Source organism: Phocoena sinus, chromosome 5 (assembly GCF_008692025.1).
Source record: "Phocoena sinus isolate mPhoSin1 chromosome 5, mPhoSin1.pri, whole genome shotgun sequence".
Lineage (NCBI taxonomy): Eukaryota > Metazoa > Chordata > Mammalia > Artiodactyla > Phocoenidae > Phocoena > Phocoena sinus.
In genome coordinates this window covers 99,395,713-99,467,801 of record NC_045767.1, presented here as the reverse complement: position 1 = coordinate 99,467,801, position 72,089 = coordinate 99,395,713, and the positions used below count along the sequence as shown (strand labels likewise).

Sequence of the window (72,089 nt, the reverse complement as noted above, 5' to 3'; positions counted from 1 at the left end):
CTGAGGTCCTGGATCATCTTCACTATCATTATTCTGAATTCTTTTTCTGGAAGGTTGCCTATCTCCACTTCATTCAGTTGTTTTTCTGGGGTTTTATCTTGTTCCTTCATCTGGTACATCGTCCTCTGCCTTTTCACCTTGTCTGTCTTTCTGTGAATGTGGTTTTTGTTCCACAAGCTGCAGGATTGTAGTTCTTCTTGCTTCTGCTTTCTCCCATATGGTGGATGAGGCTATCTAAGAGGCTTGATGGGAGGGACTGGTGGTGGGTGGGGCTGACTGTTGCTTTGGTGGGCAGAGCTTAGTAAAACTTTAATCTTCTTGACTGCTGATGCTTGGGGCTGTGTTCCCTCCCTGTTGGTTGTTTGGCCTGAGACAACCCAACACTGGAGTCTACCTCAGCTCTTTGGTGGGGCTAATGACAGACCCTGGGAGAGCTCGTGCCAAGAAGTACTTCCCAGAACTTCTGCTGCCAGTTTCCTTGTCCCCACAGTGAGCCACAGCCAGCCCCCACCTCTGCAGGAGACCCTCCAACACTAGCAGGTAGGTCTGGTTCAGTCTCCCCTGGGGTCACTGCTCCTTCCCCCGGGTCCTGATGTGCACACTACTTTGTGTGTGCCCTCCAAGAGTGGAGTCTCTGTTTCCCCCAGTCCTGTTGAAGTCCTGCAATCAAATCCCACTAGGCTTCAAAGTCTGATTCTCTAGGAATTCCTCCTCCCATTGCCAGACCCCCAGGTTGGGAAGCCTGACATGGGGTTCAGAACCTTCACTCCAGTGTGTGGACTTTTGTGGTATAAGTGCTGTCCAGCCTGTGCGTCACCCCCCAGCAGTTATGGGATTTGATTTTACTGTGATTATGCCACTACTACCATCTCATTGTGGCTTCTCCTTTGTCTTTGGATGTGGGTTATCTTTCTTGGTGAGTTCCAGTGTCTTCCTGTCGATGATTGTCCAGCAGGTAGTTGTGATTCTGGTGTTCTCACAAGAGGGAGTGAGAGCACGTCCTTCTACTCTGCCATCTTGAACCAATCTCAAGGCTTGATAAACTCTTGAACAAGATTCACAGCACTTCCGAGTTGTTGAACATATTGATATGCCAGGAGGGTGGTATACTTTGACTCCATAGGGACAGATGTTCCTGTGCTTGGGACACTTCTGAACCTTGCCCTATGTACCTCTTCAACTGATTGTTCATTTGTATCTTTTTTTTTTTTTTTTAACATCTTTATTGGGGTATAATTGCTTTACAATGGTGTGTTAGTTTCTGATTTATAACAAAGTGAATCAGCTATACATATACATGTGCTCCCATGTGTCTTCCCTCTTGCGTCTCCCTCCCTCCCACTCTCCCCCTCCCACCCCTCCAGGCTGTCCCAAAGCCCCGAGCTAATATCCCTGTGCCTTGCGGCTGCTTCCCCCTAGCTATCTACCTTACTACGTTTGTTAGTGTGTATATGTCCATGACTCTCTCTCGCCCTGTCAAAACTCACCCTTCCTCCTCCCCATATCCTCAAGTCCGTTCTCCAGTAGGTCTGCGCCTCTATTCCTGTCTTATCCCTAGGTTCTTCATGACATTTTTTTCCCCTTAAATTCCATATATATGTGTTAGCATACGGTATTTGTCTTTGTCTTTCTGACTTACTTCACTCTGTATGACAGACTCTAGGTCTATCCATCTCATTACAAATAGCTCAATTTCATTTCTTTTTAAGGCTGAGTAATATTCCATTGTGTATATGTGCCACATCTTCTTTATCCATTCGTCCGATGATGGGCGCTTAGGTTCTTTCCATCTTCGGGCTATTGTAAATAGAGCTGCAATGAACATTTTGGTACATGACTCTTTTTGAATTTTGGTTTTCTCAGGGTATATGCCCAGTAGTGGGATTGCTGGGTCATATGGTAATTCTATTTGTAGTTTTTTAAGGAACCTCCATACTGTTCTCCATAGTGGCTGAACCAATTCACATTCCACCAGCAGTGCAAGAGTGTCCCCTTTTCTCCACACCCTCTCCAGCATTTATTGTTTCTAGATTTTTTGATGATGGCCATTCTGACTGGTGTGAGATGATATCTCATTGTAGTTTTGATTTGCATTTCTCTAATGATTAATGATGTTGAGCATTCTTTCATGTGTTTGTTGGCATTCTGTATATCTTCTTTGGAGAAATGTCTGTTTAGGTCTTCTGCCCATTTTTGGATGGGGTTGTTTGTTTTTTTGTTATTGAGCTGCATGAGCTGCTTGTAAATTTTGGAGATTAATCCTTTGTCAGTTGCTTCATTTGCAAATGTTTTCTCCCATTCTGAGGGTTGTCTTTTGGTCTTGATTATGGTTTCCTTTGCTCTGCAAAAGCTTTGAAGTTTCATTAGGTCCCATTTGTTTATTTTTGTTTTTATTTCCATTACTCTAGGAGGTGGGTCAGAAAGGATCTTGCTGTGATTTATGTCATAGAGTGTTCTTCCTATGTTTTCCTCTAAGAGTTTGATAGTTTCTGGCCTTACATTTAGGTCTTTAATCCATTTTGAGCTTATTTTTGTGTATGGTGTTAGGGAGTGATCTAATCTCATACTTTTACATGTACCTGTCCAGTTTTCCCAGCACCATTTATTGAAGAGGCTGTCCTTTCTCCACTGTACATTCCTGCCTCCTTTATCAAAGATAAGGTGTCCATATGTGCGTGGGTTTATCTCCGGGCTTTCTATCCTGTTCCACTGATCTATCTTTCTGTTTTTGTGCCAGTACCATACTGTCTTGATTACTGTTGCTTTGTAGTATAGTCTGAAGTCAGGGAGCCTCATTCCTCCAGCTCCTTTTTTCGTTCTCAAGATTGCTTTGGCTATTCGGGGTCTTTTGTGTTTCCATACAAATTGCGAAATTTTTTGTTCTAGCTCTGTGAAAAATGCCAGTGGTAGTTTGATAGGGATTGCATTGAATCTGTAGATTGCTTTGGGTAGTAGAGTCATTTTCACAATGTTGATTCTTCCCATCCAAGAACATGGTATATCTCTCCATCTATTTGTATCATCTTTAATTTCTTTCATCAGTGTCTTATAATTTTCTGCATACAGGTCTTTCGTATCCTTAGGTAGGTTTATTCCTAGATATTTTATTCTTTTTGTTGCAATGGTAAATGGGAGTGTTTTCTTGATTTCACTTTCAGATTTTTCATCATTAGTATATAGGAATGCCAGAGATTTCTGTGCATTAATTTTGTATCCTGCTACTTTACCAAATTCATTGATTAGCTCTAGTAGTTTTCTGGTAGCATCTTTAGGATTCTCTATGTATAGTATCATGTCATCTGCAAACAGTGACAGCTTTACTTCTTCTTTTCCGATGTGGATTCCTTTTATTTCCTTTTCTTCTCTGATTGCTGTGGCTAAAACTTCCAAAACTATGTTGAATAAGAGTGGTGAGAGTGGGCAACCTTGTCTTGTTCCTCATCTTAGTGGAAATGCTTTCAGTTTTTCACCATTGAGGATGATGTTTGCTGTGGGCTTGTCATATATGGCCTTTATTATGTTGAGGAAAGTTCCCTCTATGCCTACTTTCTGGAGGGTTTTTATCATAAATGGGTGTTGAATTTTGTCAAAAGCTTTCTCTGCATCTATTGAGATGATCACATGGTTTTTCTCCTTCAATTTGTTAATATGGTTTATCACATTGATAGATTTGCGTATATTGAAGAATCCTTGCATTCCTGGAATAAACCCCACTTGATCATGGTGTATGATCCTTTTAATGTGCTGTTGGATTCTGTTTGCTAGTATTTTGTTGAGGATTTTTGCATCTATGTTCATCAGTGATATTGGCCTGTAGTTTTCTTTCTTTGTGACATCCTTGTCTGGTTTTGGTATCAAGGTGATGGTGGCCTCGTAGAAGGAATTTGGGAGTGTTCCTCCCTCTGCTATATTTTGGAAGAGTTCGAGAAGGATAGGTGTTAGCTCTTCTCTAAACGTTTGATAGAATTCACCTGTGAAGCCATCTGGTCCTGGGCTTTTGTTTGTTGGAAGATTTTTAATCACAGTTTCAATTTCAGTGCTTGTGATTGGTCTGTTCATATTTTCTATTTCTTCCTGATTCAGTCTTGGCAGGTTGTGCATTTCTAAGAATTTGTCCATTTCTTCCAGATTGTCCATTTTATTGGCATAGAGTTGCTTGTAGTAATCTCTCATGATTTTTTTTATTTCTGCAGTGTCAGTTGTTATTTCTCCTTTCTCATTTCTAATTCTATTGATTTGAGTCTTCTCCCTTTTTTTCTTGATGAGTCTGGCTAGTGGTTTATCTATTTTGTTTATCTTCTCAAAGAACCAGCTTTTAGTTTTATTGATCTTTGCTATCGTTTCCTTCATTTCTTTTTCATTTATTTCTGATCTGATTTTTATGATTTCTTTCCTTCTGCTAGCTTTGGGGCTTTTTTGTTCTTCTTTCTCTAATTGCTTGAGGTGCAAGGTTAGGTTGTTTATTTGAGATGTTTCCTGCTTCTTAAGGTGGGCTTGTATTGCTATAAACTTCCCCCTTAGAACTGCTTTTGCTGCATCCCATAGGTTTTGGGTTGTTGTGTCTCCATTGTCATTTGTTTCTAGGTATTTTTTTATTTCCTCTTTGATTTCTTCAGTGACCATTTCATTATTAAGTAGTGTATTGTTTAGCCTCCATGTGTTTGTATATTTTACAGATCTTTTCCTGTAATTGATATCTAGTCTCATGGCGTTGTGGTCAGAAAAGATACTTGATACAATTTCAATTTTCTTAAATTTACCAAGGCTTGATTTGTGACCCAAGATATGATCTATCCTGGAGAATGTTCCATGAACACTTGAGAAAAATGTGTATTCTGTTGTTTTTGGATGGAGTGTCCTATAAATATCAATTAAGTCCATCTTGTTTAATGTATCATTTAAAGCTTGTGTTTCCTTATTTATTTTCATTTTGGATGATCTGTCCATGGGTGAAAGTGGGGTGTTAAAGTCCCCTACTATGAATGTGTTACTGTCAATTTCCCCTTTTATGGCTGTTAGTATTTGCCTTGTGTATTGAGGTGCTCCTATGTTGGGTGCATAAATATTTACAATTGTTATATCTTCTTCTTGGATCGATCCCTTGATCATTATGTAGTGTCCTTCTTTATCCCTTTTAATAGTCCTTATTTTAAAGTCTATTTTGTCTGATATGAGAATTGCTACTCCAGCTTTCTTTTGGTTTCCATTTGCATGGAATATCTTTTTCCATCCCCTTACTTTCAGTCTGTATGTGTCTCTAGGTCTGAGGTGGGTCTCTTGTAGACAGCATATATAAGGGTCTTGTTTTTGTATCCATTCAGCCAATCTGTGTCTTTTGGTGGGAGCATTTAGTCCATTTACATTTAAGGTAATTATCGATATGTATGTTCCTATTCCCATTTTCTATATTGTTTTGGGTTCATTATTATAGGTCGTTTCCTTCTTTTGCATTTCTTATCTAGAGAAGTTCCTTTAGCATTTGTTGTAAAGCTGGTTTGGTGGTGCTGAACTCTCTCAGCTTTTGCTTGTCTGTAAAGGTTTTAATTTCTCCATCAAATCTGAATGAGATCCTTGCTGGGTAGAGTAGTCTTGGTTGCAGGTTTTTCTCCTTCATCACTTTCAGTATGTCCTGCCACTCCCTTCTGGCTTGTAGGGTTTCTGCTGAGAGATCAGCTGTTAACCTTATGGGGATTCCCTTGTGTGTTATTTGTTGTTTTTCCCTTGCTGCTTTTATATGCTTTCTTTGTATTTAATTTTTGATAGTTTGATTAATATGTGTCTTGGCGTATTTCTCCTTGTATTTATCCTGTATGGGACTCTCTGTGCTTCCTGGACTTGATTAACTATTTCCTTTCCCATATTAGGGAAGTTTTCAACTATAATCTCTTCAAATATTTTCTCAGTCCCTTTCTTTTTTTCTTCTTCTTCTGGAACCCCTATAATTCGAATGTTGGTGCGTTTAATGTTGTCCCAGAGCTCTCTGAGACTGTCCTCAGTTCTTTTCGTTCTTTTTTCTTTATTCTGCTCTGCAGTAGTTATTTCCACTACTTTATCTTCCAGGTCACTTATCCGTTCTTCTGCCTCAGTTATTCTGCTATTGATCCTATCTAGAGTACTTTTAATTTCATTTATTGCGTTGTTCATCGTTGCTTGTTTCATCTTTAGTTCTTGTAGGTCCTTGTTAACTGTTTCTTGCATTTTGTCCATTCTACTTCCAAGATTTCGGATCATCCTTACTATCATTATTCTGAATTCTTTTTCAGGTAGATTGCCTATTTCCTCTTCATTTGTTAGGTCTGGTGGGTTTTTATCTTGCTCCTTCATCTGCTGTGTGTTTTTCTGTCTTCTCATTTTGCTTATCTTACTGTGTTTGGGGTCTCCTTTTTGCAGGCTGCACGTTCGTAGTTCCCGTTGTTTTTGATGTCTGTCTCCAGTGGCTAAGGTTGTTTCAGCGGGTTGTGTAGGCTTCCTGGTGGAGGGGACTAGTGCCTGTGTTGTGCTGGATGAGGCTGGATCTTGTCTCTCTAGTGGGCAGGTTCACGTCTGGTGGTGTGTTTTGGGGTGTCTGTGGCCTTGTTATGATTTTAGGCAGCCTCTCTGCTAATGGGTGGGGTTGTGTTCCTGTTTTGCTAGTTGTTTGGCATAGGTTGTCCAGCACTGTGGCTTGCTGGTCGTTGAGTGAAGCTGGGTGCTGGTGTTAAGATGGAGGTCTCTGGGAGATTTCCACCGTTTAATATTATGTGGAGCTGGGAGGTCTCTTGTTGATCAGTGTCCTGAAGTTGGCTCTCCTACCTCAGAGGCAGAGCCCTGCCTCCTGGGCTGGAGCACCAAGAGCCTTTCATCCACACGGCTCAGAATAAAAGGGAGGAAAAGTAGAGAGAATTATTAGAAGTATGAGGAAAGAAAGAAGGAAAGGAGGAAAGGAAGGAAGGAAGAAAGAAGCAAAGACGGAAAGAAAGGAGGGAGGGAGGGAGGAAGGAAGGAAGGAAGGAGGGAAAGAAGGAGAAAATGTAGAGAGAATTAGTAGAAGTATGAGGAAAGAAAGAGGGAAAGGAGGAAAGGAAGGAAGGAAGAAAGAAGCAAAGAAGGAAAGAAAGGAGGGAGGGAGGGAGGGAGGAAGGGAGGAAGGAAGGAGGGAAAGAAGGAAAAAAAGACAGAAAGAAAGAAGATACAGTAAAAATAAAATAAAGTATAATATAGTTATTGTACTAAAAAATATTTAGAAAGAAAGAAAAAAAAAAAGAACAGATAGAACCCTAGGACAAATGTTGGAAACAAAGCTATACAGAGAAAATCTTACACAGAAGCATACACATACGTGTTCACAAAGAGAGGCAAAGGGGGAAAAATCATAAATCCTGCTCCCAGAGACCACCTCCTCAACCTGGGGTGATTCGCTGTCTAAAGGAGGGAAGGAAGGAAGGAAAGAAAGAAAGAACGAAGGTAAAGTACAATAAAGTTATTACAATTAAAATTAATTATTAAGAAAAGAAAAATTTTTTTTAAAAAAAACCATGGACGGATAGAGCCCTAGGACAAATGTTGGAAGCAAAGCTATACAGAGAAAATCTTACACAGAAGCATACACATACACGTTCACAAAGAGAGGCAAAGGGGGAAAAATCATAAATCCTGCTCCCAGAGACCACCTCCTCAACCTGGGGTGATTCGCTGTCTAAAGGAGGGAAGGAAGGAAGGAAAGAAAGAAAGAACGAAGGTAAAGTACAATAAAGTTATTACAATTAAAATTAATTATTAAGAAAAGAAAATTTTTTTTAAAAAAAAACCATGGACGGATAGAGCCCTAGGACAAATGTTGGAAGCAAAGCTATACAGAGAAAATCTTACACAGAAGCATACACATACACGTTCACAAAGAGAGGCAAAGGGGGAAAAATCATAAATCCTGCTCCCAGAGACCACCTCCTCAACCTGGGGTGATTCGCTGTCTAAAGGAGGGAAGGAAGGAAGGAAAGAAAGAAAGAAAGAACGAAGGTAAAGTACAATAAAGTTATTACAATTAAAAGTAATTATTAAGAAAAAAAAATTTTTTTTTTAAAAAAACCATGGACGGATAGAGCCCTAGGACAAATGTTGGAAGCAAAGCTATACAGAGAAAATCTTACACAGAAGCATACACATACACGTTCACAAAGAGAGGCAAAGGGGGAAAAATCATAAATCCTGCTCCCAGAGACCACCTCCTCAATTTGGGGTGATTTGTTGTCTAAAGGAGGGAAGGAAGGAAGGAAAGAAAGAAAGAAAGAACGAAGGTAAAGTACAATAAAGTTATTACAATTAAAATTAATTATTAAGAAAAAAAAATTTTTTTTTAAAAAAACCATGGATGGATAGAGCCCTAGGACAACTGTTGGGAGCCAAGCTATACAGAGAAAATCTTACACAGAAGCATACACATACACGTTCACAAAGAGAGGCAAAGGGGGAAATATCATAAATCCTGCTCCCAGAGACCACCCCCTCAACCTGGGGTGATTCGCTGTCTAAAGGAAGGAAGGAGGGAAGGAAAGAAAGAAAGAAAGACGAAGGTAAAGTTCAATAAAGTTATTACAATTAAAATTAATTATTAAAAAAAAAATTTTTTTTTTTTAAAAAAAAAAACCATGGACGGATAGAGCCCTAGGACAAATGGTGGAAGCAAGAGTATACAGACAAGATCTCACACAGAAGCATACACGCACACATTCACAAAAAGAGGAAAAGGGAAAAAAATCACAGATCTCGCTCCTAAATTCCCCCTCTTCAATTTGGGATCACTCCCTGTCTATTCAGGTATTCCACAATGCAGGGCACATCAAGTTGATTGTGGAGCTTCAATCCGCCGCCTCCACGGCTGCCGGGAGAGACCTCCCCCTCTCCTCCCTGCTCTCACAGCTCACAGGAGCTCAGCTTTGTACCCGGCCCTGCCCCTGCGTGCAGATCACTGGAGGGCGTCTGTTTTTTGCTCAGACAGGACGGGGTTAAAGGAGCCGCTGATTCGGGAGCTCCGGCTCACTCAGGCCGGGGGTTGGGGGATGGGGGAAGGAGGGGCACTGCGTGCGGGGCGGGCCTGCGGCGACAGAGGCCGCATGACGCTGCGGCAGAGGCCGGCGTGACGCTGCACCAGCCTGAGACCCGCCGTGCGTACTCCCGGGGAAGTTGTCCCTGGATCCCGGGAACCTGGCAGTGGCAGCCTGCACAGGCTCCGCGGAAGAGGGGCGCGGAGAGTGACCTGTGCTCGCACACAGCCTCCCTGATGGCGGCAGCAGCAGCCCCAGCGTCTCCCGCCCGTCTCTGGGGTCCACGGTTTCAGCCGCGGCTCGTGCCCGTCTCTGGGGCTCGCGCTTCCCGCCGCGGCTCGCGCCCGTCTCGGGGGCTCGCGCCCTCAGCCGCGGCTCGCGCCCGTCTCTGGAGTTCCTTTAAGCAGCGCTCTTAAACCCCTCTCCTCGCGCACCAGGAAACAAAGAGGGAAGAAAAAGTCTCTTGCCTCTTCGGCCGGTGCAGGCTTTTCCCCGAACTCCCTCCCGGCTAGTCGTGGCGCACCAACCCCTTCAGGCTATGCTCAAGCCGCCAACCCCAGTCCTCTCCCTGCGCTCCGTCCAAAACCGAAACCCGAGCCTCAGCTCGCAGCCCCGCCCGCCCCGGCGGGTGAGCAGACAAGCCTCTCGGGTTGGTGAGTGCCGGTCGGCACCGATCGTCTGTGCAGGAATCTCCCCGCTTTGCCCTCCACACCCGTCGCTGTGCACTCCTCCGCGGTCCCGAAGCTCCCCCCTTTGCCTCCCGCAGTCTCCTCCCGCGGAGGGGCTTCCTAGTGTGTGGAATCTTTTCCTCCTTCACAGCTCCCTCCCACTGGTGCAGGTGCCGTCCTTATTCTTTTGTCTCTGTTTTTTCTTTTTTCTTTTGCCCTACCCAGGTACGTGGGGAGTTTCTTGCCTTTTGGGAGCTCTGAGGTCTTCTGCCAGCCTTCAGTAGGTGTTCTGTAGGAGTTGTTCCACGTGTAGATGTATTTCTGGTGTATCCGTGAGGAGGAAGGCGATCTCCACGTCTTACTCTTCCGCCATCTTCCCGCCGCTCTCCTGTATCTTTTATAATAAATTGCAACCATAAGTGTAGTTCCTTCTTGAGTTCCATGAATCATTCTAGAGAATTATCAAACCTGAGAGAGGGTCATGGGAACTCCTGAATTTGTGATCAGTCAGGCGAAGTGCAGTTAATCTGGAGACCCCATTTGTGGCTGGCATGTGAAGTAGGGGCAGTCTAATGGGACTGAATACTTAACTTATGGGATCTGTGCTAGCTCTAGCCAGTTAGTATAAGAATTGAATTGAATTTTAAGACACCCAGATGGTATCAGAGGATTGGAGAACTGGGAATTGTTGTTGGGGAAACAACACCCAGCTTAAACTAGAGGTCTAGTTTGGGGTATTACCATTTGTCCTCTACAGGGAGATAAGAGAAATTTTATTGTCCTTCGGGTCAGAGCAATTCATTGGACAAATGGTTACAGATCTGCTCCTCATGGTATGTGAAAAGCAAAGTATTTCTAGGGAAAGCGAACACCAACATTCTTTGTCTTTATACCATATATATCTCTGTATCTCAGGAGGCCAGGGCTTTTTACAGGAGCACTGAGAAATCCAGGAAGATTTATTTTCCTACACCTCAGAACTCTGTATGTGTACTTCGATGAGTACATCCTGCCTCCATCCCTTCTCCCCCTATCCTGTCTTGACCTGGTTAATTTCAGCCAAAACTTCATATCTCAGATTACACATCACTTCTTCTGGAAAGTTTCTTGACCTTCCCACTCCAAGTTTGACAAGAATGCTCCTCCTGAGTGCTTGCATATATAGGCCCTGGGCCTATATAGCACAGCACTGTCATATAGTATCAAATTCTGTCTGTTATCCCTCTAGTCTGTGTACCCTTGAAAATAGGATATTTTCTCCTTAATATACCCTGTGCTAAGTAGAGTGCTTTCATAAAATAAGAATTCAATAAATATTTTGTTAAATTATTTAGTCTCAGACTTTAAGGAGTTTACAATCAAAATGACAAAAACATACAAATTAGTATAATACAAAGAAAATTATGTAAATTCTGTAAAACAAATAAAGCTGTATTTGCGTTTATGGAGAGAGAAAAATCTTCCATAGTTGAAGTAATAGGGAGAGTAAAGGGACAAAGTAGGTGATTAAATAGTTAATCCCACTAGGGGATCATAAGTAGAAAAAATATGGGACACCCCTGTAAGTTAATGATTACTCAAGAAAGCAGGATTGGGACTTCCCTGGTGGCACAGTGGTTAAGAATCCACCTACAGAGCAGAACCAAGAAGAACTACAATCCTTCAGCCTATGGAACAAAAACCACATTCACAGAAAGATAGACAAGATGAAAAGGCACAGGGCTATGTACCAGATGAAGAAAAAGAGATAAAACCCCAGGAAAACAACTAAATGAAGTGGAGATAGGCAACCTTCCAGAAAAAGGATTCAGAATAATGATAATGAAGATGATCCAGGACCTCGGGAAAAGAATGGAGGCAAAGATTGAGGAGATGCAAGAAATGTTTAATAAAGACCTAGAAGAATTAAAGAACAAACACCTAGAAGATTAAAGGACAAACAAACAGAGATGAACAATACAATAACTGAAATGAAAAATACACTAGAAGGAATCAATAGCAGAATAACTGAGGCAGAAGAACGGATAAGTGACCTGGAAGACAGAATGGTGTAATTCACTGCCACAGAAAAGAATAAAGAAAAAAGAATAAAAAGAAATGAAGACAGCCTAACAGACCTCTGGGACAATAGTAAACACAACATTTACACCTAGGGACACATACAGACAGAAAGCGAGGGGATGGAAAAAGATATTCCATGCAAATGAAAATCAAAAGAAAGCTGGAATAGCCATACTCATATCAGATAATATAGACTTTAAAATAAAGAATGTTACAAGAGACAAGGAAGGACACTACATAATGATCAAGGGATCAATCCAAGAAGAAGATATAACAATTATAAATATATATGCACCCAACATAGGAGCACCTCAATGCATAAGGCAACTGCTAACAGCTATAAAAGAGGAAATCGACAGTAAGACAATAATAGTGTGGGACTTTAACACCTCACTTACACCAATGGACAGATCGTCCAAACAGAAAATTAATAAGGAAACACAAACTTTAAATGACACAACAGACTGGATAGATTTAATTGATATTTATAGGACATTCCATCCAAAAACAGAAGATTACACTTTCTTCTCAAGTGTGCATGGAATATTCTCCAGGATAGATCATATCTTGGGTCACAAATCAAGCCTCAGTAAACTTAAGAAAATTGAAATCATATCAAGCATCTTTTGTGACCACAACGCTATGAGACTAGAAATGATTTACAGGGAAAAAATGTAAAAACCACAAACACATGGAGACTAAACAATGTGTTACTAAATAACCAAGACATCACTGAAGAAATCAAAGAGGAAATCAGAAAATACCCAGAGACAAATTATGATGAAAACACGATGATCCAAAACGTATGGGATGCAGCAAAAACACTTGTAAGAGGGAAGTTTATAGCAATACAAGCCTACCTCAAGAAACAAGAAAAATCTCAAATAAACACTCTAACTTTACACCTAAAGGAACTAGAGGAAGAAGAACAAGCAAAACCCAGAGTTAGCAGAAGGAAAGAAATCATCAAGATCAGAGCAGAAATAAATGAAATAGAAACAAAGAAAACAATAGCAAAGATCAATAAAACTAAAATCTGGTTCTTTGAAAAGATAAACAAAATTGATAAACCATTAGCCAGATTCATCAAGAAAAAGAGAGGACTCAAATCAATAAAATTAGAAATGAAAAAGGAGAAGTTACAACAGACACCACAGAAAAACAAAGCATCCTAAGAGACTACTACAAGCAACTCTATGCCAATAAAATGGACAACCTGGAAGAAATGGACACGTTCTTAGAAAGGTATAACCTTCCAAGACTGAACCAGGAAGAAATAGAAAATATGAACAGACCAATCACAAGTCATGAAATTGAAACTGATTAAAAATCTTCCAACAAACAAAAGTCCAGGACCAGATGGCTTCATAGGTGAATTCCATCAAATATTTAGAGAAGAGCTAACACCCATCCTTCTCAAACTCTTCCAAAAAATTCCAGAGGAAGGAACACTCCCATACTTGTCCTATGAGGCCACCATCACCCTGATACCAAAACCAGACAAAGATACTATAAAAAAAGAAAATTACAGACCAATATCACTGATGAATATAGATGCAAAAATCCTCAACAAAATACTAGCAAACAGAATCCAACAACACATTAAAAGGATCATACACCATAATCAAGTGAGATTTATCTCAGGGATGCAAGGATTCTTCAATATAGGCAAATCAACCAATGTGATACACCATATTAAGAAACTGAAGAAGAAAAACCATATGATCATCTCAGTAGATGCAGAAAAAGCTTTTGACAAAATTCAACACCCATTTATGATAAAAACTCTCCAGAAAGTGGGCATAGAGGGAACCTACCTTAACATAATAAAGGCCATATATGACAAAACCACAGCAAACATCATTCTTAATGGTGAAAAACTGAAAGCATTTCCTCTAAGATCAGGAACAAGACAAGGATGTCCACTCTTGCCACTGTTACTCAATATAGTTTTGGAAGTCCTAGCCATGGCAATCAGAGAAGAAAAAGAAATAAGGGAATACAAAATGGAAAAGAAGAAGTAAAACTGTCACTGTTTGCAGATGACATGATACTATACATAGAGAATCCTAAAGATGCCACCAGAACACTACTAGAGCTAATCAATGAATTTGGTAAAGTTGCAGGATAGAAAATTAATGCATAGAAATCTCTTGCATTCCTACACACTAATGATGAAAAATATGAAAGAGAAATTAAGGAAACACTCCCATTTACCATTGCAACAAAAAGAATAAAACACCTAGGAATAAACCTACCTAGGGAGACAAAAGATCTATATGCAGAAAACTGTAAGACACATATGAAAGAAATTAAAGATGATACCAACAGATGGAGAGATATACCATTTTCCTGGATTAGAAGAATCAATATTGTGAGAATGACTATACAACCCAAGCAATCTACAGATTCAGTGCAATTCCTATCAAACTACCAATGACATTTTTTATAGAACTAGAACAAAATATCTTAAAATTTGTATGGAGACTCAAATGACCCTGAATAGCAAAGCAGTCTCGAGGGACAAAACCGAGCTGGAGGAATCAGACTCCTTGACTTCAGACTATACTACAAAGCTACAGTAATCAAGACAACATGATATTGGCACAAAAACAGAAATATAGATCAATGGAACAGGATAGAAAGCCAAGAGATAAACCCATGCACCTATGGTCAACTAATCTATGACAAAGGAGGCAAGGATATACAATGAAGAAAAGACAGTCTCTTCAATAAGTGGTCATGGGAAAACTGGACAGCTACATGTAAAGCAATGAAATTAGAACACTCCTTAACACCATACACAGCAATAAACTCAAAATGGATTAGAGACCTAAATGTAAGACTGGATGCTATAAAACTCTTAGAGGAAAACATAGGAACAACACTCTTTGACATAAATTACAGCAAGATCTTTTTTGATCTACCTCTTAGAGTAACTGAAAAACAAAAATAAACAGATGGGACCTAAAGAAACTTAAAACTTTTGCAAAGCAAAGGAAACTACAAACAAGACCAAAAGACAACCTCTGCATGGGAGAAAATATTTGCAAATGAATCAATGGACAAAGGATTAATCTCCAAAATATATAAACAGTTCATGCGGTACAATTTGAAAAAAACAAACAACCCAATCCAAAAATGGCCAGAAGACCTAAATAGCCATTTCTCCGAAGAAGACATACAGATGGCCAAGAAGCACATGAAAAGCTGCTCAACATCACTAATTATTAGAGAAATGCAAATCAAAACTACAATGAGGTATCACCTCACACCAGTTAGAATGGCCATCATCAAAAAATCTACAAACAATAAATGCTGGAGAGGGTGCGGAGAAAAGGAAACCCTCTTGCACTGTTGGTGGGAATGTAAATTGATACAGCCACTATGGAGAACAGTATGGAGGTTCGTTAAAAAACTAAAAATAGAATTACCTATGACCCAGCAATCCCACTACTGGGCATATACTCAGAGAAAATCATAATTCAAAAAGACACATGCAGCCAGTGTTCATTGCAGCACTATTTACAATAGCCAGGTCATGGAAGCAACCTAAATGCCCAGCGACAGAGGAATGGATAAAGAAGATGTGGTACATATGTACAATGGAATATTACTCAGCCATAAAAAGGAACCAAATTGAGTCATGTGTAGAGACGTGAATGGATCCAGAGACTGTCAAACAGACTGAAGTAAGTCAGAAAGAGAAAAACAAATATCGTATATTAACGCATATATGTGGAATCTAGAAAAATGGTACAGATGAACCAGTTTACAGGGCAGAAATGAGACACAGACATAGAGAACAAATGTATGGACACCAAGGGGGCAAAGTGGCAGGGGGTGGCGGTATTGGGATGAATTGGGAGATTGGGGTTGACTAATATACACTAACATGTATAAAATGGATAGCTAATAAGAATCTGCTGTATAAAAAAATAAACAGAATAAAATTGAAAAATAAAAAATTAAAATAATAAAATTTAAAAAAAGAATCTGCCTGCCAATGCAGGGGACACGGGTTCGAGCCCTGTTCCAGAAAGATCCCACATGCCCCAGAGCAACTAAGCCCATGTGCCACAACTACTGAGCCTGGTCTCTAGAGCCCACGAAGCACAAATACTGAGCCCGCATGCCCCAGCTACTGAAGCCTGCACACCTAGAGCCCGTTCTCCACAATTACAGAAGCCACTGCAATGAGAAGCCCGCACACCACAATGAAGAGTAGCCCCCACTCGCCCACGCGTAGCAACAAAGACCCAATGCAGCCATAAATAAATAAATAAATAAATAAATTTATTTAAAAACAAACAAAAAAAAGAAAGCAGGTTTGCTTAACCACAAAACCAAGCAGGCTTGCTTAGCAACAAAACCAGGCAGCAGAAGCATGAGATATGCCCCAAAACAATTAAATAATGGTGGAATGAGACCCACATCCTGCCCAGTGAGCTCAGTAAGTTAATGATCCTAGGACATGCTCTCTGCACACATAGAAAACAATAACTTAGAGAAAGGTGCTCATTGTACAGAGACCTGAAATACTTTTTTACAGTCCTGGCTTGACAATGTAGGGACAAAAAAACTCCCCTGCCCAACCCGGAGGAGGAGCTAATGATGGAAGCATGACGTCTACTCAAAAATGAAGAAGAAAGTGGTCTTTTCCCCCTCCTCACTTTTCCTTTGGTTATAAAACTGTAGCCCACTAAGTTCTTGGGGTATGGCACCCTCTCGCCCACCCACTTGTAAGCCTCACAAGCATCCTATTCTAATAAATCACTTCTTATCTCTCACTTTGCCTCTTGCTGAATTCTTTCTGCACTGAGACATAAAGGACTGGGCACTTCAGAGCCCCTCCGGAAACAATACGTATTGATTTCAGATGGCAAACGAGGCAGGACAGTGGTAAGATAAGAAGGTCTGGGGTCAGGTCCTAGAAGAGTCATGGGACGCCACGAGCCAGGAATATTGGGGAGGACACTCCGCCGATGACTGCCTGTTGTAGATGGGCTGATCAACCCTAAATACTATGGGGCTCTGATCAGGCACCTAGGTACAGGCCAGGGGACAGGGAACTGGAGGAACTGTGGCAATCAACATGGATTGCCATAGAAAGGTGGTATGGATGTTTAGAGATGTGGAAGGGAAAAGGTGTCAATGGAAATGGTATATAAATGGAAGAAATTTTACTGTTTGGGTTGCTTCTGACAGAATTTGGCAATCTATACTTTTCTTCTTAATTCTGAGACTTCTCTTCTACATTCTATTATCTATCCCTGATTAAAACTCAAGTCTATGTGTTTCTCCCAAGGCCTCTCGTCTTTTGAGCTGGCCCACACTCTGTCTGTGGAATGTGTTTCTCTCTAAATAAATCCACTTCTCACCTATCACTCTGTCTCTCACTGAATTCTTTCTGTGATGAGACATCAAGAACCTGAGTTTCATTAGGTCCTAAAGCCAGGTGTGTGATCTCAGTTAAAAGACCGTGGGTTCAAGTCCCAACCTGGGTTTTAGCCAGGTTCGAGTCCTTGCTGCCTGGATTCAAGTCACAATCTGAGTTACACAGTGTTACTACTAAATGAGAAAACTTAAGATAGATGAAAAAAAGCTGTAAATTAAACAGTCAGGGCTATGGGAAATCCATGATGGCCACTTGGCTCTTCCCAGCTCCCTGGCAAACTCCATTTTTTATTTAATGGGTTAAAGCCCTTCTTGGCTACAAGGCTGATGCCCTCACAATAAAAATTTAAAAAAAAAAGGTTAAAAATGTGTTTTTCACTTGGGGTATACTTTTTACAATTTTTAGTAATCAGGGTAACCATTTTATTGAACAAATTATACAAACCTATGTGATCAATTATCCAGACTTATTTTACAAACAAATTAATTTTAATTTGGCTATATTTGGTAAAAATAAGGGTCATTTTAAAGAAAAAAAATTATGTTTTAATAGATACAAAATTTTAGTTTTGCTATTTAAGGTCCGTATCTACTGTCTAAAACTCACTTTTCAAATAGCTCTTTGTTGTTATGTTATATTATTGTAAAGCTTAACTGAGTTATTAAGAAGGTATTTTATGCTTGTTTCTAAAGCTGATCATTGTAATCTATTTTTGGATGAAGACTAGATGCCCATAATCTATAACCAGGGAATTATACATACTAAAAAAAAAAAATGTAAAGGACTGTGTCCAACCTAGATAAAAGGCCTCTTATCAGGTATTCTTAAGTACATCATGCCCAAGACAACTGAAGGGGATCAACTTCCAAGACTAGAGGTACTTTCCCCCTAATTACTAGAAGTGCCCAACAGAGGACTTCCTGAGCCCTGATGTCAGTCTTCCCCTCCCTCTGACCCTTACAAGTGCTGACCCTTTATTCCAATTTGCAGCCAGACCAGTTCTTGCTCACTGTCAACAGCACTGGGGACCCCTTCTGTACTCTTCCTTTGTGACAATCTCTTGGGCATTAACACCTGGTTGGGAGACTACTTTGGAAGGGATAACATCTAAAGTTGTAAGCACAAATCTTAATTAAACTGCATGGTGGATTTTGACACGGTAAGAAAACCTTTGGATGGCTAACTATTGCTCTGGTGAAAGCTGCTATATCTATGGAAATGGCTGCTCCAACAAGGGCTATCTCACAGGTGGGAGCCGTTGCTCTAGCCAAGGCTATTATCCCAGGGGAAAATGCACCCAAGGGTGAGAAGAGACCTCCTTTTATCCCAAGTCACCCAGCGGGCCCATTTTCAGCCTAGTTAGCATCCGCAGCAGCATAAGTTACCAACCAACTGCCCCTACGGTTCTGCCTCCAAGAGAAATTTCTGATAAAAATCAAGGAACAATAAGAGTTCATATGCTTTTTTCAATGTCCTAAGTCTGGCAGAGGATAAGTTGGGAAGTTTTTCTGAGGATTCTGAACTTTTCACAAAGGAGTTTACTGGGTTAATGAGATCTTTTGATCTCACCTGGGGGGATTTACCGATCTTATCCCACTGCTACACCCGGGAGAAAGAACAGCATATAATACTGGCAGCCAGAGCGCATGCTGACCAAGTGGCAGCCCAAGCCCAAGAGGGCCATACAGCACACCAGGTGGGAAACAACACTGTCCCCAAAGCAGATCCACAATGGAATGGCCAGATAAATTTTATTGACAGGGATAGATGGGACCACATGATTAATTGTTTAAGAGGGTATGAGAAAGCTTACAGTGAAAACCGTCAATTATGAAAAAGTGAAAGAAGACCAACAGGGACCAGATGAAAATCTTACAGTTTTTCAAGGGAGATTAGTGGAAGCTTTTAAAAAGCATACAAATGTGGATCCCTCCTCCCCTGACAGACAGGCCCTTTTGGCTATGCATTTCATAGCCCAGTCTGCCCCAGACATCGGTACAAAATTCAAATAACAACTGCCAGTCCTCAGACCCCTATGAATGATTTGCTCCAATTGGCTTATTTGGTTTTCAATAAGAGGGATGTGGCCAAAAAGACTGAATGAACCCAGAGAGATAAATGAAAAGCCCAAATGATAACAATGGCTTTGTCCACTCAGAGGCCACCAAAGGGGAGGCCAGGTTTTCTAGGCCAATTTGGCCATAGTAGACCACAAGACCCATGGGTACCCAGACAAAATCAGTGTGCCCTGTGTGGACAGAAGGGACACTATAGGAAAGATTATGATTGATGTGCCCTTTGCAAACAGCCAGGAAATTGGAAGAGGGAATGCCCCAGATGACAGAGAGCAATGGGGGCCTCTCATCCTTTGATGGTTTCACAATCAAAGGACTGAGGGGGTCCAAGGCCCAAGATAGCCCTGCCTAAAATTACCATCTACCTAACTAATGCTGAACCTCAGGTGGTCATTGAAGTGGTGGGCCACCTGATAAAATTTCTTACAAACACTGGTGCAACCTTCTCGGTCTTAACATAAAAGACTGGAAGCCTTAACAACCATAAGAAATACAGAAGGGAGTATCAGGAAAGAGACAGGGACACACTTTCCTGGGACCCCTTTTGTGCAACATCAATGGCTGGTCATTTCTATATTCCTGATTATCCTATTTTTTTAATGGAAGAGACATATTAATTAAGTTAGGGTCCGCTCTGTTTCTCAAGGGACAAGGAAGGCACCCTTAACACCAAATGATATTAACAAAAAATAAAGAACAGATTAAATCTATAACTGAGATAAAAGACTCAGTAGACCCTAAAATATGAAACACTGATGTTCTAGGCCTAGCCAAAAACAGATTGAGGCCGTAAGTGACCCTCTTCCAGATTTAGAAACTGGGAAAAAATGGTTTGGATCTTCAAAATCATGGTTATAATCTCTTTTAATGACTCCTTTAATGCTTAATTTCTTTTAATTTATATCTTTTTGTAGACTCATCCTCTGACGCTTAACATCCAAGAGGGCTTAAAGGATGATGCTAAACAAAGTGACATTCATTTACACAGTTCTCCCAACAGAGAAGGGACAGTCAGCCAGGTGTTTTACTCCTTCCCCAGGCAGGCCTACTTCCCATCTCAGCAGGAAGCAGTTAATGATCAGTTGTCACCCCTTACTCCCTTTTAAGCATAAAATGGTAAACACCTGGAGGGGGGAATGATAGGGACAGAGTAAAGGGACAAAGCAGGTGATGAAATAGTTAATCAATCCCACTAGGGGATCATAAGTAGAAAAAATATGGGAGACCCCTGTAAGTTAATGATTACTCAAGAAAGCAAGTTTGCTTAACCACAAAACCAAGCAGGCTTGCTTAGCAACAAAACCAGGCAACAGAAGCATAAGACATGCCCTGAAACAATAAAACAATGGTGGAATGAGACCCACATCCTGCCCAGTGAGCTCAGTAAGTTAATGATCCCTAGGACATGCTCTCTGCACACATAAAAAACAATAATTTATAGAAAGGTGCTCATTGTACGGAGACCTAAAATACTTTTTTACAGTCCTGGCTTGACGATGTAGGGACAAAAAAACTCCCCTGCCCAACCTGGAGGAGGAGCTGATGATGGAAGCATGACGTCTACTCAAAAATGAAGAACAGGGCTTCCCTGGTGGCACAGTGGTTGAGAGTCCGCCTGCCAATGCAGGGGACACGGGTTCGTGCTCCGGTCCGGGAAGATCCCACATGCCGCGGAGCGGCTGGGCCCGTGAGCCATGGCCGTTGAGACTGTGCGTCCGGAGCCTGTGCTCCGCAACAGTGAGAGGCCCGCGTAGCACCAAAAAAAAAAAAAAAAAAAAAAAAATAAGGAGAAGAAGAAAGTGGTCTTTTCCCCCTCCCCACTTTTCCTTTGATTATAAAACTGCGACCCACTAAGTTCTCGGGGTGTGGCACCCTCTCGCCCGCCCGCTTGTAAGCCTCACAAGCATCCTATTCTAATAAATCACTTATCTCTCACTTTGCCTCTTGCTGAATTCTTTCTGCATTGAGACATCAAGGACTGGGCTCTTCAGAGCCCCCTGATACCACATCTATCAGTTTCAGGAGGACTGTCTACAATTCCAAAAGTCATGGCAGTGGTTATGGGCAGATGCTGTTCTCATTTAAGTTTCAGGGTAGAGAGTATGCTCGAACAAAATAACAGACTCAGAAACTCAGCCTTCATCTGCATCTCCCCACAAAATCCAGCTCCAAGGCTCTTTTCCCCACCAAGCACAAAAAGCACTCTGATGGCAAGTCTGATGATTGCTCTACAGTAATGAGCCCACCAACGGAGCTAGAAGAGGCCCAGCTCCAGAGGCCCAGCTCCCAGCTAGAAGAGGCACTCCCATTGAGGGTGACAATGGCAGGACAAGGTCTAGGACTAGTACTTCTGCATCAAGCTGCAGAGCAAGGTCTGGCTACTCTGGAAGTTCACATTTTCTCTGTGTCTCCCCTGAGTTCCATTCATCAGAGATAGGACCACATACACTATTCTTATTCCTCATTTAAATCTCCTTAAAATGATGAAAAGCTAAGGAAAAGGTGGGATATTTCCCTCAAATCTATAGAAATACACACTGACAGGCTTCTAAGAAGTATAACTAAGCATCACATCACATGGATAATTTCTACTTTGGGGACAATTTAAGTGCTTGATATGCCTACATAAACACATTGTTCCAAAGGCCAAGGCAATGTCTACTGAATTTAAGTCTGAGATGTCTTTGTTGAGTTTGAGAATCCAGATGAAAAGACATCGAAACTGTTAAAAGGTAAACTGAGGCATATTAAAAATTTTAAGAGTTTATTTGAACATTTATCTATTCAAACGGTCCAGAACCAAACTGGAAATGGTTAGGAACACACCTTGGACAGGAGCCAGGTAAAAGATATATGAAGAAAGTGTGAAGCAAAGTAAAATAAATAACTTTATTGGCTATAGCTTAAAGCCTAGTTGGCTATTTGTGACTAGTTATCCTTAGCACTCTGATTTCCTAACCTTGAAGCAGTTACAAACTTAGATTTGGGTTTGCTTATTTAGGCTGCCACAGCATAGAATCACATCAGTCTAACGTTCTCCTCATTTAATTAATTTAACAAACATATGGAGGAGGATGGCTGTGTGATCAGGAGGCCCCCTCCAACAATGCTGACCCTTGGCCTAAACCTCTTACCTGTCCCCCAGCCACACAAGACACCCTATGAAGACCCATATCCCCAAAGAGTACTCTTATCCTAGGGCCAATGCAGCCTCAGGAGCTCTTTATAGTCCTCCCTTGAATCAGGGTTGCAAGAACTCCTGCCTCTCTGTAGCATATCCCAACCAGAAAAATACTGTAATGTTTATAACTGGGGGAGGATAGGTAGGAAAAGTCAATGCCAGAAGGCTGGATCAGCAAGGGCTGCCACTTTAGAACTTTCCTCATCCCCAGAGGCAGGCATACAAATCTTTAACTGAAGTGCTTATCTGATGTGAGTCTATTTGTTTTGGCTGCAGAAGAGTGGTGTCTCTGGGTTACTGCTTATCACTGCCCTCCACTTCTGTGTCCTTAAAAGTGAGCTCATCTGTTTCCAACTTCTGAAAGAGTAAGTTGCAAAGTCAGCTGGAACAAGTAAGCTTCAGGATGCTACTGCTCTGTCTTGTCCTTGGAGCATGTCTTTTATTTTCACATAAAATATCCTAAGCTGAGTCTAGGGACCTGATTGAAAACATCTGCCTGTTAGTCTGTATGTTACTTTAAGAAAGGGAAGTTTATGCAGGTAAAGTTTCTATTAGGACTAGAATTGCTATACCTTTAAGTCCCCTTCTGACTCCTATATACATATACATATGTATGTATATATAACATTTATATATGGAATATATATTTATGAATATTTGTATATTTATATAATATTGCCATATAAGAAAAATATTTACTTTTTGTCTCTAGTTCCTGGCACAAAGTTCCTAAAACCCTTGGAATTTCCTGAGTGGTGTCTTTTCTCATTCATAAGGAGCCCCCTTTGAACGCACCAGAGTTTATACTAATGAGGGGACTTTTGTAAAGTCCCAAAGAATGGGGGCTGGTTGCCAGAGGAACCAACCACCTGATTAGTGGGTTGGAACTTTTAGCCCCACTCAGATCTCCAGGGAGGGGAGAAGGACTAGAGATTGAGTTCAATCACCAATGGCCAATGATTTCATACATCATGCCTATGTAATAAGACCTCCATAAAACCCCAAAAGGACAGGGTTCAGAGAGCTTCAGGGTTGGGAAATAAGTGGAGGTGAGGGGAGAGTGGTGCATGTATAGAAAAGGCATGGAAGCTCTGTGCTCTTTCCCACATACCTTGCCCTATTTATCTGCTCAATCTGGCTGTTCCTGAGTTATGTCCTTTTATAAAAAAACTGATAATTAGGTAAGTGAAATGTTTTCCTAAGTTCTGATCTATAGCCAGTGTAGGGAAGCAAAAATTTGTCACCCCAAAATGTGTCTCTTTGACATGGAGATCTTTTTTTTTTTTTTTTTTTTGCGGTACGCGGGCTTCTCATTATGGTGGCTTCTCTTGTTGCGGAGCACAGGCTCTAGGCACGTAGGCTTCAGTAGTTGCAGCACACAGGCTCAGCAGTTGTGGCTCACAGGCTCTAGAGCACAGGCTCAGTAGTTCTGGCACACGGGCTTAGTTGCTCCACAGCACGTGGGATCTTCCTGGACCAGGGCTCAAACCTGTGTCCCCTGCATTAGCAGGCGGATTCCTAACGACTGCGCCACCAGGGAAGTCCCAATAAGCTGGACCTGTGATGGGCTTCTGAAGTGGGGGTCAGCGAGCTTACAGAACTGAGCCTGCAACCTCTGGGCTCTGATGCAAACTCCAGATAGATAGTGACAGAACTGAGTAAAGTTATAGGACACTCAGGGGTCGCAGAGTTTCTTGATGTGTGGAAAATCCACACGTCTGGTGTCACAAGCCAAGTAGTGTTGTAGTAGAATACTGAGAGCAAACGCGGACAGGAGGAAATGTGTGTTTTCCTTTACAAATATAAAACGAAATTTCCCAGGGCCTTGATCCCTCTGTCTACAACTGAACAGGCTGTGAGCTACTTTTGTAAATTTATTAAGGACCACCCCGTTGCCACCACCACGGGAGACAAGATATCACAGAATCACTGTTGAGGTTTTAAAGAAAGGTGCTGAAAGACTAACCCAATTCCCTAGAATACTAAAATTCAAATGAGAGACTTGCCCATAGTCAGTCAGTAAGTGATTAAATGGGATAATACATGTAAAGTGCCTGTAACCATGCCTGGCACAGAGCGCTATCCATTAGTTGGCTATGATTAACCCCTTCGATCAGATATTCTAGCTGCAGGCTCATAGCATCCCACACACTCGCTGCCTCTGGATTATACGAACTGCTTTGAATTGATAATCAAGTTTAAGGTTTTCACTTGTGTAATGCATGTCTGTTAACTCTGAGTACGATTTTAATGTACATTCTCGGATTTGGCCGCTTGGTGCCCTTTTAGCTTTAAAAAGGAAACACCGCAAATCAGTATTTTGGGTTCAGTAAGTTTTTCTCGGTGTTTTTTTTTTTTTTTTTCCTGTTACAACTGCTACGTATTTTGATAATAGGAACTCCTTTACCTGAAGAACTCCCTTACAGGTCAAGGTGACCGCGATCCTCCCCGTTTCACGTCACTCGAAAAGCTCCGACCAACCGGTCATCCTGCTGATGTCACTGCGCATGCCTGCCTGTGACAGGACGCTCGGGAATGACGTCAGGCCCCCGCGGGTCCGCGCTCTCCGGAGCGCCATGCTGGGCGCGTCAGGCACGGGGCTCGTGCGGGCCTTGCGGGCAGGGACGCAGGTGTGGCTGTGGGGCTCGCGCGGCCGCTCCCTCACCTTGCTGCACGCGGCCCGTGGGCTACACGCGGGAGATGGGCGGCCCTCAGCCGGGCGGGGTCCGCTCGAGCGGCGGCCGAGCCTGCCTGCGGCGGCGATCGTGAACTCGGCGCCCCGCCCTCTGCAACCCTACCTGCGCCTCATGAGGTTGGACAAGCCCATAGGTGAGTGTGGACGGACGCGGCGGTCCGCGGGCTGCGGGCGCAGTAGAAGTGAAGCCCGAAAGCCGGGGCTTGGCCGCCAGGTGCCGAATACCGTCAAGACACCCGAACAGGGCTATCTCCGAGGTAACCGGCCGGCTGTCAAGCCTCTCTGAATCCTGAGCACGTGAGCTGGGCAAAAAATTCGCTCATTCCACAGTCCGTGTTTAAGTAGTGAATCGAGCAGAAATTCCGTATCCGTATCTCTGCATTTGCGCAGATTTACAGTGTGGAAACACTTCTACGTTCATTATGTTTCATCCTTCCCATAATCCCAGAGCAAGTAATTGAGACGATAAAGACGCTGAGGAAATTAAGGCTCTTTGGCAGAGCCAGACCAGATGATGCTGAATTTTTTTAGCTCTTTGCCCTGCACCATCCGTCACACAAAGATTTAATTCATTTGGATGCTGCAGGTACAGCATTTATGGACTACTTATCAGCTCACAGTCGCCTCCTAAGGGAGGATTTTGCTGAACTTCCTATTTAAATTCACCTTTCTCCTCAGTCTCTCTTTACTCTCCATTTTTCTTCATAGCATTCGCCACTAGCCGTATGCATTTATTGGTTGATACACTTCTCCAGTACAGTATAAGCTCCACTTATATGGGACTTTTATATCTAGTGTCTAGAACAGCCTAGCGGTAGTATTGAATGAATTAAGTCCTACAGCACTGCGTAGCCTTAGGGCTAGAAAGAGCTATGGAAACTTTGTACTTTCAAAGAATTCCCAGTCTAGTTTAAAAAGACAGAATATTGTGTGAGTTGGAGAAGATTCGGTTAATAGTATTATGTATGTTAAGAAGGTAGATACAAGCCTGCTTGCTTTGGTTCTAAATAAGGTGACTGCAGGATTTTTCAGACAACTTATGAATAGTACTATCAGAATTCATTCAGCGAACATTTTTTGAGCCCTTACTGTATGCCAGGAACAATAAATTGACAGTAGTAGAATTCCAGGTTCAATACTTCTTTACTTAAATTCTTCTTTTGTGGGGTAATTTTATGTTTATTGTTTTATTTTGTTGAATTTTGATCTTGTTAAAAAGTGGGTTTCGTTGTTTTTCAGAAAGGATTACAACTTCCTACAACCATGTCACAAACTACATTATTTCAGGAGGTTTCAGCAGGTAGCACTCTTTCCACTAAATTGGTGGTATAACTGGTTTTACCACGTTTATGGCTGAAACTGCATTTATGTTTTCTTGAAGACAATGTGTAATTAGTGAATGAATCTTAGACTCAGTTTACACAAGCTCTTTGGTCTGCCTATCACCTCTCAGAATGCTTACTCACTTTATAATCTCCCAGAGAGTTTTTACTTTTTCTATAGTAAGTGTATCTTTCTGAAACCTATTGTATCCTCCCACCTTTGCATCTTTCTTCATGGGAGAGAACAGAATGAAAGTGTCATAGGGGAGACCAAAAAATGTTGGTGAGAATCAGGAGGGCAAAAGAACAATAAGAACTCATGGGTGTTTAGAGCTTTAGGTATCCAGAGTGATAGCCTGGAGCCAAACTGCTTGGATTTGAATTCCAGCTCTGCCATGTTTTTGCCTGTGTGGCCTTGGGCAAATTACTGTCTCTATGCTTCAGTTTCTGTGTTTGTTAAATGGGTATAATAGAAGTTGTGCCTATCTCATAGGTTTGTTGTGAGAATCAAAACTATTGTAGGACAGCACCTGGCACAGAGTAAGCACTATGAATTTGTTATTGTTTTCATTATCACCATTATTAATATTGTCTTATAACAACTCTAAGAGGTAGATGATGTTCTTTCCCCTCTTTTGTAGATGAGGAGCACTGAGGCTTCAAGTTTAATATACTTTAGTGTCTAATGTCACTTACTAGGAGCAGACATTAAACCTTCACTGCAGGAACCCTCCTCATCTATAGGGGTGCCCTGCAGATTCCTATCAGTGAATACAGTACCTAAAATGCAGACTTACAGCCAAGGAAATTTTGACACTGACACAAAATGCTATAGGTGGTTACACATCTTTCTCTTTAGAACTCTTTTTTAAATGGAGCCTTCATTTCTACTTGTACCAGGAAAATGCCTGTGAAGTAGTGATCTTTTTTTTTCTATCAGGGCAGGATCAGCTAGCTACTCCTCTGTCCCTCTGAGCTATACTGATAGGTCCAGGGAAAAGGAAGTGGTTAAACCCATTGTGTTTTAACCTCTTCGTGCATCTGTTTCCTCATCTGTAAAATAGGAAGAGTAATAGTGCCTACTTTATAAGGGTGTCTTTGAGGATTAAATGAGTTTGTATATATAAAGCATTTAGAACACTGCTTGACATTTCACAAACATTTAGAAAATGGCATTGTTGTTATTGTTTTAGATGGGACACACTGAATATGAGTCTGCCCAGGACAACCTGAATTCAGGTCTAGACTGGTCATTTCTGATTTTTAGCCTCTCCTTGCCTTGCCTTTTCTGTGTGTTTAAGCCCCTTTTGGAAAAGCCTTCCTGAGTTTTTCCTACTTCATCCCCCGTTAACTTGGGTGGCATTGTTTTATGCCTTTATAGCATCGTGTACTTTCCCTGTTGTTGAATTGATCTATTTCAGTGTTGTTTATTTAACCCTGTTTCTTCCTTTTGCTTTATAAGCTGTGTGAAGGCAGAAATCAGCCCTCACTTAGTCACCATTGTATTCCCAGTTCCTGGAACAACTCTGGTACAAAATATGTGCTTTATAAATATTTGCAAATGAATAAAGCTTAAATTTAATGAAGCTTAAACATAATCATAATGACTTTGTCATTTGACCATATTTGTACAGGATCTGATTTTTCTTTAGCCACATTTCCTATTTATTCCACTTTTTGAGGAGGAAGAAATTATCCTCTACCCTTCTAAGTTAGGTCTAAGAATTAAGTTGACATGAGACAGATTAATAGGAAAAAATCAAACAAAAATTTAATAGCATGTGTGGGTGAGAGAGACCCAGGAAGACTGAGTAACTCACCAAAATGGCCAAAATACCCTCACCTTAAATATCTTCAGCTAAAGACACAGCAGGATATTGGGGGTAGTGGTTTGGGACTTAAAAGGGGAGGAAGGTAATTCACTGGAGATAGAAAAGTAAATGTTTGGTAAATGGTCGTCTCTGGTCTCTAGGCCCTATCAAGTTTCCCCACCACACCTAGCCCATATTTTTGGCAGATATCTGATGATAGGTCTACTCTGGTAACATTCTTGAAAATGTTCTTGAATCTTCTGTTTCTTAAAAATAATTGGCCTACATCATCAAAAAATCTAGAAACAATAAATGCTGGAGAGGGTGTGGAGAAAAGGGGACACTCTTGCACTGCTGGTGGGAATGTGAATTGGTTCAGCCACTGTGGAGAACAGTATGGAGGTTCCTTAAAAAACTACAAATAGAATTACCATATGACCCAGCAATCCCACTACTTGGCATATACCCTGAGAAAACCAAAATTCAAAAAGAGTCATGTACCAAAATGTTCATTGCAGCTCTATTTACAATAGCCAGGACATGGAAACAACCTAAGCGCCCATCATCGGATGAATGGATAAAGAAGATGTGGCACATATACACAATGGAATATTACTCAGCCTTAAAAAGAAATGAAATTGAGCTATTTGTAATGAGATGGATAGACCTAGAGTCTGTCATACAGAGTGAAGTAAGTCAGAAAGAAAAAGACAAATACCGTATGCTAACACATATATATGGAATTTAAGGGAAAAAAATGTCATGAAGAACCTAGGGGTAAGATAGGAATAAAGACGCAGACCTACTGGAGAACGGACTTGAGGATATGGGGAGGGGGAAGGGTGAGTTTTGACAGGGCGAGAGAGAGTCATGGACATATACACACTAACAAACGTAGTAAGGAAGATAGCTGGGGGGAAGCAGCCGCAAGGCACAGGGATATTAGCTCGGTGCTTTGTGACAGCCTGGAAGGGTGGGATGGGGAGAGTGGGAGGGAGGGAGACGCAAGAGGGAAGACATATGGGAACATATGTATATGTATAGCTGATTCACTTTGTTATAAAGCAGAAACTAACACACCATTGTAAAGCAATTATACCCCAATAAAGATGTTTAAAAAAAAAAAAAAAAAAAAAAAATAATTGGCCTAAATTAATCCTCATGCCAAAGGGACACATTTGTGGGTTGGCACTCTTATATTGCTAATATACACTCTTATATTACTAATAAGAAAGAAAAGCTCAGAATTTATCTAATAGGTACAATATCCAAACATTTGTTGAAAGATTTTCTTTTGAAAATAGGATATCTACTACAGGTCATGTGTGAAGGCTCCTATCCCTACAATTTATTTGGTTTTAGCTTAATTTCATCTAGTTTATGGGCTGAGTACCAAGAACTAATCACATTTGTGCATGTAGTAGCAAAATATTTTTAAAAAAACAGTAGGTTAATCCTTCTTTCCCCGCCAAACCATTTTATTATATTGTATTAACAACAATAAAGAAAGTTTTATTAAAGTTTTTTGATGAGGTAATACATGAAGATGATACAAAATTTAAAAAGGTGTAAGGGTATAGAGTGAAAACTAAGTCTTCCACCCCTTTTTCCCAACCAACCAGTTTTCTTCCCCAAAGGCAACTCTCAGTATCAGTTTCTAATGTTTCCTTCCTGACATAGTTTATGAACATACATTCAAATGTATGTATTTGTTTTATATGTGTATGCATGTGCGTATACACACACACACACACACACACACACGTATAGGAAAACTCTTCAGCTTACCCTCCATAGGAACTGGAACATTTGCAACCTCATCAGACATATATGACCATCCAGCTCCCCAGAGTATGTTGTCAGCCTTTGGGTTGTGCCAGTCTGCTAGGTGGAAAATGTTATCTCAATGTAATTTTCATGTGTATTTATCAAAGTTGAGTATCTTTTCATTGGTATAAGAGCCATTTGTATTTTCTATTATGTTTTTTGTCCATTTTTCGATCAGGCTTTTGATCTGTCTTCAGTTTCTGGGAACCCTATAGGGAGAATAGTCCTCTGTTATATGAGTTGCAAGCTTATTTTCCCAGTTTTGTCATGTGTTTTTGACTTTGTGTTCCTTACTTCTTTTGGATACAGCATTTCAAACAAATGAAAACAGCTAACTTAATTTGTACTTTTTTTGTCTTTTTATTTTGCTTAGGAACCTGGCTACTGTACCTGCCATGTACTTGGAGCATTGGTCTGGCAGCTGAACCAGGTTGTTTTCCAGATTGGTACATGTTATCCCTCTTTGGCACTGGAGCTGTTCTGATGCGTGGAGCAGGCTGTACTATTAATGACATGTGGGACCAGGACTACGATAAAAAGGTAGATTCGTCCCAGAAAGGAACAGAGAGGCTCCTCTCAATTCTGCAGAGTAAGATGGTGGCATCACTTTTGAATGCCACATAAAGCAGCAGGATCATTTAGTGTCCTCACTGAAATCCAGCGTAAGAAGTGCCAGTATCAGTTGAATAGCTGGTGTTGCAAAGTGCGGTGTGCTTCCTTTCTCAACAGAGGAGCGGCCATGGGGGCAAGGTGTGTACATCATTTTTACAAAACGAATTAGAATTTGGAAGGCCAGAGAAAGGGTGTTGGGAGTGAAGGTGAAAATTCCATTCTGAACCTTTGGGTGTCTAAAAGAACTGTCATCCCTTCCTTTGAGATATATGTTGGAGCCATAACTATTTGTATGTAAATCAGATCTTAATTTAAATGAATCAAGGCAGCCCTATTAGCATTTGCTATAATTATTTCTTTTAAAAACATAATTTTTTTTTCTCCTTAGAAAAATAATACATGTTTATTCTGAAAAATTCAGACAGTACAAAAATAGAAAGGATAGAAAATGCAAGTCTTCCTTATCACCTCCCCCAAGCCCCCAGAAAAAACTTCATTTAAAGTTTGATACATCATATGTCTCTAGATTATTTTCTATGCATGTTCTAATGCATGTGTGTAATTATTTCTTTGTTCTTCAATAGACCATTATTTTCTCAAGGGAATGGTCTTTGTTTGCCTTTTATTCCAGCAGCCATACTATAGCAAGTATAAAATCATTAAATGCTTGAGTAAATAATCAAGTAAACGTTCAATTTATAAGAAATCCAGGGTGAATTATGTGAAGTAAATAATCATGTGACACTCACATAAAGTGAGTAATCTTCCCTGGTTTGCCTTTCATATGTCTTAGTTTTCCTTAAGCAAAGCACACCCATAATGATTTTTAGCTTATAGAACAGTGTCACATTAATAATTTTTAAATTCAAAAACATTTATTGAATACCTACTATCTGTGAGACACAGTGACAGGTTCTAGGATTGTGTGGGTGAAAGACAACATTGCTGACTTCAGTTTAGTAGCTATCAAGAGATGGTGTCCACAGGGCACTTACTGCAGACCACCTACCTTACCTTAGCATAACGCAGGGGGTTAGAGAGAAGTTTTGATGGGGTGAGGTGGGGTAAGGTGACTTTGGAACTATGACAGACTAAGATGGCAAAAAAAGCCTGGAAAGGAGGGTGAAGGTCACTCTAGGCAGAGGAAACAGCAGACACAGAGGCATGGCTGTGAGATAAAATGTATTATGCTTGACAACTGCAACTATGTGGTTTGTGTGTGGCTGGAGGGTAGGATAGTGGCAGAGTGGCAGGTGATGCATGTTAAGGAATCTCTATGTCTCGCTGACCATTGGGATGCTTTGATCTATGCTAGGAGATGCGTACTTTCTTGTTTTGGGGGTTTGCACATCCTGGTCAGTTTTTCATCTGCATAACCATATGAATGAGGCTTCTGGCCAGTATCACTTCAAAATAACTATTGAACACATTTAGAGCAGCCTAATGTCAAAATCCTGGTTGTGACATTGTACTGTAAAGTTTTGCAAGATGTTACCCTTGGGGAAAACTAAATAAAGGATACATAGGATCTCTATATTTCTTATAATACAGAGATTTTTTTTTTAAAAATTACATGTGAATCTACAATTATCTCAAAAGAAGTTTAATTAAAAAATAACATAGAGCTTCCCTGGTGGCGCACTGGTTGAGAGTCCGCCTGCCGATGCAGGGGACGCAGGTTCGTGCCCCGGTCAGGGAGGATCCCGCATGCCATGGAGCGGCTGGGCCCGTGGGCCATGGCCGCTGAGCCTGCGCGTCTGGAGCCCGTGCTCCGCAACAGGAGAGGCCACAGCGGTGAGAGGCCCGCGTACCGCAAAAATAATAATAATAATAAAAAAAAATAACATAATCAAACCAACCAACATTTTCTACTTTTTTAATTAACGAAATAGAGCCATTTTAGTTTTGTCTTAAGTGATTTTTATACTCACTAGATAAAAGGGAACTGATTAGATATCTTACATCTCCCCCGTGCCATTTTTCTCTGATTAGAGGAATCTACAGTCTATGGTGACATACAACAAAGCACTTAAATGAGTTTTGTATAGCTGTGGTTTTGCTAACATGAATTTTAAAATGTTATGAGCATCTCTTTTACAGAATGGGTTAAAAATCTTGGTCAAATTGTAATGCTTACCTTACATTTTCTTAAAGACAGTATGTTTATGGCTGAGGGTTTTGCTTAATATGTTAGATGACTAAGTAAATTGCTAATACATTAAATGGTAAGTGAATTGCTATTAGGTTATTTGGGTTAACTGTTTTGTTGAAGATGTATGTGATCTGCTAGTCATGCAATAAACTTTAGGTCCAATAAACATTGAAATAATATCAATGCACAGGTGTTAATGATTTGGTTTTTTAAGCTGTGAACATTCTAGTTTCATAGAAGCCACATAGAATATGTTTTTTGATCATCATATTGCATCGTTTTTATTCTTTTGATGGAGTGCTTGTTTTTCACCTCTCGAGTTTAGCCAGGCAATTACCATTGTACTGGAGGGGCAGTGTAATTTTGTGGTTAGTACTGTGGTTGTTGGGACTGGACTGACTGTGCTACCTTAGTATCTGTGACCTTGGAAAGTTACTGGCCACTCTGCCTCAGTTTCCTAAAACTTAGAAATGGCAAGGACTTGTGAGTGGCTAAAAGAGAGTTGTTACAAGGATTCAATGATGTGATGCATATATAGCTCTTAGATTATTAGCATTCAAATACTGGCAGGAATAATCATAATATCCTAAATCAAATACAAGAACATAAATATTATTCCCACTTGAAGCTACAGGGACCAAATCAAGGATGAGATATCCAGTTCTGGCACTAAGCAAGATGAGCCATTACAGTTTTTGACAAACTTTTATTGCACAGTGAAGCATGCTATAAATTGGGTCAGCAAATTTCTTCTGTAAAGGACCAGATAGTAAATATTTTAGGCTTTGTGGGCCACACAGTCTTTGTTGCAACTACTGCACTCTGTTACAGCGTGAAAGCAGCCACATACAATATGTAAAAAAATGGGTGTGTCTCTTTCAATAAAATTTTATTTGTGGACACTGAAATTTGAATTTCTTATTTTCATGTGGCACAATACATTACTATTTCTTTGTTTATTTTCAACCACCAAAAAAAGTAAAAACCATTGTTAGCTCATGGTTCCAACCAAAAACAGACAGAAAGCTAGATTTGGCTCACAGGCCATAGTTTGCTAAACCCTTGCTATAAATCGTACAAAAATATGTTATATTAATTATAGTTAACATTTATTGCTTCAGGCATTGCATTCACTCTGTAAGGTACGTGCTATTATTACGGCTCCCTCTCTTTCTGTTTTTCCTTAAATAGGTAAATAACCTAAGCCTGAGGGAGGTCAAGTAACTTGCCAGAATTCACACAGCCAATAAGTGATGGAATTGAATTCAGATGCTAGGCTCTCTAATCCCAGATCCTGAGTTCTTAACTTCCAGCAATGCTGAAAATTTTGGTTATGCTCTTTATTTGTGGTTGAATTTAGAATAATCACATTTCATGATCTCTTGGAAGGAAAAGAACAATATATATTATTTGTTCACATAATTGCTCTACCTATATTCTTACAGTGAGTTTGCCCTTTATATATGGGTGCAGTTAATATAAGATTACAGCCCCATTCCTACATAGACTGGCAAAAGCACTCCCACTTTCAAATTCAGATAATCTGTCTTCTTTCTTCATGTCTGATATCTGATTGCAGTGCTTCCCATACTCAAAGCATTTACATGATATCAGCCTTATCTAACATGCTCTGCACTTTCCTCTTTCCTGAGAATTCTTATTATTTTTGTCCCTCTTTGCTCCATGGAAATTGAACATATACTTGCTAAGCTGGATAGGTAAATAGTTAGGTTATGAAGTTGCTTTGTTTTGTTTGTTTGGAGATGGGGATAGGAGATGGAAAGAAAGAGGAATGCATGGTGGGAATTTTTAGTTCTTTTCAATGCTATTTTAAATAGAAGTTTTGATTCATGGTAGTACTTCCAATGTTCACCTTTTATTCATATTTCTGCCTTAGTACGTACCATGGGCCAGTCTCTTGAGTAAATGTTTAAGTAAATGATTGAGCTATTCCCCGATGCTAAGGTATCTGTTTTTATGTTGTTAAGGTTAAAAGAACAGCAAGTCGCCCAATAGCTGCTGGAGACATTTCAACTTTTCAATCCTTTGTTTTTCTTGGGGGACAGCTGACCTTGGCACTGGGTGTTCTTCTGTGTCTGAATTACTACAGGTACAGTATATGTGTTTTTCATAATCATGTAAAAAATCTTTCCTTTGACATAGAAGTACATATAAAATAAAATAGAAATATCTGTATTACAAAGTTGTTTATTACCTAATCAAGCATCTGTAAAGTTAGCAATGTAAGTAAGTCACCATACAATGTAAAGTCAAGAATGCTTTCAGCCAAAGGAATGAAGAGATCAGTGTTTCGTTTATTCTGCTCCACCTCCAGTACTTGCACTATGTGTTCCCTAAAGGACTCAAGACACTTTTCCTAGGTTTTCTAGGTGCATGCGTGGGAGTGTGTGTATATACCCATTTGTATAATTTTATTTATCCTGGTAGTATCTCTGAAGCATTAGAGGCAGAAGTGATTATGCTTACTTTGCAAAAAGAGGAACTGGGTCTTTCCCAGAGTCGTATTCTTAATCAATGACAGAAGAAAAAAGAACTCGTTCTTATACTTCTTAAACAGAGACAAAATTAGACATTTGTGTACCAGATGGCTGCTCACATAGTGCTTCAATAAGACAAAAAAGAGGAGTTCAGCAAATAAGCATATTTTATAGAGACTAGACTTAATTGTATATCTTGTTCTGATAGCTTCAGTCAAGTGAAAACACTTTGAAAGGTTATTCCTGGAGGGGTAGTGTTAAGTGAGCTGTGAGCTTCCTAAAAACATCTTATCTGACTGTCATCCTTTCATAGGTACTTTGTGGCCTTATCCTCTTCTAGAGAAGTAACCCCTTGTGCATATAGGGAGGGATATCTTGACTCTAATTCTCTGTTAGGACATCTCAGTTTACTAGCTATCTTAATGTTTGAAAGCAAAATTTAGGCAGTAGCACATGGGGAGTATTATGTTGGATACTGGGGCCAGATGCCTTAGGTTTGCTTCCTGGCTCTGCTACTGACTAGCTGTATAACAATTGGCAAATTACTTTCTCTCTTTGACTTTAGTTTTTTCATCTGCAAAAAAACAAGTAGAATAAAACTACCTGCCTCGTAAGGTTGTGGTGAAGGTTATAATGAGTTAACATATGTAGAGCAGTTAAAACAGTCCTAATACATGAAAGCAATATATGTGTTAGCTATTCTTATTTTGTTTCATTGTTTGTAACACTTAAGATATTTTCTAATCACCCTTTATGTTAATTAAAGTCCAGGAATAAATGTCTAGGAAGAGAATTTTACAAAAAATACAATTTAGATAAATCATTTCCTCATTAGTGTTGCTATTGTTGTCTTATTTACTGTTTTTTTTTTTTTGGCAATACGAGGGCCTCTCACTGTTGTGGCCTCTCCCGTTGTGGAGCACGGGCTCCGGATGCGCAGGCTCAGTGGCCATGGCTCACGGGCCCAGCCGCTCCACGGCATGTGGGATCCTCCCGGACCAGGGCACGAACCCGTGTGCCCTGCATCGGCAGGCGGACTCTCAACCACTGTGCCACCAGGGAAGCTCCTTATTTACCGATTTTTAAGAGATGGTGATATTAATCTTTTTCATGTTTTTTCTTGATTTCAGTATAGCTCTTGGAGCAGCATCCCTACTTCTTGTCATCACCTACCCGCTAATGAAGAGAATTACATACTGGCCTCAATTAGCCTTGGGTGAGCTTGAAATAACTATAAGTATTTACTTCAATACCCTCAAGCTATACTTTTATATATAATACCAGTCAATGCATGTGGTGTGTGTGTGTGTGTGTGTGTGTGTGTGTGTGTGTGAGATGTGGCAGAGATAAAATGTTAAGTCAGTCATGAAATTTTCCAAACCAGGAATAGATTTTCATGTTTTAATGGAGGGCAATTAGCCATTTTTATTGGCTAAAAAATCTTGGACATCTGCTAAGATTATCGTCATTATTATTTTCTGAAATGCTCTTAAAAATCTAGGTATGTCATGAAGAAAGAAAATTAGCCACCTTGACTTCACTGCTCTCTTTAGGTAGTTGATCTAGATGCCCTGAAGATTTTGGGGACTGGAATAGAAAGCACTCTGAGGCAGGAGAACAAGAGTTGAAGTGTGTGATAGCCTAGCTCCCTTTCTGGGAAGCCTTCCTTAAACTTACCAGAAGAAAGTTAGCCAGTCCCTCCTGGGCTCCCATAGCACTCTAATGTGACACTTACTCGTTTCAACAGCACTAATTCAACAGGAAGATATTGAGAGCCTACCCTCTCTTCCCATTAATAAATTGTAAACACCTAGAAGATAAAGCATTCTTTATATATGGATGGTGCAGCATCTAACATGGTGCTTGGCACATCACAGGTATTCAATAAATATTTGTTGGCAGATAGAGGAAGATAGGTAGGTAAGTCAAAACCTATTGCAAAAATATCTACTCCTAGACTTTTCTGTTCTATTCCTAGAATAGAGTATTAAGAAAACTAGTATTTTTACTTTAAATATTTATTGAAACCCTGACTTTTACTTTGTGCCAGGAATCACACCAGGTACTAGGAAAATAAACATGACTGAAACACATTCATCATCTTGAAGGAGCAAGTCCCTCAGATACCTCAAAGTCAGTGGGTCCCAAACATCTCAGAAACCCTTTTTCTCCTCCTCATTGCCTGTTTCCACTTAGAATCCCTCCTCCTCAGTTGATGAAGTACCTCTCCTCTGTGGTCCCACAGAGCATGCATGTCAATGTACCTGAGGGACTTGCAGGTGGAGATGTCTAGCAGGCAATTCAGTATCTAGTCTGAAGCTGAGGGAAGTAGTTAGGCTTACACATAGATATTTAGGAGTTGTCACCATGTGGAGTTTGTTTACAGTCCTCAGAGAGGGTGGACTTGAAGAACAAGTGTTCCTGTCTAACTCTTGTTTCTGTAACTTAAAGGGGAAATAGAGCAATAATGGAAAAAACACAGGAGTTTGACTCAGATAGGTCTAAGTTCAAACTCTAGCATCTAATACTATTTATCATTGGTGCCAGTCGTCATACTAGGTAGGATAAATGTTGTTCTCATGAAACCTCCTATTTATCAGGGAGATATTATTCTTTCTGTTAGCTATGTTATTTTAATTGTTATTTAACCTTTCTGGTTCTGTTTTCCTTTTTTGTAAAATGTAGCTAATAACTACCACATGAGAGACTTGAGAAAATTTAAGGGAGAAAACAGCATACACAGAGCCTAATACATAGAAGCATTTAATACATGCTGATGCCTCTCTCCTTCCCTTTGGAATTCTAAAGTACATTTAGACTTTTCTCCTCTTTCTGTTTCACTAATTATAGGGTTGACTTTTAATTGGGGAGCATTACTTGGATGGTCTGCTGTCAAGGGCTCCTGTGATCCATCTGTTTGCCTTCCTCTTTATTTTTCTGGAATTATGTGGACTCTAATATACGATACTATCTATGCTCATCAGGTAAAGAAATATTCTTTTTCATAACTATGGCTTAACTGTTATCATTTTTTAAGAACTTTAAAAATAAGTACTAAATTAAAGGGAAAGATTTTTTTCTTTAGGCTTTTAAAAAAATTGAAGTAACATTATATGTGTCATGTGTACAACATTATATTTCGACTTCTGTATACACTACAGCATACTCAGCATCAAAAGTTTAGTTTCCATCCATCACCATACCATTGACCCCCTTTACCCATTTTGCCCTCCCCCTTCCCCTTTCCCCTCTGGTTACCACTAATCTATTCTGTGTATCTATGTGTTAGTTTTATTTTGTTTGTTCGTTTATTTCTCTCTTTCTTTTAATATTCCACACATAAGTGAAATCATAGTGATATTTGTCTCTTTCTGTCTGACTTACTTTACTTAGCATAATACCCTCAAGATCCATCTATGTTGTTGCAGTTGGCAAGATTTTATCTTCTTATGGCTGAGTAGTATTCCACTGTATGTATATACCACATGTTTATCCATCCATCTGTTGATGGGCACTCACATTGTTTCCATATCTTGGCTTGGAAATAACACTGCAGTGAACATTGGGGTACATATATATCTTTTTGAATTAGTGTCTTTGTTTTCTTCAGGTAAATATCCAGAAGTGGAATAGCTGGACCATATGGTAGTTCTATTCTTAACTTTTTGAGGAATCTCCTTACTGTTTTTCCGTATTTATATTCCCACCAACAGTGCACAAGGGCTCCTCTTTCTCCACATCCTTGTCAACACTAGTTATATTCCTGTCTTTTAGATAGCCATTCTAACAAGCATGAGATGATATCTCATCATGGTTTTGGTTCGCATTTCCCTATTAATTAGTGATGTTGAACATCTTTTCACGTGCCTATTGGCCGTCTGTATGTCTTCCTTAGAAAATTCCTTCAGGGCATTGTCTGTTCATATCCTCTGCCCATTTTTTAATTGGGTTGTTTGTTTTTTGGTTGATGAGTTCTTTATATATTCTGGTTATTAACACCTTACTGGATATATGATTTGCCAGTATCTTCTCCCATGTGGTAGATTGTCTTTTCATTTTATTGATGGTTTCCTTTGCTGTGCAGAAGCTTTTTAGTTTGATGTAGGCTCATTTATTTATTTCTGCTTTTGTTTCCCTTACCTGCGGAGACATATCCAGAAAGATATTGCTAAGACTGATGTCAGGGAGTGTACTGCCTATGTTTTCTTCTGGGAATTTTGTGGTTTCAAGCCTTACATTCAAGTCTTTAATCCTTTCTTTTTTTTTTGTGGTACACGGGCCTCTCACTGCTGTGGCCTCTCCCGTTGCGGAGCACAGGCTCCGGACGCGCAGGCCCAGCGGCCATGGCCCATGGGCCCAGCCGCTCCGTGGCACGTGGGATCCTCCCAGACCGGGGCACGAACCTGCGTCCCCTGCATCAGCAGGCGGACTCCCAACCACTGCGCCACCAGGGAAGCCCCTTTAATCCATTTTGAGTTAATTTTTATGTATGGTATAAGATAGTGGTCTAGTTTCAGTTTTTGCATGTGGCTGTCCAGTTTTCCCAACACGATTTGTTGAAGAGACTGTCCTTTTTCCATTTTATGTTCTTTGCTCCTTTGTTGTAAATTAATTGTTCATATATGGGTGGGCTTATTTCTGGGCTCTCAATTCTGTTTCCAATGATCTGTGTGTGTCTGTTTTTCTGCCAATACCATGCTGTTTTGATAACAATAGCTTTGTAGTATAATTTGAAATCAGGAAGTATGATACCTCCAGCTTTGTTGTTTTTTCTCAAGATTGCTTTGGCTTTTCAGGGTCTTTTGTGGTTCCATACAAATTTTAGGATTTTTTTGTTCTATTCCTGTGAAAAATGTTGTTGGTATTTTGATAGGGATTGTATTGAATCTGTAGATTGCTTTAGGCAGTATGGATATTTTAATAATTTTAATTCTTCAAGTCCATGAGCATGGAATATCTTTCCATTTCTGTGTGTCTTCTTCATTTCTTTTAACAATGTCTCATAGTTTTCAGAGTACAGGTCTTTCACCTCCATGGTTAAATTTATTCCTAGGTATTTTGCTGTTGTTGTTGTGATTGTAAATGAGATTATTTTCTTAATTTCTCTCTCTTCGAGCTCACTATTAGTATATAGAAACACAACAGATTTTTGTATATTGATCTTGTACCCTACAGCTTTACTGTATGTGTTTATAATTTCTAATAGGTTTTTGGTGGCCACTTTAGGGTTTTCTGTATATAAAACCATGTCACCTGCAAATAGTGATTGTTTTTCTTCTTCCTTTACAATTTGGGTGTCTTTTATTTCTTTTTCTTGCCTAATTGCTCTAGCTGAGAATTCCAGTACTATGTTGAAAGTGGCAACAGTGGGCATCCTCATCTTGTTTCTGATCTTAGAAGGACAGCTTTCAGTTTTTCACCATTGAGTATGTTTGCTTTGGGTTTGTCATATATGGCCTTTATTATGTTGAGGTACATTCCCTCTGTACCCACTTTGCATGCAGCCTCTGATGTCACATGACTGTGATTACAACATTATATGAAAATGCTTACAAATAAAGTTGCTGGAGGAGACCAGTCAGCCAGATGTGAGTGTATCATCAGGACCTAGCTCTACTTAAACAGGAAGGATTTGATGGGAGAGGCAAGGAATAAACTGAGCCAGAAGTGAAATCTGAATGGATGTGGTTAGGTGGCAAGTGAGCATTTTTCCACATGTGTGATTTTAGCAGATTGAAACTAAAATGTATAGGAAATTATTGAGATTTGAAAACTCTGAAGTAAAGAAGAGCTATGTGAAGAATTAGAGTCTGACTTCTAATTTATTAGTAAAAGTATAGTTGAAAGTCAGTATAGGGTCATAAAAGTACGATGATATGTAGAAATAGGTCTGGAAGATAATTTTAGCAGTAACATTTAACTTTGATTTGGCCTGCACATTCATTTTTGATCAACTGTTTCTGAGTTACTGTCATGTTCTTTAAAAGACAATTTCTCCTGGAATTAGATGGTAGTGATGGTTGCACAACCTTGTGAATATACTAAAACCACTGAATTACATACTTCAAAATGGTAAACTTTATGATATGTGAATTAAATCTCAGTAAAATCCAGGCAGTTTCTTACTACTTTCTCATGTTAGGACAAGAGAGATGATGCTCTGATCGGGCTTAAGTCCACGGCACTGCTTTTCCGTGAAGATACCAAGCAGTGGCTCAGTGGCTTCACTGTGGCGATGCTGGGGGCACTGAGCCTGGTGGGAGTGAACATTGGTCAAACTGTGCCCTACTACACTGCTCTGGCTGCTGTAGGGGCCCATCTGGCTCACCAGGTTTGGTCTTTTCCATATCTTTCCCTCTTTTTTCTTTGGTGTAAATTATAAAAATTATTTAAACAGGGCTTCCCTGGTGGCGCAGTGGTTGAGAGTCCGCCTGCCGAGGCAGGGGACACGGGTTCGTGCCCCGGTCCAGGAAGATCCCACATGGCGCGGAGCAGCTGGGCCCATGAGCCATGGCCGCTGAGCCTGCGCGTCTGGAGCCTGTGCTCCGCAATGGGAGAGGCCCGCATACCACAAAAAAAAAAAAAAAAACCACTCCCCCCCCAAAAAGAAAATTATTTAAACAAAATGCCCTCTGTGTTTACCAAGCAAGTTAATTCCTTAAACAACTACTTGGCTTGTACTGCCTTGAACTGCCCTTTCCCTGCCCCAGTATGTCATATAAGAAAGCTAGCTGTATTATTTTAGAGAAATAATATAAACCTAAACCTAGATATTTTTTTTCCTTCTAATTTTCCTAGAATTATTTCTGATGTGTGTCTAGAGAAATTTGATCAATGTCTTAAGTTTGTGGGTTGAGTTGAATTACTCTGAAAGCAAACTGGTCAACACAACTGTATTGTTTAAATGTGGGCATCTATTGATGGTTAGCAAACTAATCATTCATATGTTTGAGTCACACTGGCACAGGGACCAAGGCATGATAAGACACAAAATGGGAAGATGTCAGAGTTCTGCCTACACAGTAGGAAACTGCCAGGATGTTCACCCAGCACCTCAGCCCCACTTATTTATATGGCAGGTCTACATCACTGACTTCTGTAAAATGAATGAACTAAGTAGAATTTAATTAAATAGGTTGCTTGTAAATGGACTGTATTTTTGCATCAGTATTACTGTTATTTTCTTTGAACAAAATCGAGAAGATGTTAGTAAGCCTGTATTTAGATGATCTATTTTATACAGATCGGTGCATGTGTAAGCAGGACTTGCATAACATGGTATGAAGGAAACTAAAATCTGATGTCCATAAAGTAAACCACACACTACATCACCTTCATTGTTTTCCTCACCAGGAAAGCTAAAAGGTTTGAATTAGTGATTCTCCACATTTCACCATTTTCCTCTTCAGAATTTCTCAGCATCTCCTTTTGGTCATTACTCAGCTCCATGGGAGTTGTTATCATCAGTTGATTGTCTGGTTAGGATAATGGATGTTTCGCAATATTTAAGCACCTGGATATTAGCAGAGGAAGGCAAAAATTATGGGGATAATCACAAATACAGGAAATATTTGGAACCCACTTTATATTCTGAATTGCCTTTGTGGTCCTCTGCCTAGTCCTTGATACAGTACTTTAAGATGGACATAGTCTTCTAGTATTTGGAGAAAGGAAATCATGATAATTTTAAGTCTGCAGGTCACATAATAAAGAATAGTTGAGGGCTTCCGATGCTTAAGTCCAGGGAAGCGTAAAATAGGGATATGAGACTTTCTCAATATATTTGCAGGACAACTGTGGAGAAAAGAGAGTATGTTTGGTTGCTACCTGCAGATCTAGGATTTTAGGTGCCCTTCTCTATGTGGGGATGGGAGGGAGATTTTAACATGTATGGGGGTATTTTGGGGTATCATAAATAGACTGGGGAGGGACCACTACAGGCATTTAGTGAGCGAGGGCCAGGTACATTAAATATCTCTTGATGCAGTAGACAGCCCTGCACGGTAGAGAGTTGTCCTGCCCAAATGTAACTTGTTCCTCTGTTGAGAAACATTACTCTGAAGAATAGAGCTAAACTGGAGGGTAAGAGTTATAGAGAGCAGATTTTTAGATCAATCAGTTTAAGGAAGAACTTTCAAAATAGAATTAAAAATAGCATGCGTTGCCTCTCAAGAGTGTTCGTGCACCCGTCAAGTGCAAGTTTTTAGCTTAGATGATATCCATTGAGAGATATGGTAGATTTTTTCTGCGTTGGAAAACAATCTGGGGTACATTAAAGGCTTCCCATTGCTTAAAATTCTATAACAAAGTGCTGTTACCTTCTTCATATTGATGTGTTTATTTGCGATGCCTAGAAGTCCATACTGAGTTCTAACATGGCATGTATTCTTTTCTTATAGATTTACACTCTGGACATCCACAGACCTGAGGATTGTTGGGATAAATTCACCTCCAACCGAACAATAGGACTAATAATTTTTTTAGGAATTGTCCTTGGGAATTTGTGGAAAGAAAAGGAGACAGAGAAAACAAAGAAAAAGATAGATAATAGACTAGAAAATTAGCAAATTAAGTTTATCTGGGGATTTTTAAAACAAACTTTTACAAAATACTCTCAGGTCTTATTACCACATAACTAGATTTGAGTAACAGTCTTACAATATGTTAATGAATTACAAACCAGTAGATGAAGTTGTAGAGCATTTTTGCCTGGATTTTAGTTCAACTATGTACTAGTCAAATTCTTCCCCATCACAGAAGCCAGGAACTCTTCAGGATTTGCGATCACCTGGAGTATTTAAGTTATAATTCTCATCTGCAGTTACAGGAATTACATGAGTTTTGGCACTTTAGAAAAAAACTTGATGTGTGTCTCATCTAAATGACTGTAGGAAAATGGACTCTCTTTTTAGGGCAAAATAAAGGCTGCTACAGGAAGTTGAGGCTTATTGTTCTTTGAGTTGACTTTTACTTACTGCCAAAAGCTGTAATTCAGGAAACCGCTCTGTTTTTTATATTTTAGGAGAATTTAAATCAGTAAATAAAATTTTTTACCTGTTGTACCTGTACATACTGCTGTTTGTTACCAACCCTGACATTTATTTGAGAGGTCTCTGTATACAACCATAGTGACCAGAATGGGCAGACAGTCACTAATGATGATTTTAATTTCTATTTATTTATTTTTTATATCAGGTGATTGTAATTGATAGGATAGCGGTATATTGACTAGGTGTAGTAACTGTTTTTTCCTTACCCCCTTCAGAATATTCTCAACACAGCAGCCACAATGATTTTCTTAAAACCTCTAAAAGGTCATGTCATTCTTCTTCTCAGAACCCTCCAGGATCTTCCCAGGTCACTCAGTACAAGCTAAAAGTCTTGTCACCTGCTAGGCCCACCATGATCTGGCCTTGTCTGTGGCTCCTCCACCCACACCTCTCCGCAGCCCTGCTGGCCTCTGCACTGCGCCTCAACAGGCTGGACAGACTCAGCCGAGGGCCTTTACATGTACAATTTCCTTTGCCTACAGTGCTCTCCTTGAATTATGTCTTAGTCCTTCACTGCAGGTCTTTTCCTAAATGTCACCTTCTCAAAGAGGCTTTTCTTAGCCATTGTTTCTAAAATTTCATTTACAGGGGCTTCCCTGGTGGTACATTGGTTAGGAATCCGCCTGCCAATGCAGGGGACACGGGTTCCAGCCCTGGTCCGGGAAGATCCCACATGCTGTGGGGCAACTAAACCCGTGCACCACAACTACTGAGCCTGCTCTCTAGAGCCCGCGAGCCACAACTACTGAAGCCCATGCGCCTAGAGCCTGTGCTCTACAACAAGAGAAGCCACCGCAATGAGAAGCCCGCACACCGTCACGAAGAGTAGCTCCCACTCGCCGCAACTAGAGAAAGCCCACGCGCAGCAACGAAGACCCAATGCAGCCCAAAATAAATAAATTTTTAAAAATAAATAAAATATATTGAGAAAATTCATTTACAGATACTACCTACACTACCTATATTATTGGGGGTTTTTTCTCTTCACAACTTACAACTCTTCAACCTAAAATATGTCTTACTTGATTTAAGTGGCTGCCATGAACAGTGGGGTGTAGTGTGTTTACTGCTGCCCACAATGGAGATGGGTTATGGGCAGCAGTAAACACAAAATTGCTTAATGATGGTAGTGAGGATGATGTGATGCAGCTGACACAGAGCACTTACACATGCCAGGCACGGATAAATGAGCATAGGAAAATGTATTTAACTGCTTGTTCAGCAAACACTAAACCACTGAGTGGGAGTGTTTAGACTTCAGACAGTAGTAGCAGCTGTAATTGTACTCTGCTATAGCAGCAATGAGTTGAAGAGGAGAACAAATAGAAACTTTGTACCCTATTTTTAGGGAAATACATTTGATCACTATTTTATCTAATCCTGACACTGTACCAGGATACATAAAATTTAAATCTTTGTTGATTTCTGTTTTCTTACAAATATCATCCAACCCCACCCCCCCAAAAAGATTTACTTAGCAAAATTTACACAATTTTTCTAGAAAATATAGTAATAATAAAAAATAGGGAGTTTAAACAGATGGGGGATGTCTTCAACAATGAATGAAGTGAGAACCAGGAAAAAAAATTGGGCTTAGAAAAGAGCTATGCCTCTTAAAAATATACCACTTCTCATAGCAGAAAAGTGTTGATCTCTAAATGCCTTTTTTGCAGGTGTAAGGTCTGGAAGAATTTTGACCAGGATAAGTGGCAGAGAGCAGAGCCAAAAGGAATCTGTTTCTCCCTTATACAGCAGAAACCAACACAACATTGTAAAGCAATTATACTCCAATAAAGATATTAAAAAAAATTATCTTGCTCTCAAAAAGCTGCTTAAGCTTAATTGAATTATTTTAGTTCCTTTTCATTTCTCCCCGCCAGGTAGAAAGGCTGAGAAAGTAATATAAATGGGTAAGGGGCAGTTAAGGGGGAAAAATTGGAATAGATTATTTGCTTCTAAAATCACAGACTTCAAGCAATTCAGGGTTGGAAAGAAGTACATCCGTCATCTGTCTGGTATCAGGGTTGTCTATCTCCTGTGTAGTCATGATGGGAATTATAACAAGATAAGGTGAAACTACCACTCTTGTCTTGGGAAATTTGATCAATGGAGTGGGCCCTTGCCCTAGTTTTCTGCTGTAAAGTCACCGTGAGGTTGTAAAGAGGAAGGATGTGAAAGAACTTTGTAAGCTGAACACTTACCTAATATAAGTTTATGGTGAGGGTGGAGGTGGGGTGGAAGCTGTAGGAAATTTGGCTTGCTGTCTGAAAATTGCATCACAAGCGCTGCCTCTCCTGCTTCCTGAACTTTGCTGAATTGCTTTATACCTCTTGCAGATTGTAAAGGCCTCCACAGTTAGGCCCTACCATTTTCCCCAAATCAAGATACACTCTCGCCCTTGGGCTGGTCTCTTCACTGTCAGCACTTCTGCCGTCAAGCTAGCAGCTGGTAGGATGACTAGGACCTGGCCTTCAGGGCAAACAGGCCTGTGTGTGAATTCTCCCTGTAATACTTGCCAGCAGGAGACCTCAGACCAGTGATGAACCTCCCTCACAGCCACCACCTCATCTGCCAAGCCTGAGCTGTTGTGAACATTAAACAGAGTTGGTGTATGTTAAAGCCTGTGATGGGCTGAATTGTATTGCCCTAAAATTCATATAGTGAAGTCCTAGCCCCCAGTAACTCAGAATGTAACCATATTTTGTGATAAGGTCTTTAAAGAGGTTATTAAGTTAAAATGAGGTTTAGGGTGTGCCCTAAACCATTACATGTCCTTATAAGAGGAAATTTAGACACACAAAGAGACGTACAGAGTTGACTGTGAATGCACAGGGAGAATATTGCCATCTACAAGCCAAGGAAAGAGGCTTTAGAAGAAACCAACCCTTCCAACACCTTGATCTCAGACTTCTGGCCTACAGAACTGTGAGAATGTGAATGTGTTTTTTAACCACTCTGTCTGTGGGTGTTTTGTTATGGCAGCCAAGCAAACAATATGAAGCTGTACTGTAGTACTGAACTGCGCAGAAAAGATACTCTACCAATGCAGTTTACTAGAAAGTGCTCCCTTTTCCACCCCAGCTCTGCTTTTTGTCTCAAAGCACAAGTTTTAGCCCTTACAGTGTTCATAACTGGTAGGCTGAATAAAACCTTACAAAGATGTCCATGTCCTAATGCCAGAGCCAGCAAATATATTTCCTTATATGGAAAGGGGCTTTGCAGATATAATTGAGAAGGACCTTGAGAAAGGGAGATTATCCTGGTTTATCTGGGTGGATGCAGTGTAATCACAAAGATCTTTACAAGAGGGAGGAAAGAAGGTCAAAGTCAGTAGTAGCAGATATGAAGACAGAAGCAAGAGGTTAGAGTGAGGCAAGAAAGGGTTTGCAAGCCAAGAAACGCAGGTGGCCTTTAGAAGCTGAAAAAGACAAGGACACAGATTCTCCCCTCTGAGCCCCTAGAGGGAACCAGCCCTGCTGACACCTTGACTTTAGCCCAGTGAGACTGAGTTTGGACTTCTGACCTCCAGAATTGCAAGATCATAAATTTGTGTGGTTTTAAGTCACTAAATTTGTGGTAATTTGTTGCAGCATCAACAAGGAAACTAATACAACTATTTGAGCTCTATTGAGCTGTCCTCTGAACTGCCAGAGCTCTTCGTTGGCACCAGTAGAGCAGTGGTTAAGAATGCAAGTCCAGGTGACAGCTTGCCTGGGTTTGAATCTCTCTTTTAACACCTGCCAGTTACCTGATCTCCCTGTGGTTCTGTTTCTTCGAATGGGGCTAATAATAGTACCCTTCTCGTGGATTTAAAAATGAATCTGTCTCGGGCTTCCCTGGTGGCGCAGTGGTTGAGAGTCCGCCTGCCAATGCAGGGGACACGGGTTCGTGTCCCGGTCCAGGAAGATCCCATGTACCGCCGAGCGGCTGGGCCCGTGAGCCATGGCCGCTGAACCTGTGCGTCCGGAGCCTGTGCTCCGCAATGGGAGAGACCACGACAGTGAGAGGCCCGCGTACAGGAAAAAAAAAAAAAAAAAAAATTATCTGTCTCCCTCTGCTAGAAAGCAGATTCCATAATAACTGGGACTTTGTCTTATTCACTAAAATAGCCCCAATACAGCACACTGTAGGTATTCAATAAATATTTGTAATTTATCATACATCAGTGAGTGAGCTGACAGCTGAGTGCTTGCCAGACCCAGGGTTAGGCGCCACCATTAGAAATTATGAACAGTGCTCAGCAACATAGTAAAAAATTCACAATGTGAGGCACCATCATAAAACTAAAGATTTCCATGTACACATGATTAAAATATATGTAAATATATATATATATATAATGAAGACTAAAGAAACAAAAACAAGTATGTCATGGGTAATAGGTTATTATAATACTGCTTTATAATAGCACTAGACAGGCGCTGGTCCTAAATTTCATTTTTCAAACTAATATATGAATGTAACCTTTAGTTCTTCCCATGTTATTTTTTAATATCTGCATTTAAAAAATAGACCTCAAGATCACCTATATTTAGCCCCTACAAAAGAAAGAAGGTTATTATTATCTTACTAAGTTCTTTTCAAAATAAAGCATAGGATTGAGTACTAAAGGAAGGCCTGTAACTGCAGCCTCAGACTTCCATGTCTTCTTTTAAGCAATAATCTGAAAAAGAATTCTAGTTCTGAGAAAGAAAGTAAACCCCAACAGAGCACCAAAGTGGAGACACCCTGTGGCTACACTGTAAACCAGGCATATCCCCATGTCACTGTGGAGCCAACATAGTTCTTAACCAATGATGTCCAAAGGCCTTGTAACGTTGGGCAGTGAGCTGCCACCCCTTGCTCATTATCAGAAATAGAAGACTGGAAGAGTAATGCCACCTCGCTTGTCCCCAGGACTAATTGATAAGGAGCAGGAAATTAAAAGTTGCCCATAGCTTTCTTCTGTCTTTTTAAAATAATATTTACTGCATTCTTATTTTTTAAGATTTTTTTTATTGAGGTACAATTGACATACAACATTATATTTTTTCTTTTTCTTTTTTTTTTTTTTGACCATGCCACATGGCATGTGGGATCTTAGTTCCCCAACCAGAGATTGAACCTGCACCCCCTGCATTGGAAGCGCAGAGTCTTACCCACAGGACTGCCAGGGAAGTCCCTGCATTCATTTTCTAACGTAAAAGTAGCATTTGTAGGAAGTGTAGAAATACAAAAAAGCACAAAGGGGCAAATAAAATTCATTTTTAATGTCATTATTTAAAGATATGCACTATGAGCAGAGTGATAGTCTTCTAGACTTTCAATAGGCATATAAGCATATTTTTAATAAAATTGGAGGGACTTCGCTGGTGGCGCAGGGGTTAAGAGTCTGCTTGCCAATGCAGGGGACACAGGTTGGAGCCCCTGGTCTGGGAAAAATCCCACATGCCACGGAGCAACTAAGCCAATGTGCCACAACTACTGAGCCTGCATTCTAGAGCCCGCGAGCCACAACTACTGAACCCGCATGCCACAAACACTGAAGCCCACACGCCTACAGCTGGTGCTCTGCAAAAAACAGAGGCCACCGCAACGAGAAGCCCGCGCACCACAAGGAACAGTAGCCCCCGCTCACTGCAACTAGAGAAAGCCCGCACGCAGCAAAGAAGACCCAACGCAGCCAAAAATAAATAAATAAATTTTAAAAGTAAATAAATAAAATAAAATTGGAGCCACACCGTACTTCTTCAAAATCTACTTTCACTTAATATTTTCCCGTGTCATTAAATCTTCCTTCAAAATAGGAGTGTTTATTGGTTGCATAGGCTTTTTTAAATCATTGTTTACTCTTATTTAATTAATCTTATTATTGAATATGTACATTTTTTACTTTTTTCCCTCCCTCACAAACACCAGTGCTATGAATAGATTCCTATCTTTGGGCACATCTCATTATTTCCATAGAAAAATTCCTGGAGGCAGAATGTCTCTGCACATCTCCAGGGATTATAGGGTGAAGGTAGAGGGCTGGACATGCTGGTGTGCACATTTTTAAGGTTTTGGATACATTTTCTCTAATTACCTCCAGAAAGATCTGTATTTTTACCTGCAGTGCATTGAGGGCCTATTTCCTAAGACTCTAACCAACACTGAGACAATTATTTTCATCCTTGCAAATTACATAGGCAAGAATAATACATTGTTCCACCTACATTTCTGTGATAACTAATGTAGTTGAATATTTTTCAAAATGTTTATAAGACATTTATATTTCTTGTACGTGAATTTACTGAGTGTCTTGCCTGTTTGGTTATTGCTGTTGTTAATACATGCTGCTTTGCTCTTAAAGGCTTAAACATAAGACATGACACCATAAAACTCCTAGATTTGCATAGGCAAAACATTCTCTGACATAAATTGTACCGATGTTTTCTTAGGTCAGTCTCCCAAGGTAATAGAAATAAAAACAAAAATAAACAAATGGGCCCTAATCGAACTTACAAGCTTTTGCCCAGCAAAGGAAACCATAAAAAATTTTAAAAAGAAGAAAAGAAAAGACAGCCTATGGAATGGGAGAAAATATTTGCCAAAGATGGGACAGACAAGGGCTTAATCTCCAAATATACAAACAGCTCATACAGCTCAACAACAAAAAAAATAAACAACCCAATCGAAAAACGGGCAAAAGACCTTAATAGACATGGGCAGAAGACCTTAACAGGCAAAGAAGACATACAGTTGGCCAATAGGCACATGAAAAGATGCTCAACGCCACTAATTATTAGAGAAATGCAAATCAAAACTACAATGAGGTACCGCCTCACACTGGTCGGAACGGCCATCATTAAAAAGTATACAAATAGGGCTTCCCTGGTGGCGCAGTGGTTGAGAATCTGCCTGCTAATGCAGGGGACACGGGTTCGAGCCCTGGTCTAGGAAGATCCCACATGCCGCGGAGCAACTAAGCCCGTGAGCCACAACTGCTGAGCCTGCGCGTCTGGAGCCTGTGCTCTGCAACGAGAGGCCGCGATAGTGAGAGGCCCACGCACTGCGATGAAGAGTGGCCACTGCTTGCCACAACTAGAGAAAGCCCTCGCACAGAAACGAAGACCCAACACAGCCAAAAATAAAAATAAATAAATAAATAAATTTTTTTAATTATACAAATAACAAATGCTGGAGAGGGTGTGGAGAAAGGGAACCCTCCTACACTGTTGGTGGGAATGTAAGTTTGTATAGCCACTATGGAAAGCAGTATGGAGGTTCCTCAGAAACCTAAAAATAGAATTACCATATGATCCAGCAATCCCACTCCTGGGAATGTACCCAGACAAAACTATAATTCAAAAAGATACATACACGCCTATGTTCATAGCAGCACTGTCCACAATAGCCAAAACATGGAAACAACCTAAATATCCATCGACAGATGAATGGACAAAAAAGATGTAGTACATATATACAATGGAATACTACTCAGCCATAAAAAAGAACAAAATAATGCCATATGCAGCAACATGGATGCAACTAGAGATTATCATACTAAGTGAAGTCAGAAAGAGGAAGACAAATACCATATGATATCACTTATATATGGAATCTAAAATATGGCACAAATGAACCTATCTATGAAACAGAAACAGACTCATAGACATAGGGAACAGACTTGTGGTTGCCAAGGGGGAGAGGGGGAGGGAGAGGGATAGACTGGGAGTTTGGCGTTGGTAGATGCAAACTATTACATTTAGAAAGGATAAACAACAAGGTCCTAATGTATAGTACAGGGGACTATATTCAGTATCCTGTGATAAACCATAATGGAAAAGAATATTAAAAAAGAATGTCTATATGTGTGTAACTGACTCACTTCGCTGTACAGCAGAGATGGGCACAACACTGTAAATCAACTAAACTACAATTTAAAAAAAAAGAAATACATGCTGCCTTGTTGATCGTACCCCCAAAATGTGATATTTGACATACTTAGACTGTGTTCTTATTTTACAAGATCATTATTATGTTAATAGTTATGAGATTTTTTATTTCACACTTTAGACAGTCCTATCTCTTCCATGGAGAAGGTAATATGTTTAACATATTTGTAGTTGTTCTTATTATTGTGTACTATTCAGTCAGTCATCAAACATTTATTGAGCATCTTCTATATCCCAGGCACGGACTAGTTGCTGCAGACACACAGATGGATTACATAGATAGTTCCTACGGTCAAAAAGCTCACAATATGCTTTATAGAGCTGTGCTGTCCAACATGTAGCCACTGGCCACATGAGATGATTAAGCATTTGAAATGTGGCTTGTCTGAATTGAGATGTCCTGTAAGTGTAAGATACACACCCAATTCCAAAGACCTAGTATGAAAAATGCAAAATATCTCATTAGTAATTTATTGATTTCAAGCTGAAATCATATTTTTGTATATTGACTCAAATACAATATATTATTGCAATTAATTTTACCTGTTTCTTTTTACTTTTTTTTTAATGTGGCTACTAGAAAAAATTGTATTACATTAGTGGCTAACATTGTATTTCTGATATATAGCAACACCCTATATGGGATTATCCATATTCAAAAGGTTTGACCTATAAAAATTACATAAACTCAGAGCTCAAGTTTCCTTATCTACTAAATATAGGGAATAAAATTTAACTTCACTCGGTTGGTGTGAGGCAAAACTGATAAGTTTCCTGGCACATGATAAAAACTCAAAGAATCTTAGTTCCTTTCTCCCCCTATTCCCTTGCTTTGAAAGGTAAGTTGCTATAGAAAAGGAAAAACATTGAAACAAATCAATATGTCAGCACTTTTAAAGTTCATGCTACCAACAGTATTATCTTTCTATCTGTCTGGATGCTCTTTCATGAATAAGTTGAGAGAGATGATGATAAATAGATGATGAATAATGGATGGATGGATGGATGGATAGATAGATAAACAGGCCAATAGATACATAGATATTCAGTTACATTCCTCATCTATTGACATTTTAATCATAAAAATGGGAAAAACTTCCTAGCTTTCCTTCCCTTCTTGACATTGAGCTAGAATCATAACAGCAGTGCACAGTGCCTAGAACAGTATGCGCACATCCTAATTGCTTGTTGGTTGAATAAATGGAAATATTGGAATAGGTAAGGGCCATAGATACCACCTAGTGCAGTGAGTCTCTCTAACTTTTGTTAAATAAACAACAGAAAAACATTCTTCAAATAAAATCTTACATAGAGCCCTAATATATAAATTATAGATTAAAACAGAGACTTAGCCCTTTGACCTGTGAAGGTGCCTGAATCCTCCCTCAGAGCTCCCTTTCTTGTTCAGTGGAGTCCCTGCTGGACTTCTGGGGAGCCTTGAGATTCTCAAACAATCCAGTTTGAAAACCGTTTATCCTCTAATTCTACGTGAAAGGAAACTAAGGCCTAGAGAAATAATTTACCTATAATCAGAACAAGTTATTGTTGGAAGAGAACTGAGATAAGAATGAACATTTCAGTCCATATGGTTACGGTTAAGTCTGACTAAGAGCCAACTAACCCTTTCCAGCTTCAGTTTCTTTGTATCTAAAATGGGGATTAAAATAATACCTACTTCAGGGTGGTGGTGTAAGGATTGCACAAGAAAATGGTCTCATCCAGTCTCGTGACTTTAAATGTCATCTGTGTATTGATTACTCCTAAATGTGTACCTGCAGCCTAAACTTTCCCCTTGAACTTGAACTGGACATTGACTGCTGAACTGCCTGCTTGACATTTCTCCTTGCAAGCCAAATAGGCACCTCCAACTTAACATGTTTAAAACTGAGCTCTCAATCTTCCCCCTCAAGTTTTCTCCTCCCACCCTCTGTACCATCTCAGTAATGGCATCCACTCTTCCTCTTGCTCTGGCCAAATCCCTGGGATTGTCCATGATTCCTCTCTTTCTCTCACATTCCGTATCCAAGACATTAGAAGAGCCTCTTGGCTCTACCTTCAAAATATGTGCAGGATCCCACAGCTATCACGCTGGTCCAAGTCACCATCCTTTTTCCCTGGATTAGTACTTCCTGACTGGTCTCCCTTCTTTTCCCTTGCCCCCTCTCATTCCGTTCTCACCACAAGAGCCTGGGTGATGCTGTTAAAACACAAGCTGGCACCTGTCACGTCTCTCCTCAGAACTTCCCAGGTGCTCCCGAGTTATCTCAGTGTAAAGCCAAGGTCCTAAGCTTGGCCCTCAGGTCTTGTGTGATGCGGCTGCCTGTTACCTCCTGACTTCTCTAACACTCTCTCCCTTGCTACACTGCTCCAGCTCTACAGGCCACCTTGTATTTGCTGGAATGCCTCCCCCAGGTTCCATCAAGGCTGCTCCCTCACCTCCTTCAATCTTTGCCCAAACATCACCATGTCAGTGAAACCTAAATCTCTGTCTTCCCTTTCTCAAACTGCACACTCACAATACATAAACTTCCTTTCTCTTTTTCTGCTTTATTTTTCTCCATAGTAAAACGTGATATAATTTGATATACTTATTTCCTTTATTTTCTGTCCTCATCATCTAGAATTTAAGTTCCATGAGAGCAAGGATGTTTCCTGTTTTGACCAGTACTTATCTCCAATGCCTGGAAGAGTGCTTAACAAAGAGTAAGCACTCAATAAATATTTGTTGCATGAATCATGTATGTAAAGCTTTTTATAGCACAGAACATGCTTATTAAATATTGTGATTGTTTGCAGACATTTTCAGCTTTCTTTTTCCTCTCCAAACTATCTCTCTTTATAGAAGCCATATAGGAGGAACTATTCACTTAAGAGATAGCTAAGTTTAAGGTTCTATTTTCGGAGAACGATTTTAACATTCAGTTCCTAGGCCTGAGTTTCTTAAATAGTTTCAACTTATTAGGCGTGAGAGAATGTGGAACAGAAAATAGAGAACTTGTTAAAATTATGGATGAATTTTAAAGGAAATATCCTACCCACTAATAAAGTAGAAGTTCAATGTAAAGAAATGGAAAGTAATTATGCAAATGCTAATCAGATTTCAATTTGTTTACTTACCAGTTTAAAACTCGAAGAATCTTCCTTTTTTTTTTTCTTTTTTTTTTTGTGGTAGCGGGCCTCTCACTGTTGTGGCCTCTCCCGTTGTGGAGCACAGACTCTGGACTCGCAAGCATGTGGGATCCTCCCGGACCGGGACACGAACTTGTGTCCCCCACATCGGCAGGCAGACTCTCAACCATTGCGCCACCAGGGAAGCCCTCTAAGAATCTTCTTTTAAAAATTAAAGTTATTATTGGTTATTACAAAATATTGGTTGTATAACTGTAGATGGAAAGTAACCTTTAAAACTGTATATTAGGGCTTCCCTGGTGATGCAGTGGTTGAGAGTCCGCCTGCCGATGCAGGGGAGGCGGGTTCGTGCCCCGGTCCGGGAAGATCCCACATGCCTCAGAGCGGCTGCGCCCGTGAGCCATGGCCGCTGAGCCTGCACGTCCGGAGCCTGTTCTCCGCAACAGGAGAGGCCACAGCAGTGAGAGGCCCACATACGGCAAAAAAAAAAAAAAAAAAAAAAAAAAATGAGTTACGTCTCTGACATAACATAATAAATACTCAATGAATATTTTAAATAAATTCACTTGAAAACAAGAAAGTTTTTTTTGGCTGTGCAGCTTGTTCTTAGTTCTCTGGCCAGGGATTGAGCCCAGGCCCTCGGCAGTGAAAGCAGAGTCCTAAAGCACTGGACCACCAGGGAATTCCTGATAACAATAAAGTTTTTAACACAAATTAATTAATTACTAACTGAAAATTGTTAAGATCTCATGATGTGCAAAAGAACGTAGGAAAAAGGTATGCAGTTTCATAATTTCTCCCCATCCCTGCCTTCGGGTTTCTGAGTGCCTTGGTTTTATTCCTGGCTGGTGTTTATTGTATGTACAGGTAGGCCCTCCTTCAGAGTCAGATGTGAATGAAATTACAATAACAGGTGCAGATGTGCTCCAGCAGGAAGGAACAGCAAGTGCGAAGCCTGGAAATAGGGACAAACCAAGCAGATTCAAGGAACAGCAAGGTCATATTTCTTATTTATTTCCAGAGCCATGCTGCACTTTAACACACGGTGGTGAGGTTGCTGCTAGAAGGTGCAAACGGTGTCACCACTTTTGAAAAGAGTGTGGCAGTTTCTTAGAGTTAATTCTGCCTTTACCACTTGACCCAGCAATCCTATGCCTAGGCATTTACCCAAGAGAAAAGGGAGCAGGTTCACACAAAAACCTGCACATGAATGTTTACAGTAGCTCAATTTATAATCACCCCAAACTGGAAAAAACCCAAATGTCCTTCAACTGATAAAGGGTAAATAATCTGTGGCACATATATATGATGGAACACTACTCAGCAGTAAAAAGGAACAAATTACTGATCGAGGCAGCCACGTGCATGGGTCTCAAACGCATTATACCAAGTGAAAGAAACCAGACTCCAAAAGCCGGGTACTGTAGGATTCCATCTATATGGTATCCTGGTAAAGGTAAAACTATGGGGATAGAAAACAGATCAGTTGTCGCTAGAAACTGGCTGTCAGGGGAGGGGTTGACTATAAAAAGGCACGAGGGAGTTTGGAGGGATGCAGGAACTGTTCTGTATCTTGATTACAATGATTTTACAAAATTGTATACATTTGTCAAAATGCAGAGAAATGTACATACACACAGAGATGAATTTTACTGTATGTTAATTATACCACTCACACACAAAAACTGAATGGAAGTCTTTTCATCAAGTTAAGGTGAAAACAGTCAAAATGCAATCACATTGTTGTTATGTTAATTAAGCTAGAAGCTAAAATTTTATCCATCCACATATAGATTTATAGTCCGGAAGAACCACCCTTTTTCCAACAGCTAGAGTCATTCATTTAATCATTAGCTATCATATACCTACTGTATGCTATGCACTGTTCTATGTTCTGAGGATACCTCGATGAACAAGATGTGTCCCTACCTCCCTAGAGCTTGCATTTTAATAACAAATAAATAAGTGAATAAATGCATAGGTAAATAAATACATACACTATTTGAAATAATATAATTTGACATAGTGGTAAGTTGTAAAGAAAATAAAGCATGGTAAAGGGAAAGAGAGTTATGGGGCAAGGAGACTATTTTTTTTTCCTTTTGGCCACACAACACGGCATGTGGGATCTTAGTCCCCTGACCAGGGATTGAACCTGCACCCCCTGCATTGGAAGCATGGAATCTTAACCACTGGACTGTCAGGGAAGTTCCCAGGAAGGAGACTATTTTTGATAGAGCACCAGGGAAGAAATTCTGAGTGGCAGTTGAACAGAGGCTTAAACGATGTGATGGAGGGACTGTGTAATAGCTATGGCAAGACTGTTCCAGGAAGAGGGAACAGCACGAATATCAACCTTGAAACAAGGATGAATCAAGCAGATATAAGGAGCAACCAGATTGCCGGATTTCTGGTCTTGTTTCCATAGTCCACTATCATGCCACATTATGAATTCAGATCACTTTAATTTATACCTATCAAAATTATAATATACTAGGGAAAGTTTAGTCTATTTATCCCAAAAAGATAACTGGAAGATACAATCATGCACAACTACTGTCAAAAAGTGAGAAGCAAAACAAAACAAGTGTGCCAATTCTTAGTTGCAACTGGTCAATTTCAGCAGATAATTTATCGAGAGAACATCAGAAATCTCACAGAGAGGCTTCCCTGGTGGCACAGTGGTTGAGAGTCCGCCTGCCGATGCAGGGGACGCGGGTTCGTGTCCCGGTCTGGGAAGATCCCACATGCTGCGGAGCGGCTGGGCCCATGAGCCATGGCCGCTGTGCCTGGGCATCCGGATCCTGTGTTCCGCAACAGGAGAGGCCACAACAGTGAGAGGCCCGCGTACCGCAAAAAAAAAAAGAAAGAAAGAAAAAAAAAGAAATCTCACAGAAATGAAGAACCGGTGTGCTTGTTATCAAGTTATTGCCTCTCAGGTCTAAATTCAACCCACATTATCTGCTTTACAATAATGGGGCTGGACCCTGTAAGCATTTCTCCTTGGCATTGAGCATGATATTAAACTTTGTCAGTAGAGGGTGCTGGAGGGACATTGCAGGAGGAAGGGGCTCCCTTTCCGGATTCAAGTGCGTTTCTATTTTCTTCTTGTTTCTACATATGGCTGTCAGCAGCATGTGGTCAGGATTTCAGTAATGCTTCTCCCCAGCTATGAGCTGAATTGAGTTCCCCCCAAATTCATAAGTCGAAGTCCTAAATCCCCAGAACCTTAGAAAGTGACTATTTGGAGATAGGGCCTTTAAAAAGGTAGTTAAGGTTAAATGAGGTCATTTGGAGGGGCCCTAATCTGATATAACTGGTGTCCGTATAAGCGGAGATCGCACAGAGGGCAAACCATGTGAAGACACTGGAGGAAGGCCATCTACAAGCCAAGAAGAAAGGTCTCAGAAGAAATCAACCCTGGTGACAATTTTTTCTTGGACTTCTAGCCTTCTAGCCTCCAGAACTGTGAGGAAATAAATTTCTGTTGTTTAAGCCACCTGGTCTGTGGGACTTTGTTATGGCAGCCCTAGTAAATTAACACACCAGCTGTGCACATAAAGGTAAGCTCTCAGTCCCTACACAGCTAGGCGACCACCTTGCTGCAGCCCTCCTGACATCAGGCCTCATGACTACCAGCTGGAAAATGGGTTCTTGTGCCCATAACCTCTGCACAGGCCCACGTGCCAGCCCCTGTCCTTCTGTACTCCAGAGTGTTTGCCATCCTTGCCCATGTGTACCCCAGAGGATGTTTCCTCTTGCCAATTCTGACCATGGCTTCCCGGCCAAGTTCAGCCTTCCTCCCCTGAGATGGGTGTTCCCTGCTTGTCTGGTGGCTATAGACCATCTGGCTGAGGGCCACCCAGCAGCTTGGCCATGGGCTACAATCCAGTGGGCTACAACCACTCCTTCCCCCACAGGTTTGAGTTCCAGCTTAAGGACAGGGAGACATTCCAAGTTTGTTTCTTCCTTGGGTACTTTTCTCAGACCTAGGGTATTCTTTAGAGTTCTCTTTACCTCTCATAGTTATCACCCTGTTATACTTAATAGTTCTTTATATTAAACTTTCCCTGTTCACATTATGCTTAGACTCTCACTGCTGCAGTCTGTTACAGAATCAGTACTGCGAGCAGCCCTAAGAGGTAGACCTGTAAAAATGGGATTGGGCAGTTTGTTTGCCGATGCCCTTGCATTTGAGCAGAGTGTTGAGCTCCTTGCCAATAGGATATGGGAAGTTAGTGGTTCCTGGCATGCTGGGATAGCACAATCAAACTATCACCTGTGTTTGATTGTAACGAAGTGCAAACCGAAGCAAATGTCTTAGCATCCCAAGGGGTTGCTGCACCTGCCTGTGACAGCAGTCAGTGAGGACAATAAGGGATGTGGTGTGAGATAAATTTTTCTGAGTTCGCTTGAGTACTTACAGAAAGAAAATGACAAACTCAAATCTTTGAACTCTCAGCTCAAGTCACAGTTGGAGAACCAGAAAGCTCCCATGACAGCCCTAAAAGAATCTTTTCCTTTTACCCAGAGAGCTGGTACTACTGAAAATTAAACATAAAATTTAATTGTTTGGATTGCTGAATTAAAACAATGGTGGAACTTACAGCTTCTAAGCCTCTCTTTTGTACGAGAGTAGCTTGCAAACTAAGTCCAAGCCAACTAGCTTTCCTTTGCTTAAATACCTGTGAAAACCTCATCTGAGGCAGATGTCTTGAAATGGGTCTTTCATTCTCCCGAAGACCCAGCCCAGCTTTGTGACTAGATGCATAACTAAGGTTAAACCTCAGCATGTTCCCACAGGACAGGTACACATTATGACCCAGGAAGAAATACTTTACCCCCTGAAAGAACTGCCACACTTTTCTAATATATCTCACATGTAGGAGTTTATTCTAAAGATGTTAAAATCAGAAGAGTGGAATATAACACTAGGTCAGGCCAAATGTATTGATATGAGTGCACTTACCGGAAAGCTTTCCTGGCATAATGTGGAGGAGGGAATGCAAAGGCTTAAGGAGATAGGAATGTTGGACGTGATTTATCACATGCACTCTGTACATCCACCTCCTAGCTATGTTCCAGGAAAAGACCCAGAAGACAAGTCTCTTCACTAAGGCACCTACATTCTTGGAAATCTCTGTCACTCTTTTTTTTTTTTTTTTTGCGGTACGCGGGCCTCTCACTGTTGTGGCCTCTCCCGTTGCAGAACACAGGCTCCGGATGCGCAGGCACAGCGGCCATGGCTCACGGGCCCAGCCACTCCGCGGCATGTGGGATCTTCCTGGACCGGGACACGAACCCGTGTCCCCTGCATTGGCAGGCGGACTCTCAACCACTGCGCCACCAAGGAAGCCCCAGAGTCCTTGCTTTAACCGTCAGTCATATTGCCCTTTCACAGGCAATAACACAGTCACACGCAAAGGAATTGAGAAGGACTGTATCAGTGGTCCTGTAATTTGAGCTAGGACTGATGCAAAAAAATAAGAACCACTTTAATTTATAATAAAGACCTAGAAACAGGAAGTGGAAATCCCCAAATGGTGTGAGATAAGTGTGGAACCCCATAAAGGGGATCAAGGTCATCCTAAAAATATTCCCCTGGCACAGAGGTTAGCTTTTATGGCTGGTTCCTTAGAGAGGGGAACCAGAAATTGACATATGGACTTTTAGAATTGTGTAAAGTACAGAATGGATTCAATCATTTTTCAATACCTTTGTCTTCTTCATAAGATCCTGAATTACAGAATCTCTCTGGGAAAATTTGTATGTTGATAACTGGACAGAATGAACACCACCTGATAATTATCATCTTTATCCTGTTTTTTTTCCTTTTTTTAAATTTTATTTTATTTACTTTTTTATACAGCAGGTTCTTATTAGTCATTAATTTTATACACATCAGTGTATACATGTCAATCCCAATCTCCCAAATCATCCCACCACCACCACACTCGCGCCACTTTACCCCTCGTGTCCATATGTTTGTTCTCTACATCTGTGTCTCAATTCCTGCCCTGCAAACTGGTTCATCTGTACCATTTTTCTAGGTTCCACATATATGCATTAATATATGATATTTGTTTTTCTCTTTCTGACTTACTTCACTCTGTATGACACTCTCTAGATCCACCAACGTCTCTACAAATGACCCAATTTCATTCCTTTTTGTGGCTGAGTAATATTCCATTATATATATTTACCACATCTTCTTTATCCATTCATCTGTTGATGGGCATTTAGGTTGCTTCCATGACCTGGCTATTGTAAATAGTGCTGCAATGAACATTGGGATGCATGTGTGTTTTTGAATAATGGTTTTCTCTGGGTATATGCTCAGTAGTGGGATTGCTGGATCATATGGTAATTCTATGTTTAGTTTTTTTCAGGAACCTCCATACTGTTCTCCATAGTGGCTGTACCAATTTACATTCCCACCAACAGTGCCAGAGGTTTCCCTTTTCTCCACACCCTCTCCAGCATTTGCTATTTGTAGATTTTCTGATGATGCCCATTCTAACTGGTGCGAGGTGATACCTCATTGTAGTTTTGATTGACATTTCTCTAATAATTAGTGATGTTGAGCAGCTTTTCATGTGCTTCTTGGCCATCTGTATGTCTTCTTTGGAGAAATGTCTATTTAGGCCTTCTGCCCATTTTTGGATTGGGTTGTTTCTTTTTTTTACTATTGAGCTACATGAGCTGTTTATATATTTTGGAGATTAATCTTTTGTCTGTTGATTTGTTTGCAAATATTTTCTCCCATTCTGAGGGTTGTCTTTTTGTCTTGTTTATGGTTTCCTTTGCTGTGCAAGAGCTTTGAAGTTTCATTAGGTCCCATTTGTTTATTTTTGTTTCCATTACTCTAGGAGGTGGATCAAAAATGATCTTGCTGTGATTTATGTCAAAGAGTGTTCTTCCTATGTTTTCTTCTAAGAGTTTTATAGTGTCCAGTCTTACATTTAGGTCTCTAATCCATTTTGCGTTTATTTCTATGTATGGTGTTAGGGAATGTTCTAATTTCATTCTTTTACATGTAGCTGTCCAGTTTTCCCAGAACCACTTATTGAAGAGACTGTCTTTTCTCCATTGTATATCATTGCATCCTTTGTCATAGTTTAGTTGACCATAGGTGCATAGGTTTACCTCTGGGTTTCTATTTTGTTCCATTGATCTCTGTTTCTGTTTTTGTGCCAGTACCATATTGTCTTCATTACTGTAGCTTTGTAGTATAGTCTGAAGTCAGGGAGTCTGATTCCTCCAGCTCCGTTTTTTCCCCTCAAGACTGCTTTGGCTAATCGGGGTCTTTTGTGTCTCCATACAAATTTTAAGATTTTTTGTTCTAGTTCTGTAAAATGCCATTGGTAATTTGATAGGGATTGCATTGAATCTGTAGATTGCTTTGGGTAGTATAGTCATTTTCACAGTATTGATTCTTCCAATCCAAGAACATGGTATATCTCTCCATCTGTTGGTATCATCTTTAATTTCTTTCATTAGTGTCTTATAGTTTTCTGCATACAGGTCTTTTGTCTCCCTAGGTAGGTTTATCCCTAGGTATTTTATTCTGTGTGTTGCAATGGTAAATGGGAGTGTTTCATTAATTTCTCTTTCAGATTTTTCATCATTAGTGTATAGGAATTCAAGAGATTTCTGTGCATTAATTTTGTATCCTGCAACTTTACCAAATTCATTAATTAGCTCTAGTAGTGTTCTGGTGGCACCTTTAGGATTCTCTATGTATAGTATCATGTCATCTGCAGACAAGGACAGTTTTACTTCTTCTTTTCCAACTTGTATTCCTTTTATCTCTTTTTCTTCTTTGATTGCCATGGCTAGGACTTCCAAAACTATGATGAATAATAGTAGTGAGGGTGGACATCCTTGTCTTGTTCCTGATCTTACAGGAAATGCTTTCAGTTTTTCACCATTGAGAATGATGTTTGCTGTGGGTCTGTCATATATGGCCTTTATTATGTTGAAGTAGGTTCTCTCTCTTCCACTTTCTGGAGAGTTTATGTCATAAATTGGTGTTGAATTTTGTCAAAAGCTTTTTCTGCATCTATTGAAATGATCATAGAGTTTTTATTCTTCAGTTTGTTAATATGGTGTATCACATTGATTGACTTGCATATATTGAAGAATCTTTGCATTCCTGGAATAAACCCCACTTGATCATGGTGTATGATCCTTTTAGTGTGTTGTTGGATTCTGTTTGCTAGGATTTTGTTGAGGATTTTTGCATCTATATTTATCAGTGATATTGGCCTGTAATATTCTTTTTTTGTAGTATCTTCATCTGGTTTTGGTATCCGGCTGATGGTGGCCTCATAGGATGAGTTTGGGAGTGTTCCTTCCTCTGCAAATTTTTGGAAGAGTTTGAGAAAGATGGTGTTAACTCTTCTCTAAATGTTTGATAGAGTTCACCTGTGAAACCATCTGGTCCTGAACTTTTTTTTGTTGGAAGATTTTTAATCACAGTTTCAATTTCATGACTTGTGACTGGTCTGTTCATATTTTCTATTTCTTCCTGGCTCAGTCTTGGAAGGTTATACCTTTCTAAGATTGTGTCCATTTTTTCCAGGTTGTCCATTTTATTGACATAGAGTTGCTTGTAGTAATCTCTTAGGATGCTTTGTATTTCTGTGGTGTCCGTTGTAACTTCTCCTTTTTCATTTATAATTTTATTGATTTGAGTCCTCTCCCTCTTTTTCTTGATGAGTCTGGCTAATGGTTTATCAATTTTGTTTATCTTCTCAAAGAACCAGCTTTTAGTTTTATTGATCTTTGCTATTGTTTTCTTTGTTTCTGTTTCATTTATTTCTGCTCTGATCTTTACGACTTCTTTCCTTCTGCTAACTTTGGGTTTTGTTCATTCTTCTTTCTCTAGTTCCTTTATGTGTAACGTTATATTGTTTACTTGAGATTTTTCTTGTTTCTTGAGGTAGGCTTGTATAGCTATAAAATTCCCTCTTAGAACTGCTTTTGCTGCATCCCATAGGTTGGATCGTCGTGTTTTCATTATCATTTGTCTCTAGGTATTTTCTGATTTCCTCTTTGATTTCACAGTGATCTCTTGGTTGTTTAGTGATGTATTGTTTACCCTCCATGTGTTTGTGTTTTTACATTTTTTTCCCCTGTAAATCATTTCTAGTCTCATAGTGTTGTGGTCACAAAAGATGCTTGATATGATTTCAATTTTCTTAAGTTTACTGAGCCTTGATTTGTGACCCAAGATGTGATCTATCCTGGAGAATGATCTGTGCACACTGGAGAAGAAAGTGTAATCTGCTGTTTTGGGATGGAATGTCCTATAAATATCAACTAAATCTATCTGGTCTATTGTGTCATTTAAAGCTTCTGTTTCCTCATTTATTTTCATTTTGGATGATCTGTCCATCGGTGTAAGTGAGGTGTTAAAGTCCCCCACTACTACTGTGTCACTGTCGATTTCCTCTTTTATAGCTGTTAGCAGTTGCCTTATGTATTGAGGTCCTCCTATGTTGGGTGCATATATATTTATAATTGTTATATCTTCTTCTTGGATTGATCCCTTGATCATTATGTAGTGTCCTTCCTTGTCTCTTGTAACATTCTTTATTTTAAAGTATTTTATCTGATATGAGTATAGCTACTCCAGCTTTCTTTTGATTTGCATTTGCATGGAATATCTTTTTCCATCGCCTCACTTTCAGTCTGTATGTGTCCCTAGGTCTGAAGTGGGTCTCTTGTAGACAGCATATATATGGGTCTTGTTTTGTATCCATTCAGGAAGCCTGTGTCTTTTGGTTGGAGCCTTTAATCCATTCACGTTTAAGGTAATTATCGATATGTATGTTTCTCTGACCATTTTCTTAATTGTCTTGGAGTTGTTTTTGAAGGTCCTTTTCTTCTCTTGTGTTTCCCACTTAGAGAAATTCCTTTAGCATTTGTTGTAGAGCTGGTGTGGTGGTGTTGAATTCTCTTAGCTTTTGCTTGTCTGTAAAGCTTTTGATTTCTCCATTGAATCTGAATGAGATCCTTGCCAGGTAGAGTAATCTTGGTTGTAGGTTCTTCCCTTTCATCACTTTAAGTATATCATGCCACTCCCTTCTGGCTTATACAGTTTCTGCTGAGAAATCAGCTGTTAACCTTATGGGAGTTCTCCTATATGTTATTTGTCATTTTTCCCTTGCTGCTTTCAATAATTTTTCTTTGTCTCTAATGTTTGCCAATTTGATTACGATGTGTCTTGGCATGTTTCTCCTTGGGTTTATCCTGTGTGGGATTCCTTGCCCTTCCTGGACTAGGGTGGCTATTTCCTTTCCCATGTTAGGGAAGTTTTCAACTATAATCTCTTCAAATATTTTCTCGGATCCTCTCTCTCTCTCTTCTCCTGGTAATCGTATAATGCGAATTTTGTTGCATTTCATGTTGTCCCAGAAGTCTCGTAAGCTCTCTTCATTTCTTTTAATTCATTTTTCTTTAATATGTTCCATAGCAGTGAATTCCACCATTCTGTCTTCCAGGTCAGTTATCCGTTCTTCTGCCTCAGTTATCCTGCTATTTATTCCTTCTAATGTATTTTTCATTTCGGTTATTGTATTGTACATCTCTGTTTGTTTGTTCTTTAATTCTTCTAGGTCTTTGTTAAACATTTCTTGCATCTTCTCGATCTTTGCCTCCATTCTTTTCCTGAGGTCCTGGATCATCTTCACTATCATTATTCTGAATTCTTTTTCTGGAAGGTTGCCTATCTCCACTTCATTCAGTTGTTTTTCTGGGGTTTTATCTTGTTCCTTCATCTGGTACATCATCCTCTGCCTTTTCACCTTGTCTGTCTTTCTGTGAATGTGGTTTTTGTTCCACAAGCTGCAGGATTGTAGTTCTTCTTGCTTCTGCTTTCTCCCATCTGGTGGATGAGGCTATCTAAGAGGCTTGTGCAAGTTTCTTGATGGGAGGGACTGGTGGTGGGTAGAGCTGACTGTTGCTCTGGTGGGCAGAGCTTAGTAAAACTTTAATCTTCTTGACTGATGTTGGGTGGGGCTGTGTTCCCTCCCTGTTGGTTGTTTGGCCTGAGGTAACCCAACATTGGAGTCTACTTGGGCTCTTTGCTGGAGCTAATGGTGGAGTCTGGGATGGCTCATGCCAAGGAGTACCTCCCAGAACTTCTGCTGCCAGTGTTCTTGTCCCCATGGTGAGCCACAGTGACCCCCTGCCTCTGCAGGAGACGCCCCCAACACTAGCAGGTCAGTCTGATTCAGTCTTCCCTGGGGTCACTGCTCCTTCCCCTGAGTCCTGATGTGCACATTGCTTTGTGTGCGCTCTCCAAGGGTGAGGTCTCTGTTTCTCCCAGTCCTGTCGAAGTCTTGCAATCAAATCCTGCTAGCCTTCAAAGTGTGATTCTCTAGGAATTTTTCTTCCCATTACCAGACCCCCAGGTTGGGAAGCCTGATGTGGGGCTCAGAACCTTCACTCCAATGGGTGGTATTCTGTGGTATAAGTGTTCTCCAGTCTGTGAGTCACCACCCCTCAGCTGTTATGGGATTTGATTTTACTGTGATTGCACCCCTCTTACCATCTCATTGTGGCTTCTCCTTTGTTGTTGGATGTGGGGTATCTTTTTTGGTGAGTTCCAGTGTCTTCCTGTCGATGATTGTCCAGCAGCTAGTTGTGATTTTGGTGTTCTCGCAAGAGGGAGTGAGAGCACGTCCTTCTACTTTGCCATCTAGGTTCAGGGCATCACCTTTATTCTGACATCTAGTCTCCTGTATTGTGTGTGTGTGTGTGTGCGCGCACACATGTGTATAATGTTTGCAGTATGTATCAAGAGCATGTACAATGTGATATACATGTGTTTGTTAGTTTTAATCTAGGGATAGTAATTAAGCATGTGAAAGCCCCTCATCAGGAATTTACTCCCCAGAATATATTTGAAATGCCTTTATCAAGTCTCCACATTCCAGAGGACTTATTACAAGTGGTTCAACTATTTCTATCTCAATATGCTAATTGTTAATAAGCTTAAGAAACAATAGAAATAATTTTAATTGAAAAATGAGCAGTGTTTAAGTAGTATATATTAACTATCAGTACTGTAGAGGCACTTCTGCACTTATATGTACAGGAATATATGAATTTATGAGCCCAGCAGACTATGTCTTTCAGAGTAGTTTCTTTGGCTCTGGCTCTGCTCTAGACCTGAAGTTTCTGCTACTTGTTCTAACTAGTGAGTGAGTTGCACTTGCCTCTAGAATATTATTGAACCTGCCTAGATTAACCCTTTCATGCAAGATATTTGGCAATAGGCCAGCGGTGGTGACAACTGGTCATCTATGAAAAAATCCATTCTGCCTTCTTCGTAGGTGAATGGCTACACCATACTTATGGCCCACCTAATGGATAGCTATAGTCACACAGGTATGTTTTGTCTGATGGAATGTAGGAGAATGGGAGCCTAGATTTTTGGGCCTAAGCCTTAAGACCATGAGTATGCCTCCTCCATGTTCTTTTTCCTTCTTGCCATTTGGGTAGCTAGGGCCTTGGCCATGCAGGCAACAAGGCCCTGGAGATGGTGGAACATCATGTTAGAAGGAACCTGAGTCCCTGCATAACTGCATGGAATAGAGGCCACCAACTGACTTGAAACGTTCCCTTTAGACCCTTGCTTTAAACTACTGTACTACTGTTGGATCTGTTTGCTGCATCAGCTTTGCCTTACCTCAACTAATACCTCAACTAGTACCTAATGGATTGAGCTGAACTTATAGAAATAGGGTACCTGCTTGCTAATAATGACAGGCAGAGCAGAATTTAGTCTGAGGCTTGATACTAGAGTAACATGCCAACTTTTAGTGACTTCTAAGTTTAAAGACATGAAGTCTTCACCTACCTTTAACCATGGGAGGCCTTCAACATCTCCCAGTAAGAATCTAACAGTTGTTAACAGCCAGTTAGACTTAGGTCAGTTTGCAACATGCCCAGTCTGAGCTCAGGGAGAGAAAGGGAGACACCAAGAATAACTCAGGTGTCTGGCTTGGGCAAGTGGGGGACAAAATGGCATTTTCTAAGTGAAGAGACAAAAGGATGAGTTCACTTTAGGATATGTTGAGTTTGAGGTGACTGCAAGATTTCCAGGTAGATCCAGAGTGAAATATTCAGGCTTAGAAATCAGAAGAGAGAGATCTGGTTTCAGGATAAAGGTTTGGGACTCATCCACATATGGAGATTACCTTAGGAGAGGGTATGAAGTGAACAAATCAGAAGGACTAGGCCAGAGCTTTAAAGAGAGCAGGCATTTAATGGATGAGGGAAGAAGAGGAACCTGCGGAGGAGATGGCGAGTCAGAGGGGTATTAGGAATTAACCAGAACACTGATTTCCTGGAAGCCAAAGAGGGGACCTATCAGGAATGAGAGAGCAGTTAATAGTTCCAGATCCCAGAGAGAGGGATGAATTTGGATGGTGCAGTGAGAGCAAGAGCCAGATTGCAGTGGATTTAAGGTGAGAGTTAATAAAAGAAATAGAGTCAACTTTTCAAGAATTTTGGCTCTGAGTATGAGGAAAGAAATAGGACAAGAACTGATAGAGGAGGACCAGTCTAAGGAAGTTGTTATTTTGTGTTGAGTTCACATGAGAGAAATGTGAGCATATGTAAACACTGATGGGAAGGATCCATCAGAGGGTTAGGGTGGAGGATGTGCAGGAGAAGATGGTTGGTGGACTAAGGCCCCTGAGAGAGCAGGAACGGAAGCACAGGTAGAGGAAATAATGTTTTACTTGGAACTCAATATTCGGAAGTCAAATGTCAGCTGAAAACTCTAGCCTCTCATGCTCATCATGACCAGATGTATGGCCTCTGTTTCATTCTGCATCCACCAAGGACTCAGCACTCATTCCTTCTCCAGTTTTCAGGGGGGGAAAACCTAGTAACCCAGGCATTTCATAATTTTTCTAGAATCTACTTGGAATTTGAAGGATCCATAGAGAGGGTCATTGTGCAATGCCAGCGTAATAGCATCCTTAGACCTATAGGAAGATCACCCGTGCTGGGCTCCGTGCTTTAGAGAGCCTTACTCTGACCTCTGACCCTCCCTACAGGGCAAGGAATCCGTTGGGCTCGGAAGACATGCTCACCTGGGTCCAGCACCACTCCCTTCTATATCATGTTCAGGCTGCCTGAGAGCCCAGAATTATCTGCCCAAACAGCCCTGAACCAGCCCTTCAGGAGTTGTGCAGCCTGTTTCCTGACTCAGTCCTCCCAAGGGAAGACTGCCCAGTGGGAGTACATACCCGTAGACCCCAAGGGTGCCAAAGGGACACACGTTTTATGGAGAGGGTGTAGATATGTCTAGATATGCAGTTTAGTTTGGCCACACGTGGGCACAAAGCCTTTGCAGAGTGGGATGGGGCAATGGGTAGAAATAGAAGAGGAACTGGCTCTAGGCCAGGGAGGGGCAGCCAGGGAGCCAGCTGTCTCTATATTCTGCTGTAGAACCCCAAGGAGTCTGAGAAAGCTAAATTTGAACCTAACCTTTCAGGTCATTCTAAATGTATACTTGTCAAAAGTAGGAAGGTCAAACATATTTTATTTATGTTTTTATAGCTTTTAAATGTTTAGACATATGTTATGCTGGCTTCTACTTACAGGCATATCTTGTTTTATTGTGCTTCACTTTATAGCACTTCGCAGATATTACATTTTTTTTTAAACGAGTTGAAGTCTTGTGGGTTGTCAGGTGATGGTTAGCATTTTTTAGCAATAAAGTATTTTTAAATTGAGTTATGTACATTTTTTTAGACATAATGTTATTGCATACTTAACAGACTATAATATAGGGTAAACATATCTTTTATATGCACTGGGAAACCAAAAAATTCGTGTGACTCACTATATTGCAATATTTGCTTTACTGTGATGGTCTGCAACCAAACCCACAACATCCCTGAGGGTATGCCTGTATACTCTTGCTCCGAATGCAGAGGCGTTCTGTGAAATAGGCTCTCAGAGGAAGGGTAGGGTTGGTGATCCCGATTTGTAGTGCTCACCAATTTCTGTGGTATAAATTCCCCTACCATGGATTATTTCCAGCTAGCAACATGATGTCACTGCCAGAGTTGCACAACCGGCTTTCCTGAGCCAAACAGGAAAAGCCACATCCCTGCCCAAATCCACAAATATTCGGGACTGGACTGGCCTGCATTGTGTCATCTTGCTTGCCTCTCTTTTTCTTATCCTACTCCTTCTCCTCCCCTCTTTTCGTCCTTTTCCCCTCTTAGGAGCAACCTAACTTCTCCTCATAGATGGGTAATAGTTTTACAGCCATCTTCTGTTGTTTGAGTCTGGCCTTGGGTCTTAACCCTTCACCCTCACTAGCATTTCAAAGTATTTTTTTCTTTCTTTCTTTCTTTTTTTTACAAATTTATTTATTTATTTATCTATTTATTTGTGGCTGCATTGGGTCTTTGTTGCTGTGCGCGGGCTTTCTCTAGTTGCGGTGAGCGGGGGCTACTCTTCATTGCGGCGCGGGCTTCTCGTTGCGGTGGCTTCTCTTGCTGCGGAGCACGGGCTCTAGGCGCGCGGGCTTCAGTAGTTGTGGCGCACGGGCTTAGTTGCTCTGCGGCATGTGGGATCTTCCCAGACCAGGGCTCGAACCTGTGTCCCCTGAATTGGCAGAAGGATTCTTAACCACTGCGCCACCAGGGAAATCCCTCAAAGTATTTCTTTTATACAAACTTGCCACTCTTTTCTACAGAACTTCTTATTGAATTTAAATCTTCTCCGGAGTGTTCCACTGCAGACTGGCTTGTATAATAATTTGGTCTGGAGATAGATAATTCACCTTAAAGACAATGATGAACTTGAAACAGAGAATGTTAAGAGGCTTTTGAAACTGTAAAGCTGTCCCCTGCTATTGTCCCAGTTTACCAACTCTTCACAAACTAAGTGCAGTTCATCACTGACACTTACCCGGCTTCCATGTGCAGAGTAACAGCTAAGGAAAGGAGTCCAGCGTGGGGGGGATCCAAAGTTCATTTTATTCTGAGACTGCAGTTGTTATTTGTAACAGGAGTGGTACCCACTTGGGTATCTGCCTCTGAATCCAGGTTCTGAGAGCTGGTTTTAAATTACCTCGTACAGTTTGTCTGTTGGTTGTCATGGTGACTGTTTCCCTATTTCAGTCCTCATTCTGGAGGTAGTCCCTGGAGGGATGCTATGTGGACATCAAACAACATAATTGTTTTTATTTTAGTGAATATTTAACTTTAATCAGGTATTCATTAAACTTAAACTAGTTGACTGTTTAATAGTTGTGGAATGCCTTTAATACTCAAGAAAATGAAAACAAATGAAATTCTAGAAAAGTGCTAAAGATCATAATGTTAAAAGTAAGTCAATAATAAAGCTTCTATGAATGTATCTCTTTTGAAACAGTTCTACCTATGAATTTAAGCATTTTAGTATACATTTCAAGAATAGACTCTAGGGCTTCCCTGGTGGCGCGGTGGTTGAGAGTTCGCCTGCCGATACAGAGGACACGGGTTCGTGCCCCGGTCCGGGAAGATCCCACATGCCGTGAAGCGGCTGGGCCCGTGAGTCATGGCCGCTGAGTCTGCGCGTCTGGAGCCTGTGCTCCGCAACGGGAGAGGCCACAACAGTGAGAGGTCCGTGTACTGCAAAAAATAAAATAAAAAT

General features: G+C 40.5%; 1 protein-coding gene across 3 annotated transcripts; it reads left to right on the top strand.

Annotated features, from left to right (window-relative positions):
• The first annotated feature begins 24,940 nt into the window (after positions 1-24,940).
• COQ2 (coenzyme Q2, polyprenyltransferase) lies at positions 24,941-44,388 on the top strand. 3 transcript variants are annotated; one of them, XM_032633504.1, is made up of 7 exons: positions 24,941-25,232; positions 30,432-30,598; positions 34,811-34,932; positions 36,451-36,536; positions 38,171-38,304; positions 41,463-41,651; positions 43,720-44,388. In XM_032633504.1, the coding sequence occupies exons 1-7, from the start codon at positions 24,980-24,982 to the stop codon at positions 43,882-43,884; spliced, it is 1,116 nt and encodes a 371-aa protein (XP_032489395.1). In that variant the 5' UTR covers positions 24,941-24,979; the 3' UTR covers positions 43,885-44,388. The 3 variants fall into 3 exon arrangements, 2 of the variants coding, with proteins under 2 accessions (XP_032489395.1, XP_032489396.1); XR_004350114.1 differs by having other exon boundaries at positions 24,977-25,232; positions 30,432-30,808; XM_032633505.1 differs by lacking the exon at positions 41,463-41,651 and having other exon boundaries at positions 24,961-25,232.
• The last annotated feature ends 27,701 nt before the right edge of the window (positions 44,389-72,089 follow it).

Excerpts from the sequence above, each read along its gene's own strand:
- COQ2 (XM_032633504.1), top strand. The coding sequence starts at position 24,980 with ATGCTGGGCGCGTCAGGCACGGGGCTCGTGCGGGCCTTGCGGGCAGGG. Across the intron at positions 25,233-30,431 it reads GAGGTTGGACAAGCCCATAG|GAACCTGGCTACTGTACCTG; the intron begins GTGAGTGTGGAC and ends TATTTTGCTTAG. Across the intron at positions 38,305-41,462 it reads ATACTATCTATGCTCATCAG|GACAAGAGAGATGATGCTCT; the intron begins GTAAAGAAATAT and ends TTCTCATGTTAG.